Here is a 59731-nt window from a genome sequence, read left to right as displayed (position 1 = left end):
AGCATCCGACATTTTAATCATCGTACGGAGTTGAATATTATTGTTTTTCATCTCCGAACGTGAAAGTAATCATTCGACATTTACTTTAGCATCATCAGGAGCTGAATGTTATTGTTATTTACTTTCGAACGTAAAGGCAAATATTATATCCGGCATTTATTTTATCATCGTACGGAGTTGAAAGTTATCATTATCCCTTACCGAAAGTCAAAGCAACCATTCGACATTATTTTATTTCAGCATCTTCCGGAGCCGAATGTTATCCTTATTCATTTCCGAACGCAAAATCAAATACTAGTATCTGACATTAATTTCAGCACCGTACGGAGCTGAATCTTACCGTTATTCATTTTCAAAAGTATGAGCAAAGATCCGACATTCATTTTTGTATCATACGGAGTCGAATATTACCGTTATTCATTGCCAAAATTGAAAGCAAACATCTGACATTTATTTCAGCATCTTACGGAGCTGAATGTTATTGTTATTGACTTTCGAACGTATCAAAAGCAAATATCCGGCATTTATTTTGTCATCGTACGGAGTTGAAAATTATTGTTATTTATTTCCGAAAGTCAAAGCAAATATTCGACATTATTTTATTTCAGCATCTTCCGGAGCCGAATGTTATCTTTATTCATTTCCGAACGCAAAATCAAATACTAGTATCTGACGTTAATTTCAGCACCGTACGGAGCTGAATCTTACCGTTATTCATTTCCAAAAGTACAATGTATGAGCAAAGATCCGACATTCATTATTGTATCATACGGAGTCGAATATTACCGTTATTCATTGCCAAAAATAAAGCAAACATCTGACATTAATTTTAGCATCTTACGGAGCCGATTGTTACCGCTGTTCATTTCCAAAAGTAAAGGCAAACATCCGACCTTTTTTGGTGGCCCGATCGGGCCATCAAAATCTTCATTTCTGAAATTTTGGACCACCGGGCCACCGTTAGTGTCGAGCCCTGCCTTTGATACATCGGAATATTCGGAAAGTCATTTTCAGTACCATTGATGTTCTAGACATTTTCGTTACGGCGACAGGAACGGATTACAAACTCCATCGAAGTGAAATTTGGAGTGGAAATCGATGCAGATTAAGGGAGAGTATACAGATGTTTTGGGTGAGGCAGGGTGTTTACTGTTTCTCCGATTTTACTGAGTTCACGCTTTACGTTGACATTGCGTTCACGGAGGTCTTATAAAACGTTTTTACGTAAAATACAAATGATTTTGTTGCACATTTTACCATGTAATTTGCGAGGGAAAATAAGCGATCGATTAGATGCATGTTTTCAGAATATACCTAGAGTCTGATCATGCACTTTCGCTAAAGTTTATATCTTTTTTTTTTTTTCGTCCTCACTGTGTGCACTTCGCAGTCGAAGCGATTATCGTGTGCCCGGGCGGCAAAGCGCGATGAACTGAGGGAATTCAAACAATGTAGTAATCTAACGGTAAGCCATGGTAGTAATCTAATCCACGCGACTATAGAAATTTGCGGACGGCTTGCTGCGCTATAACAAAAGCTTTCGAGAGTCCGATCAAGACACCCTCGCCAGAACTGTGCTTTTGTTCCGATTGTTACATTTTCTAAAGAGGGCGAACAAAGATCTATTAACATGACAAAGGGGCTACCTCATTATCTACCTCATCGATTTCACAGCGATATCACAATAAAACCACGACTTTTTCACGACGAAAGCACAACCATAGGACGACTAAATCACGGTGTAAGGACGGCGTTTTCACTGTCAAAGCATCGCGAATAGTGTTGGTAGTGATTGTTTGTATGATGGGAAAGAAATGCATTTCTTTGGGAATGCTATGGATATGGCCTTCCTTGAGTCTTATCAAAATAACAGGATAAGGTGCGATCTCTGTAAACAAAGCAGGTACATCAATTTGCATGGTGTGTGCCACACTAGTGAGAATGTCAACATCACAGTTAGGGAAAGACCCCTATCTTCCCCAGTCTCTTTGTGACACTCATGAATGGTGTAGTCCTTGTGTAGCTAAAAACTCCATCAAAACATGTTGGACATTAATGACTCCAAATGTAAAAGCCAAGTGATTCGAAGTGCAGCCACTCCACATCCCCACCTACCCCCCCCCCCCTAAACATATGATTTATACCCTCAATAAAACCCCACTGTTATAACACTGTGTATCTTTAACTCCAACTTACCTACTGCACACATGGTCAAATAAGAGTGACATATTCTGGAGGGAGTCGTCTCCGTGCCTGGTATTGTGGAACGGACATCTTGTCTTCTGGAGGTCAACGGCCTGACCCAGCAGTGTGTAGAGACGGCGCGGTGGGAGCATCACAGATGCTGGCAAGAAAGCTGTTTAACAGGCGGAATAAACATACACAGACATACAAATACATTAGTCCACATGAACAAAACAAAAACAGAACCAAAGAAGAAAAACATAAAATTTACAATATTCACCTATTCACCCACACTTGAAATGACATTCAAGTTCTCAGAAAGGGTTTTTGATATAATACACAAAGATTTATGTCCCAAATAGGTACAACCAGCACATACTGAAGCCATGTGGACCAGGGGGATGTTTCATAAATCTGTTCTTAAAGTTACGAACAACTTAAGAACGACTGGTGATCAGTTCTTGTGCTGAATTATCAAAATTCTGATAAGTATAGCACATCAGAACTGATCACCAGTTGTTCTTAAAGGACAAGTCCACCTTCGCATACATGTGGATTGAATGAATGCAGCAATATTAGTGGAACTCATCAGTGAGAGTTTGAGGAAAATCGGACAATCCGTTAAAAAGTTATGAATTTTTGAAGTTTCTGCTCAGTCAAGGCTGAAAGAGAAGACTGCTATACATTAATGCAGCTTGTGATGTCACATGCGTACAACGATATAAGGAAAATAAAAAGAGAATTTCACAAAACTTTATTTTTTGTGCATGTTTCTTCGACTTGTTACTGACGTATGTTAAGGGTAATATTATTCCCCTTGCCTTCTGAAAGAAAGAAGTCGAGTGTTCCTTTGTTATGCGAGAAAAGAGAAAATATGTTGAATTTTCTTTATACTTTCTTTCTAACGTTGTACTCATGTGACATCACAAGCTATAGTAGTCTTCTCATCCAGCCATGACTGAGCAGAAACTTCAAAAATTCATAACTTTTGAAAGAATTGTCCGATTTTCCTCAAACTTTCACTGATGTGTTCTACAAATATTGCTGCACTCACTCAACCCACATGTCTATGAAGGTGAACTTGTCCTTTAAGTTGTTCATAACTTCAAGAACAGCTTTATTGACACCCCCCCCCCCCCCCCCCCCCCACACACCCCCACCCCCAATCAACGTGACATCAATGCTGTGCTCAAGGACATCCTTTGCTTCTTTGCTTCCTGGTCTATCACATCATGGCTTCGGGTCTGAAATTTCCTGTAACCACATGAAACCTTAGCCTAGAATTTACCACATGTGTGTACTTTTATATATAGATCCAAGAAGACCACTCAATGCTGAAAATATTTGTATGATATCGGACAAAGGCACTGAATAGGATGCCAGAAAACATTGTATGACTCTAATATAATCATGCTATCTGTGAGAATTTCATTCAATTCTCCACAGCTTCAGTGACTAAAATCATTAGCCGCTAAATGTTTGCAACACAGTGAGTCATGGTATCCAATACAGACATGAGATTGCATTGCAAAAGCCATGTACAGTCTGCACATTTTCCATGCATCTCTACAGAATTTCTGGTGTTCTTAAAAAGCAACAGCTGAGACAAAATCAAAATCCTAACTAGTCAATTACTTCTGCACCTGCATAATTGAGATGACATAAAAAATAGTTGCAATATTGGATGCTAATATCAGTAAATGGGTCTTTGAAAAAAGCTGTCTTGTTTATATGGCTCTTATTGGACATGCTCTGATTTGGGCTGCAAACAAGCTCTGGAAAAAGCTCATGTGTTTATATTGTATAGGAAATATGCGTGACATTAATAACTAGAAAAGCACTCGAAGAGCGCAGACCTCCACCAAGCAGCTCATTTCCACTCATACAGTACAGGTATGCTGAAAATCGCCCACTTTTGTAATATAGAAGCCTTTTGTTTACTTCATCAGCTTCCAGCTACGCCCACGGCGCCTCACCCGAACAGAGCATGTGCTTTAGAGCATGTATGCAAACCTCAAATACATGCAGCTTGAACTTGTAAGTTCATTGACCCTATCTGCCAAAAAGATTAAAATATCCTTCAAAAATACAGAAAAATTCCTGCATCATTACCAGACTTTAATCATCTGTTCCTTGTGTCATTATCAACTTCTGCTGCAAGTTTCATTCAAATCCATTCACAACTTTTGGAATTATTTTGCATACTGAAAATCAAACAAACAAACAAACAAACAAACCAATGCGGATGAAAACATAATCTCCTTCCTTGGCGGCGGTAATGATGCAAATTTCTACATGGTTACCCTGGTAAGAGAGTGAGGGGAGATTTTTGTCTCTCACACACATACTCAAACACACACACAATCTCTCTCTCTCTCTGTGAACTTACACTGAAGGTGCTCCATCAGTTTACTCCTGGATTCGTGACCTTTGCCAGCCCAGCCGGCTTTCTCACGCAGTTCATCCTTGTTGGAACACATCAGGAAGCTGTGAAAGGAATAGGAAATGGATCGAGTAACAGTGACAGTACAAACAAAATAGAAGGCTTCACCTCACCTACTGTTTTTAAGCAGGATTTCCTACACCCCAGTAGGTGACTGACTAACTAACTGATCAATTGGCTACCCAACTGACTATAAAGTGACTGACTAACTGAATTACTCTCTGGCTGACTGGCCCACTGACTGGTTGACTGACTGAGAAACTGACTAACTGATGGATTGAAGAACTAAATAATTCAAGGACTGGCTGACTGACTTAACTTTAATTTGCATAAGATATGATACAAGCATGTATAAATCGTCAACAATCACAACTGTTTATCCACATCATCTCCCGTCCTTGGGCTGGCCTACCTGCTGAGAAGATGAACCCTTTCTGTATTGTACTTGAGTGGAGTCAGCTCCTTGCGCAGGCAATCCAAGGCCTCCATGATGCTTCCATCCTCAAGGAGCTCTAGGAATTTCTGCTCAAGGATCAGGAATCTCATTTTCTGCAAAAAAGTAAAAAATATCATCCATTTGATCGTATCATGTCGTATAGTATCATATCATATATCATATCCCATATCATATCATATCATATCTTATCATATCATATATTATATCATACATCATATCATATATCATATCATATCATATCATATCATATCATATCATATCATATCATATCACATCATCTTATCATATCATATCATATATCATATCATATCATATCATATCATATCATATCATATCATATATCATATCATATCATATCATACCATATCATATCATGTAATATAATATAAGTTACAGATGGTTTCATGCTATTGCATTAATGTGTAATCTCAGATTGTTGTGTGTTTCATGATGTCCCTTTTTGCATATTGTTTTCACTTTGTCACTGTTTTGTTCTGCCCCCAGTATTAAAGTACACAAGTCCTTGTTTCTGTACGCTGTGCCTGTTGCTAACTATTCTGTAATGTTTTGGTTGATTGATAACAGATGATACTTTCAAGTTTCAATAACTCATTATTCTTATTTTGTCTATGGGGTTCAGCCGTGAAAGGTCAATGGCCTGTTGCTATTCTATTCCACACTCTCACTCTCATCCTAAATCACACACTTTAATTTTTGTCTACATTATCATGTCAATGATTGTTTTATTCTTTACGTAATGCTATGTTGAAATCACATTGATTTCATCTGATTTCTATGAGAAGTAGAAAATAAATTTGAAACTTGAAACTTGAACTTGTTACAAGGGAAAGAATTAAATCATTATTGACAGAGCTTCCAATGTTCATACATCAAACCCTGGGAAATTCCAACGAGCTATCAGGAAAAGGACTGTGCATTGCATGTATCTCAGTAGGTGATAATAATTTCCAAATCAGGGGGATGCTGTGAAGAAAGTTGATTCCCCCCCCCCCTTTTTTTTTTTCAGGGAGCATCCTCCAGGATAAGGGAGACTTGGCATCTTTGCATTTAGTCTGCATGAATTTGTATTAATTGACCTTTATGCTATTATTACTGGACACTAGCATGAATGATAGCATCTGCATTGAAACCATCTAGCAAAACAGCGTAATCCACATGTAACAGCACGAAAGCAACGGATGCCACTGACCTCCCTGTTTAAACCACACATAGGTGGGACGATAGCATTAGAACCGATTACTTGTCACCACTTAATTAGGATCCACCCATGAACTGTACTACTTATTCCATACCAACACAATCTACGGAGCAGGGTGCCACAAACCAATTTGCATATTGTACGCACTCATGAGGCTGCTGGGCTTGAGAGGATAACTTATAAATCACTCTCTCCAGCATCTAAAATCTAAGGAACTCATCTTTTGAACACAATTGAATGCCTGATTGATTGCCCAGATGGGCAGGTGGAAAATGCATTTTTAGTTATGCCTTGCTGTGATGTCCCAGATTAATGATTTACTTTAGTATCCACAGGCTGTTTTCTTTATAAAGAAAATGACCCCCCCCCAAAAAAAAAAAACCAAAACAAAACAAAAACAAAAACAAAAACAAAAACAAAAACGAAATAAAAAAAAACAACCAAACAAACACACAAACACACAAACAAACAAACAATCATATGCATTATTTCCCCTCTACAGAACACGGAGCAGGTTGACATTGCAAAAAGTTCTATGGAGTAAATGCAGCTCTGTTCTGTATTAAATAGATGTTCACAAGCAGTTGTGCACATCAAGAATTTTTACCAGGTCTAGAAAACTCTACATTCTCATTGGTTAAGAGCTTTGCGTTTACTTTTACCGGCCACATGTTTGATATCAAATATTTATTACAATCACCGATGATAGCCACTGTAAACATACAACTGCGCACTTGTAGAGAGTTCGCACACTTGCAGTAAGAAATGGCTAGCCACGCTTCCAGTAAATTTGTTGTGAATCAGTAATCATTGGAAGTATGATTGCAAAAGAAAAGAAAAAAGAAAACGGATTCTTGGCCAAACTTTGTCAATCATTCTATAAAACAGATGATGCACTTATTTTCATGCATCGGTAAGAATAGAGTGCATTTAGTTTCTATGGAAATTAGTCTACACCTATGAGGTGCATGCTTACTAGTACCTTATGCACACAATTCCTACTGATGCACTCAGACCTGTGCATCATCTGTTATATTGAAAGAGAAGTTCCTGAAGTTCTCACCCCTATCTATCAAATAGCATGCAATTCAAACTCCTGCATCATCCTTCACAAGCCATCTCCCTCACACCCACGCTACATTGATCAAAAATTACTTTTCATAACATAAACACACACACACACACACACACACACACAAACACACTCATTTCATTGCATGCCATGAACTTCTCTATGACACATGACTAACATCATGCCCACTGTCATTTGGGTGCAAGATGATTTTCGATGAAATTAGCAAAGCTCTGCAAAAGCCATCAGCAAACTGGGCTCCATCAGACTATCCGATCTAGCTGATTACATATTTCAGACTTGATCCCGGTAGGAATATCTCGGAGAGGAAAAAAAAAAAATCACTTTGCGCTGGCCTTTATACTGGCAGATAGGGCCCCCTCTGTAAGACTCAGAGCCAACACTACTTTCATGACTTCATGAAGTATACCAACATGCACTAGCAATACAGGGATTTGTTGAACACACAATGCTGGCCAATAAAGCACACAACAAAACTATAGATGTGTAGTACTACACACGAAAAGGAAAAAAAAAAGGAAAAAAGTTGCAATCATATTTGATCACATGCATGGCTTACAGGGACTGTACAGTATTGGTTGAGGTGGGGATTCAGGTTTATAACATTTCTAAGTGAGATAACGAGAAACCTCTTATGAAATATGAAAGAGCATGTAAGTTTAAGAAGGATTCAACGTTTATTTTATGAAAATTGGTTTTCAAATGGCTGAGATATCCAAAAAAGTGATAATAACAAAAGGTAACAGCCCACGCCTTTTATTACGATCTCTTTGTTTCACATTGTTTTTGGATATTTCAGCCATTTCAAAACCGATTTTCATCAAATAAACTTTTGATACCCCTTAGAAGTGTATGCTCTTTGACATCTCACAGAGTGGTTTCTGAATATCTCGCACAACGCTAAAAGCTAAATCCTCACCTCAACCAGAACTGTACAGTCACTTTAACCAGCGACAGCAGCAATACAAGTCTACTTTCTAGAGTGCACTGGCACAGCATTGTATCAAGGAGGTACTAAGCTTGCCTGATACCACCTCAGCTTGCTTGAACCAAAATTCAGAGCATACTGTAAAACACAATATTTTCGTGTCATGAAATTTTCGCAAATGAGAGCCTACAGCCTTATGCGCAGCAAGAAATTTTTGTGAGTTGCTTCTACCATTCAATGCATATAGTGGAGACAAGATCTTTAGCATGCATTTTAATTTCGCAAAAACTCGGCTCTCGCAAAATTCTCGAAATTGAAATGCACACGAACATTTCTTGTTTTACAGTATAATACATTGTAATGACAAAAACTTCGGCCTGTATTCTACTTTCACAAACCTTGGCTCCTCGTGAAATTCATGAAAGCTTCATGCATATGAAACTTTCTGGTAACTATGACAATAAACACCCATTCCAGCATCTGAATGTGAGATAACCCTAAATGCTTTAGGAATCAAGCATCCGAAACATGACTACAAAATGGAATCTTTTGTATGTCTGAAAGCCCTCTCAGTGGTAGTGGGTAATTTGTAGACGGTATCCTCGCTGCCTGCTATCGCCATTGAGATCCAATCTCATCAGCCCGATAATTACCTTGGCTCCTTGAGGACATTCCATCAGCGATTTCAGCTCTTCCACATCTTCATCAGCCTGCAAAACAGACAAGGGGGAAAAACAAGGAAAATTCAACACAAAACATTCAATATCTGATTTTTTACAATTTCCTACGTCGCAAAGAATGAATTGTATGGTTGATAAATATCACATTCATCCATACTTTATTCTGGTATATTCTAGATATAACCCAGATAAACATTTTCAAGGTGAAGGGAATGTCACCATTCAATTCTGACCTGATGCAAACACAGAGCAGACCATCTCAATGATCACTGAAATATCAGTAAAATCAATAATTTACACAGAAACAATCATTCCATGACTCTGTAGGTTATAAAGTAAAAATTGCCCTCATTAATACTACCATCATTACCATGCCCTTTCATATCCGCCACTGATGATGTCACTATTATGGTTTCTATTTCACAGGCTTCACGGATGTGTCCTATAGTATAGCCCTAGCCAATTCTGTGAGTAGAGTAAACTCATCACACATGTCATGATGATGATATCATTATCTGTACGTATCATCAGTTGAGAAACAGAAGAGGCAGTACTGTACAGATTTTGTATGAATTTGGAGACCCTCTACTTTTTTTCTACAGAGACAATTACCATTTGCCCTGTTTGTGTACATATGAGTTTGATTTTTACTTGGGGATTCATCTACAACACATTTACACAAATCTGAAGAGGGCAGGCAAGAAATTCAAAACAAAAACAACATTGTAGTCACTTGAAATAATTCCCCTTATTTATGCATTAATGAATCATGTTTTCATTTCATAACAAAGCAGATAATTCCCACTCTGATTTTCTACACAGTACCAGTGCATGGCACACACACACACACACACACACACACACACACACACACACACATACACATACACACACACAAACACAAACACACAAACACGCACACAATAATGCACAGGGCAAGAGCCTCAGAAGACAATTATACTACACTCCTTTAATTATGAGGCAGAGATGCAAATAAAAATTACTGACACAGAAGTAAGGAGATTGAAAAAAAAAAGCAACTCATCTAAAATAATTTTTCATTTCCTAATTTAAGCTCATACTAAATAGCCTTGGTGATTTAGGATGATCTGCACTGCAAGGAGTTGCAATAAATCCATGCAGACAGATAGGCACCCCTCGCTCCCAAGCTACATGTAGCTGACTGCATGATATCATTTTAATTTGCCACTGTGCCAGGCTGACTTGAGCCTAGCTTGAGCATGGCTTGAGCCTGCCTCACAAGACCAAAAATAAATGTGAGCAAAAATCTGAATAACAGTAGGCTTTCCAGTGTGCGCTGATAGAGAGTATCCTCCAATATTGCACACATATTTATTTGTCTTCATGCAGTGTTCCAGTCAATTCTTACAGAAAAGCTGCAGTGCATACATCAATATAACATCACATTAAAAATATGCAGATAAATTGCATTTAAATCAATTTTGAACCATCCCCCCCCCCCCCAAAAAAAAAAAAACAACCAAAAAAAAAAAAAAATGAGAAGAAATCATCATCACACATGCATTCACTCATGTTCACTCAAGAATGTTCAGTTACACATGCCATGGCAACTGAACACGTAAACATACTCTCTGACAATAGGTCACCAAGAAAACAGGAAAATGAAGTAGCCTAAACAGAAATGCTAGAAATAGGACAGAGATTGAATTACAGAATTTCACTTTTTGATACCATGCATTTCTCTCATACCAACTGGAATACAGAACATTTCAACATTTGTAACATCGACGGACAAGTATTTAGACCTAACAGATAAGTATGAAGGTGTTTCAGTTCATTCAGCCTACAAGCTGTGGATACATTGATAAGATGCCCTCTTCTCAAAGGGTACACACTCTGCCACATGTCCTGTGTTTCTATATTTTGTGTGTTTTTCGTTACCATTAACTTCTTTTTCTTTTTTTCCCCCTCTTTTTCTGTCATCATCCATTTCCACATCTCCCTTCTTCCAGATTCCAGAAAGCACACTGAAAATGTCATCCAATCCTGCTATCACAGTTCAACTCTAGCCACTAGCAGCGATGACAAAGGATTTAAAAGCATTGGACACATTGTGAGACACAAGCTGCATCAATCTAATTGTTTGCACGCGCCTCTATACTATTAAATGTAAGTGCTACATATGCATCACTTTTGCTGCATGGCAGCACACAATTAGCTAATAGCTGTAAATGCTACCTGCAGGTCTAGTACAGTAATACTTTGCCAGTCCCTCCTCCCCCACTTCTCTCCCCCCCCCCCCCCCTGATTATACATTGTAGTATTGTCCAGAAGGCAAATACAAAGTCAAAATAATGTGTAGCTATCAGAACATTGAAATGTTGCACATTCCATCATACAAACATATCTGATGTTGGCATTTAATCCAGATATCCTCTTTTTCACTGTATGCACATTTTCGCCCTTTTCAGCAAAGATGTAAGAGGCTTACATGCAACCTTCTATAAATAAAATCATCTTACCATGGCAGAGCCTGGCAAGTCACTCTCATAATCCATTCATAAAGACTTAGAGAAGGTCGTATTTGAATGTCAAGGAATATGCAATTAAAGGGAAACTTCACTCAATTTCATGTTGACCTTGATAACAACAGCAAACAAACAACTACAATGAAAATGAATATTACAGATAAGTTTGAATTGATCTGTCAAAAACAGGGATTGACCTAGATGTAGTAGCTATGACGATATATCTAGTCAGGACCACATACATCTCATATGCATAATTATGTCAGTGCCTCACAAAGCTACCACTGGTTCACTTGTACTAACACATTCATAAAGTAAAGTTGTAGTTTTTTTCATCTAATTTAGCACTGCCCCATTAACCCCACTGTAAAATCATCATTACTAGTAATACCAAGGAGGTACTTGCCTAGTACCTCCTTGGTAATACAAACCCAGGGTAGTTTCATGTGAAGGTTAATTTCTTCCATTTGACCTAAATACAGGTAATTCAAAGAAATGTTCATTCACTTACACTGTGCATTAGCCAAAGGAAGACTTAATAAGGCAACATCATCACCTTACATGATCTGCATGATATGCTAAAATGCCTGATATGAACATTACATAGCTAAAGAAATCATGTCAAGGCTTTTTTTTTTCTTTTATGCACTTGAATCAACTTTAATGAAACCATTACTATTCTGTTCATCAATGTTTGTCTATTTTCAAAGTCAACCAGACTAACATTTTCCTTTAACGACATTCAAACGTTGCCTTGCCAAGCCAGCACAGTCCTCATACGGACCTACATGTAATAAGGAAGGTTCTTTACCCAGGGACGTCCAAATCAAATGTATATGTGGGACTGATTGAGGGTTTAGATGTGAAGAAAAAGGTACAGCCAACAGTTAAGAGCTCAAGCTCTCTCTATCTGCACACATTCGCACAGACAGGTGAGCAGCGATGAGCTCAGAGCTGTGATCATTAAAGGAGCTCTTCAATCATTCCAAATTTTGCTGTCAAATTTTGTTGTTAGTGTTGGTTTGTTTTTTTCCTAGAACATTTCCGATTTTGTATTCAGACTTGGACATGATATCTTGAAGTTGATGAAGACTTGAAAAGGGGAATGTTCAGATACACTGTATGATTGGTTTCGATAACTTGTCATATCTAATTATGCCATTGCGGGCCATGGTGTAAATCCCCTGTGTGCCACATTATTTTGAGAATGCAATGTCACCACACTTTGGGAAAACATTCTGTTTTAAAAATCTATGCGACTTTTATAGATTTTTGTTATACTGGACATGTAATGACCAAAGTTATAGAGAAAATGTCAAGCTCTGTTTGATATAAATTGTACGACAAATCTATACCATTAATTGCTTTTCTTTCAAATTACCAGCAGCTGTATCATAGTATAAGAGGCATGACTTTTGCACACAAAACAGTGACGGAAACTTAGAATGTACTAGCAATTCCAGTAAGGAACACCCCTTGATACTCAGTAACAACATAAAATGCAAGCTACATGTGACAGGAGTGGAATCGCGAGAAACGCTTTCCTTGTACTGTGGCATTATTGCGGGTTTGTGCATTTGAGCAGAATATACGAAGTTGGCACACCATCAACTGAGTCCAGTATGCGAACATGGCACATACTGTAAGGGCCCAAAGGGAGGCACTCACGGATCTACAATGAATTAACTTGAAACCTACAGTCACCAATGTACTTACCCATAGCGCTAAAACTTAGCTAGAAACTTATGGTTCTGGAGAAGAAGATTTTCAAAGATTCCTCATTTAGGGGGAGGGCCCTCAATGGGGCATGATGTCTGTTTGAACAAACTGAGATCCTATGGAATGCTACCTGCAAAGTTTGGTGAAAATCCATCTTGGGGTTTTCAAAAAGAAGCTGAAAATGAAAAAGTTAACACACGATGCATGACACCGTAAGTGACAAATGTCAGACGATGAATGATCGTAGTCATGCCTATAGCTCACTTGAGCCTTTGGCTTGGGTGAGCTAAAAATGAAACTGGCAGTAATGGAAACAGTGCGAGAAATTGAAACAAATATTGCTTCACATTTCACTGTGAAACCTAGTTTGTGTATCCTTGAAATCCCATATTGATATCATCAGGCTGGTTGCCCTAGCATCAAACTGCTGGCGACAGATACAATTTGAAACAAACAGTGCATCCAAACAGCAATCTGTTTGAGCACTTTTATGGAATACAAACTGAAAGCAAAATGTAACACTTTATATGGCTGACATTACCCTAGATACATCTTGTGTAGTACATTACCATGGCGAGTCCTCACAGCTGACTTTATACATGGTTTTGACATTGCATCATTGGAACGAAGAATAATATCGATCATACCGGTACATAAAGTACTGAGTGGAAAAGCCATGCTGTTTACCATTTCATCGCAATGCTTTTTTTTTTTGTTTCATTTTCATTATCACATCTGCTGTCTGTAGCTAAATTGTAACATGCAGTTTATCAGTGTATTGTTTTGCTATCTTCATTTGGTATACACAAACTACACTATTTCCCTGGAAATAATCCAACCACAGGAAAACACACAGTAATTGTTTTGCTGTTATTGCAAGCCTAGATACAAAAAGGCTGAAATGAATTAATTTTCATCATGCACACACACACACACACACACACTCTCTCTCTCTCTCTCTCTCACACTTCTTTACCCTCCCGAAGGCATACACCCATTAGCCTGCTCTTTTTCATGCATATTACTGTGGTTGCAGAGCACACCACATGTCTGTAAAGACTTGACTAAGGATGTTATATTGCCACTGACATTTAAAGGTCACCACCTAATAGCCCACATTTCCAAACAAAAATTACACTACACTCATCCTTTCTACACCCTTCCTCCTTTCTCTCTCTCTCTCTCTCTGTCTTTTTTTTTTTAAATTTGGATGCAGTCAAACCCCCTGTTCAGACGCAAGCCAGTTTGTACCAAAACTCAATAAAGAAATGATGTATAAAGAATCATTGTATAGCCGACAGACCATTCAGACGCTAATCTCGACCGTTCTGGAAAATATCATATAGATGTCCAGTTTCTCACTGCACTTGCTCTTTAATAGTCATGAGTGATAATAGTCATGAGTGACAGCTGTGGGGTCACCTTTCGCGCGCGCTCCCATGAAGCCCCGCCCAGTTATACCGTTCTATGGTCGCCATACGTTCAGATGCACAATGGACATGATGGGATGCCGATTCGCTATCGAGTTCTAGTTCGAAACATTGCTCTGACCGTCATTTCGTTATATGTCGTTTCGTTGGTCAGCGTTCAGATGTATAAATTCATCGTATAGCTATACTGTTTTGGTATAGCTATACTGTCTAAACAGGACAGCAAAAGAAAGTACTCACTTCGGTCAAAGGCCGCACACAAAAATTCACCCCCTAGAAATAAACAATTTTTTTACACAGGTGTGCGACAATGCCCCTTACTAATCTCATGCACATATAAGCAAGTGAATGTCTTCATAACAAAGAAGAAAATGGACATGCACAGCATCTTGGTCACTGAATCAAAAGTCCCACACAAAAGCACTTTCCACCACGCAAAAATGGCCACTGAATGGACAACATTTTTTAACAACCAACATTGATCCAAGCTCTGCAGGAGGAATGGACAGAACTTCCCCAGGACTACGCCAGACAGCTTGTCCAGAGCATGCGTCAGAGATGCCTGGAATGTGTCCAGGCACGAGGAGGACATACACATTATTGAAAATTGATTTTTGTGACTGCTTTTTTTCGTCCTGTGACACTGATTTTTGCATAAAACTTGTAAGGCTCATTCTGTTACATTTTGTGACTTTTGATTCAGTGACCAAGATGCTGTTTATGTCATTTTCTCCTTTGTAATAATTGATAATCACTTGCTATTGGGTATGTGATTACTATATGGATATTGCAGCATACCTGTGTACAAAAATTGTTTATTTCAAGGGGGTGAATTTTTGTGTGCAGCCTTTGACAGAAGTGGGTACTTTCTTTTGCTGTCCAGTGTAGTATAATTTTTTTTGTGTGTCTGAATACCCTGTTTATATTGTCAAGTTGGCAGGCAGAATTTGTCTAGGGTGCGGTATACATATGCATAGTGTAATATTTCTATGCTCTTCGGCAGATTCACTGTTAATCAGCATTTGAATCTTTAAACAGTTTATATCAAACTTGGCAACATCTTCACCACAGGGAGCTTTCTTAAAGGGACTGTACAGTACTGGTTGAGACCTAATTTCAGGTTTCTAACATTTTTAGGTGAGATAATAAGAATTCTCATACGAAATATGAAAGAGCATGCAATTCTATGAGAAATTCAACGTTCATTTGATAAAAATTGGTTTTGAAATGGCTGAGATATCCAAAAAGAGCGATTCTAATAAAGTGTGGGACCCACACTTTGGAACGATCGCTTTGTTTTATTTTGTTTTTGGATGTTTCAGTTATTCCAAACCCGATTTTCATCAAATAAACTTTGAAATGCTCTTAAAATGGTATGCTCTGTGCTATATCATAAGTGTTTTCTGGTATCTTGCAAAACTTTAAAAGCCCAAATTCTCATCTCAACCAAAACTGTACTATCCCTTTAACTAAGTTCTATTGTGTTTATGTGACTACATGTAGATAATAGAGATTACACAAGATGTTTTCATCTTCAATGGCAGGGCTATCAATGTTTTTCCCTCTTTTTTCCTATTTTTTTCAATGACTACCAACACACAAATACACTATTCCTTAGAACAAAGACCAGTGTGAAGATAAACCTCCGTAATAGATGTATCACCAAGGAGTTACCAGACACCTCCTTGGTATCACCTTGTAGCCATGGTATCATTGGCAGCACTGCAAAGCCTTTATGCCAACTAAATACAGCATGACACAAGTGTAGGCAACACACATACAGACAATGGAAATATGAATTCTCGCTATCGCCAATGACGTAAAAAGTACCCGGATGTGGCTTTCTCGTCAAGATTTAGTTCACTTGGTAGCAAGGGCACTTCCGGCGCGGGGCATAATTTGCACAACGCTAGCGTGCGCGTACGTGTACCTTACCTATAGCGCAGCGCCGACCACGGATACTAGTACAGTAGGCCGCTGTACTGCCCGAGCCAGCGAGTGGCCAGGCCTGTCATGCATACTCGTACACTGTAGTCCCCGCCGCCGGCGGCCGGCCTTTCTTGCTAGCATGCACCACTCACTGCACGCAGCGCATAAGCTAACACATACCGGTACGGCGTACATCACAGATCAGTCATCTCTGCATACGCTGAAAATATGCTGGAAAATATTCATCCACCTGGATATACAGTATATCGTCATGGAATGCCCATCTTTTTTCTTTATTTATTCTCTGTCGAAATGTCGCGAACACAATCGGGAACGAACAGTGATCTCGAACTTATCCTGTCTCCAAAGCAATTTCTTCCAAGTAAGTACACGTACGTACAATGTACGTAGGCACTGTACTAGGTCTACTACTAGTACCTAGTGCTACTACCACTACTAGTAAGTCGCGCGTGCACGTACTGCGCTGTGGAGTCACCCGCAAACTTCACCCACGCTGCCACGTCACGTCTCGCATGCCAGTAAGGGTCCTATTTCTGCAGATTTTTTTTCATTTATTGTCGTGCGAACAACACATGGCAGCTTCGCAGCGACAACCAATAGTTGTAGTAACAGCAATTTCTTAAGAATGGAGAAATTTCAAATCATATTAAAGCTGTAATTCAAGTCGAGAAAACCGGAAGTACACGTAGAATACAGTCGGTTGTGTGTGTAAATCGCATTAGTTACGTATCACGCGCGTACGAACGGAAGTGACTTTGCTACCAGACTATCCCATAATGCACCGTAAATGACGCTTAAATCAACATCCGGGTACTTTTTACGTCATTGGCGATAGCGAGAATTAGAATGTCATTTGAGAGCTGCCTGACTGCTCATCACTTCCCTATTGAGGCCCTGGCCTTCCAAAGTGTTTTGACCCCTCATACAAGTTGAAACAAAGAAAAAGAAAAAAAAAACACAAAACATTATGATAGTAATTAGGAAAACAACAAATAATTTTGTCAGCTGTTGCAGGTAAACCAGCTCCATATAAAACATCGCTGCTGCTGCCTCCTCACAATATAGTACTGGTATGCATGCGTTCTCTGCCTATTCTAAAGTGAATCCGTACCCTGATGTAGTATGCACATACAATTGTAGCATTGTGACTTGGAAGAACATCTATGAGGAACCCCATGATGTGCTCTTCATTGTTTGCCAATTTCCATCCAAATCTACAGAAATTGATCTTAAACCAGGCACTTACAGAGTCCCTTCACATTTTGTGCTTTTATATACACTGTGCATGATTATGCCCTGCAATGTACAGCATAATGAAGCCGATAGTGTGCGTAGCATATAATGGGCAATGTATAAATTATTGATGTAGCATCAAGCAGTGATTGTGCACCTGAACCAGCACTTCGCCAATCGGGCCAATGTGTGTACCCTAGTACAGTTAGCCAAACCATCGCACATATACGCGTAATACACTAAAAATCCACATGAAAATATCAAATCTGTGCAATCAAAGCTTTCAGTAGTGCCTGTTGACTCATCTAAATTCAAGAATTTAGATGCATACACTTTTTAGTGGAATATTTCTAATTTCATTATTTCTACTAGTAGAGCTTCACACTCTCACAATTTGAAAATACAAAACAAACAAACAAACAAACAAACACTGGAACAATGGTCTTCACAGTAACATTTTTTTTTATTATTCAATTTTCAACATGCTGATACACTTTAAGCCTTCATGGTTCCATGTCAGCATCTCATGTTTAACACAGGAGGATCAGACCACAACATACGGAGCATAAATTGTTCTTTACCTTGCAGTCATAGGAAAAATTTACTCTACTGACAAAACAAAACAAAACAAACATTGACAGCATACATGTACATTCAATGCATCGATCATCATAAGTGGCAATTTCGAATAAATGAATATATAAATAAACAAATAAAGAGGAAAATGATATGGCCTCCTTTGACGATCTCCAGTGTAAGCACCAACAAACATACAAGCAAAACAGCTATCATAAATGGAAAATAAGTGATTTTTGTCAGCACTTGAAATATTTCCTACGCTTGTGCACTTTGCGAACAATGGTCACTGTCACTGTAGAAACCACACAACTGATGGCATAAACTTCCTTGAAGTACATGTATACCACCTCTAGAATCTTTGCACTTCTGGTGCTTCAAATCTACTTTTACCCTTTGGACACCACGCAGAATGATATTCGAATTTCCCCTTTCTACCACAATGGTCATCACGAGGGAATCACAGAATTCACAATGTAGGCCTAGGGCTTCCATAACAACTTTCAAGATTTTGTAGAACTTTAAAAGAAAGCATCATATTCCATAGGATGTTAATCAACAGTTTCTAGGGCTTCTTTGTTATGATTCCATACACCGTATGGTTACACTACCTACGATGTGTATTTCCAAAACCAATTTGCTCAGAACAACTTATCGACAGTTGTGGTCTCAACATACGTTTACTTCCTGTACCACATCATCACTGAAGCTTCCATGAATAGTATACAACACTAGAGATCATCCTGTTTATACCAAACCCCTTTCCTCCTATAAAACATAAACCTGTATTATTCTTAACAAGGATGATGTTGAAGTGGCAGATAAACAAACAAAACAGAAACAGGAATATTCCTCACATCTTCAACCTTCAAACATGTATACACGTAGACAGTGAATCAGCTACTTCCTTTTCCACAGGAAATACAGTGTATAAACATGCATACAAGTGAGAAATCCTACCTTTATTTTAATATAGATATTCCTTTGTTTGCCGGTGAGTGCTGGCCATTTCCAATGATACCGACCCTCAAGTTTTCTCTGTATACCAGTTTTCTGTACATCATAATATGCTTCCTTCACACACATGATTTCATCAAATTTCAGCAGCCTACTGTTTGCCAGCCAGGAGAGGGGATTTTGACAATGAAAGCCCATGTGTCCACATTTTGTTTGTTTGTTCGTTCATTCGTTCATTCGTTCATTCGTTCATTCGTTCATTCGTTCATTCGTTCATTCGTTCATTCGTTCATTCGTTCATTCGTTCATTCGTTCATTCGTTCATTCATTCATTCATTCATTCATTCATTCATTCATTCATTCATTCATTCATTCATTCATTCATTCATTCATTTATTTATTTATTTATTTATTTATTTATTCATTTGTTTGTTTGTTTGTTTATAGGGTGAGGAAGATGACCTCCTACTAAAGTAGAAGATAACTCAAGCAAGTGAAATTTGTTGAAGGCAATGCAAACATTCACCTTGGACCACAGTCTGTGTGTACTTGGGGTGAGCCTTAGACAAGGTGTCAAAAAAAAAGTTTTCCCTCAAAAGGGGTCTAGAATGAGCTGAAATACAAAAGCATCAAGGATCACTACATGCCAAGTTTGGGAAGGAAAATAGTGCCAGTATGGGCAAATGTCAAGGGAATATGATTTAATTATAATTTGCAAAAACCTTGTCTCCTCACATCCACTAATGTTGAGCGAGGAAATAAAACCAGTGCCAACAGAAAGCTCCTCTACACAAGCAAATTGAGAAGCAAACATAGAAAACTTTTCCTTTTGCTGGTATGCAAATGCAGGGTCAACGACCTTCATCAGCAGATCAGTTGATGTACAAATTTACATGTACTCTCACTGACAAAAAGCACAGGGTACAGTTTAAGGCCAACTAGAAGTCTGTCATGACCAATGTCAACTACATTGAATTTGTATACAACCCATACTATTCATGGTATATCAAAATGACAGTATTGCAAGGGTTAATTAAAGGACCAGGGCATGGCTGATATACCTTGTGGGACTGGAAGCCATGATGCTTATCAACTGGCAAAGTGGCTCTGTCTGTTTAGTTCACTTCCTCCCCAGGAATTACCCAAACAAGTTTATAACATCCAAATTGGATCTTGAGCTGGGACCCAGTCATGCACTCCAGCTTCTCCCCAGACCACAACTGAGGGATATAAAATGGAAATAAAGCCCTGCAGTCAAGGAAATGGAAGAAGGAGAGAGGAGGGTGGGGTGGACTTCACCTTGACAGAGGCCAAAATATATGGGGGGGGGGGGGGGGGGGGAGGGGGGAGACAACCATTGCTGTAAGCCAAACACAAAAGTATACATGAGACAATGGAAGTTGATTGCTCATGTTCTCATCATATGGGAAAAGACACATTCAGGAAGAACTTGTCATAATATGATATGCAAATGTGTAACCTTGCGACAAAGAAATATAAACAAATCAAACTTAATTTCTGCCGCAGCACATTGGGTGATGTATCAAATATAAAGCAATAGGCCTACATATTGGTACTTCACAGAAAAAGTTATTTCGAATGAAAGCAGCAGGACACGGAATAGAGCACACATTATTTGACCAAGTCTGACAAAGCTAAAAATCACTTTTATGTATCAATATCCACAGGGTGATGTACATTGTACATTGTAGAAGAGATACATAAGAAACTGCTTTACTTCAGATTGTGACAATAACTGCCTAGATCACTGTTTCATATCACTTTCTCCAACAAGGACCACTACATGAGTCTGCTCTAAATGTCTGGGACCCATCCCTCACGTCATCGATTTCAAACAAACATAGGACACATCATATCATTTGTGTGTGTGCGTGTGTGTGTGTGTGTGTGTGTGTGTGCTTTGTTTTGATTCAAGGTACATATCGTCACCTGAGAACTAGAAGGGCACTATTGCACTCTAAGATTTGAGCATAAAGTCCTTCTGGGGGGCATTTCATGAAGGAACTTGTCGGATAAAATATCTGACAAGTCAATTATATCCGACAAGTTTTGAGAAATTCTTTAGTCTGATTGGCTGATTTCTCTGAACTTGTCGGATATAATTGACTTGTCAGATATTTTATCCGACACGTTCCTTCATGAAATGCCCCCCAGATTCTCAGAAGACAATATGTATTTAGTGAATTACAATGATGAATACAAATGGCATCACAGCCATACGTGATCAATCTTGGCCCATTCTGGACAAGGTGTTGAATGATATCATTCTGATATTAAACGACCATTTTTTTTCTTTCATGTCTGATTTCACAGTGGTTTCACTCATTGTTTGCTCCATCATGAATATTTCCTATCACAATGGAAATTTCTCTCTTTTTGTCTTGTCATAATTTGAATAGGAAAGAATCAAATATCCATACGTTGAACAAATCTTAAATAATGAATGATAAAACTAATGCTTCATGTTATCATTGTTATAATCATTATCATAACATCTAACTGAATTTAAGTGAAATAAGCTTCAGGAATGATATCAATTACACACTGTTTATAAGCCAACCAAAACAACAAAAGAAATGACTAAAGAAATTAATAACATTTGCTCTTGAAACAGATACACATACAAACAGACCTTTCCCATGACCCTAGAGCATGCATTCAAAAATGATTTCAGCTCCCTGCCCTTCTTAGCATACGAGTCTCTCGACTAGTATCTGTTACATAGCTGCAGAAAGCATGATTTTACACAATCCTTCCCCCTTCGACGCCCGCTGGGCTTGGAATATGACCAGGCCTGACATCATCCCGTGGCTAACAAGGCATGACTCAAACGCAATTTGACTGTCTGCCGCTGTACGGTAGGTGTGCTTTGTGCATTGCCCGTTTGACCTACACTGTATCCCCACTATTCTATTACATGCACACACACATTCCTGCATCAGTGAAGGGAGAAAGCATCAACTCTAATCCAATCGCAATAGTCCTCACGCTAGTCTTCATCGCTGCTCCTTAAATGATGGCCTAATGACCAGATTCAGCCACACAGACAATTCAGTCTGGCAAGCACGGGCACGTACAGCCACTGTCTAACAAAAACACACATAGGCCTGTTGCATCGCCTTGAAATTGACCTATTTTCCTGTAAAATGCTATTCTTGGTAAGATCAAAGGTCTCGGAGTATCGGCATACCTTTTCCATACATTGTATCTCCAATCAGGGTAGGAAACAAACAACATCTAGAAATGATGTATTTCTGTCCTAATCCATGTACCGGGTAAATAAATCTAGATTTCAAAAGAACCCGTGGTAAGTGGTATGGCATGTTTATCACTCTTGGAAAACACACACACACACATGCAGCCAAACACAAAATGACATAGATGCATTCCCAGGGACCTCCTAGATAATGCTGAAGGAGACCTCCTCAGAGTATAATACCCTGCATGCAGGCTCATTTTCTATGGTTCTTCAGCGCTGGGTAAAAACCTTACATTCATTTACTGGCACCTAAAACGCTGAATCTCTCCCTGACCGAGCTGATCATCACATGAAAGGTAGTACAACACTAGGTGACAGTGGGTCCTCTTACCACCTCCCCTCCCCCCCCCCCAAAAAAAAACAAACAAACAACAACAACAACAACAACAACAAACAAGCAATTTAACAAATGGACCAAAAAAAAAAGACCTAGTCAGAGCTACCAAGTCTCACGCATTCTGAGTGAGACTCAAGCATTTAGGGGTCGTCTCACGATCTCACGCATGGCAACCATTTTTCTCACGCATCGGGCAAAGTCTGCAATTTGGGCCCATAATAAGGAGCATAGCTCAAAGGATTAAAGTGATAGTTACAATTGAAGGTATATTTTCCTTTTAGTTTTGTCTTTCAAAATAAGTAAAAAATAGTCACTTAAGTATGTACCTGATCGCAACATTAAGAGCCAAAAATTGAAAAAGCTCCCTACCGTGGGAGGCCACGGGGGGGGGGGGGGGGGGGGGGGGGGGGGAACCATCCCACACCCTCGCTTGCGCGCACATTCGCTCGCCAAGATGCCGAGTCATGAAAATCTCACTCATAAAATTTTTTTGAACTTGGCATCCCTGCCTTGTGTGTTCCTTCACATAAACTTTTGAAGAATCTGTTTTCTCAAACAAATTTGAGACAGCGTTTTTGATAATGTACAAACCTGGAATAGCAGTGCATTAAACAATCGAAAATACTGTGCCCCTACACAGACCTGTGACAGGGTGTTTTTTCACACAATCCCTGGCTTGACAGTGTGATCTTATACACAGAGCATACGGCTATTCAGTGGGCAAGTCATACACTGAATGCACAAAGCCATCCATCCAGTACGGTTTGTTGTTGCAACACTGCACACACAAAGCAGCACACAGCTGATTGCTTTCAGCTACTGATGACTGACCTCCTTTCCCATAGACAGTGTACACAGCACTATCACTACAGTGTCAGAGCCTCCCTGGTCAGAGCAAGGAGGTTGCCTAGTACCTCCTTGGTCAGAGGAAGAACTGGACAGCACTACCCAACATATCAATATGCCAATTGTACTTATGGTATGGTAGCCACATCAGTACTGGAGCTTGCAAACTAATTGCACAGAATACAGGCTGTATAGTACTTTCAGTAGGGCATTCAAAAAACGTGTATGCATGAGGTCAAAAGAAATACTGGTAATCCTGTGAATGTTGAGTTATGACTACAAGCATCAAGATATTCAGTATAGTGAATCGAAACAGAACACTTTGGATTAGCTAAATTTATGATATGTACCTGTCCTTCATTCAGGCATGCAAATTTTAAATTTTTTGCAGAGATATGCTGCCTCGTGCACTTACCATAGATCTTCACTACTGTTGAGCAAGTGCTACATTCTTTCAAGTTTTGAAGTGTTTCATGGTGATCTCAAGAGTCTTGGTGAATGGATACAGCAAATGAAATCTGTTGTCAGAATCATGCTTGCCATTTCAGTTTCATGAAACATACAGTGCGTACGTCAGTCACACACAGAAAAATGTAGACAGGCCAGACTAAATCACAAGTTGAGAACCTGATAGGCATTTGAACTTTATACATAGTTGTAGAACTCTGGCACTCAAATAGCAGTATCTTATCCTTTAAAATAGTTTCCTTGGTGAAGTTCAGAAGATAATGATACCCCTTACCTTCAATGACTATAGAAAGGCAGTCTACTGCCCATATCACAGGGTAAAATTGCACTGGGTCTGTAATACATACATACGGTGTACTGTATACACCATTATTACAGTTGTTACAAATTTGCTGGGTTTTTGCTTATTGCAAATTTCATGAGTCAGGTGCAATTCGTGAATTCAAGAACATACAAATATTAGATTTCATCCAAACATTCAATGCACACTCATACATGCACTGGTGCACAGCACACAGTAACCGTACATGAAAAAGTGTGTGATAATAATGTACCGGTACATTATGTACTCACAATCACAAATTTAACCACTTGTGAAATTGTGTGGAAGTCCCGATAAACACAAATGAGACTCAGTTATATAAGGGCATTAATACAGGATATGCACATACAAGTGTATCATATATAATTATGGTCATGCACAAATCTCCTATATCTGGGCGACGTTCATAATATTGCCCTTCTAAAAAGAAGCTTCCTGAGCTGAACTCAGTTCACTTTCACACCATGTAATTGTGCTTTGAATTATAATGAACATAATTGCCTGCACATACTGCTCTGCCCATTGCTTGAAATGCTGGGATGATAATAATGTTAACAAATGCAGCCACAGACAATGGCTTGCTGAACTAAGTTTGAAATGTCACCCTGCCCCCCCCCCCCTTTAATGACAGTTGATATGTAAGTAAATATACAGTCAAAATTAATGTTTGTTCATTTTTTTTTAAATCTACAGACATTTTTGTCTTGCTTCTTGCTAACCTTGGCTCATGTCTTGTGATATCTATTCATTGCTTTTTATTGCAAGTTACAGTGGACACCAAATTAAAAATGTAGCATCTTTAATATAGTGGGCTCCTCAAACTAGAATCATGTTGTCTAAACAAATGAATTAGTATACTAGCTGGTTATAATATAAACATTAAAAAAAAATCCAACCTGAAGAATTCCGCAGAGTAAGCTAATGTACAACCAGTACTAACAGAAGGAATTTTTTCCCATACTGAGCAAGTCGCCAGTCAAGCTTGGGATATTACATATACATGCAGCATTTCACAATGTACATTCGAGAACAGATTATCATATGCGACACTTCCTGAGCGCAGACACGTGCCTGAGCTGAATTCAGAATCTTGCCCCCTCCATCAGGAATGCCGAGCACACGCACACCGTCATGTCCTAATGTTGTTGGCATTACGTGAAAAGACAGTAATGACATGCATTCAGGCAGGAAGATGGGTACATGGAATGACATCAGCAGCGGCAGATGGTTTTCAACCCAGTCACTGACAGACGTGTGCCGCATCCAGCCGAAAACTTTGTATTTACAAAAACGGAATAAAAACCTAGAAACGTCACTCTGGCGGCTGATATGTCTCCGCTATTATATCGCATTATTCTCCAAATAGGTCTATTGTACAGTACATCTTGCCAATGTGAGATTGCAGTTTCACATGACTGGCAAATAAAAATCACTATCTGGTACTACACGCACATATTTTCATTCCAATACTTTGAGCCATTTTCAAAATGCTGTAAAAATAGTGAAATAACAGTATATTCACTTGACCTTTGATCCTATGGCCTACATTATAATGTTTCTCTACCAAATCATTGTGTGGTAATGCACGATTATTAAGTTTCATCAAGTGTGATGTGAGCGTTTTCCAACGCATGGAGAAAATAGTGTAATTTCAGTATTACACAGTATAATTTCAGCATTTCAACCAGACATTAGACCCTTGACCTTTGACTTTATAACCCCAAACTTCTAAAGAGAATGAATGTCAGGCAATATGTAACATGTTTCCTGATGTACCTGGAGCCATTTCAGAGATATGGAGGGAAAAGGTGAAATTAAGCATTTTCACTTTACTTTTGACCTTTGACCTTCATGGCTTCAACTATGATAGAGAATTTCTATCCGGTATACATGTATGCACTAAGTTTAATAAGTACCTTCAGGTACTGCAGAGACATATAGGGAAAGTAGTGAAATTGTATAATTTGACTATGACCTAAGACCTTTGACTTTGAGCATGTGTGTGTACGCCCACAAGCTGATCGGCACAACTTAATCCATTCATAATTGTATACGGATACGGGGTTGTATAATATGCCAGGTTTCATCTGGATACCTCACATGTTTAAGTTACAGTATCGTTGTCCACAAAATCCATGACAGATAGACGGACAGACGGACAACCTGACAACATTACACATCTGGCAATACTTCACTTCAGAGGCATAAAAAAACAAACCCAGCAATCCATCAAATGCCCTTGGATGATTTCAGAACACTTACTGAGTTATGCAGTCCACATGCATGATGTGGTTCCAGCCTAAAAATGATCATGATCCACTTCCACACAAATGCATATATTCTTGTTAATCTTACAATTAATGCAACAATTTGACAAATAAAGAATTGCTAAACTCTGAAATATCATATCAGGCAGGACTGCAAGAAATATTTCATCTTGTTGCTGTGCCCGTATGCCTTGGCCTGCATCCAGGCAGGTGGATGAGTTATTCTATGCTTTAAACCTTGATTTGGAGAACATGGTTTGAATTAAAATGAAAAAACAACAATCAATAAGATATAAAGAATGAAAAAGGATATTGTTTAATCAAAGTTCTCCTCTAAAACAATGGCTCTACACTTTACTCCAACTTCGAAAATATAGGCCATTGTGACAGAGCATTGCTGTTGTATCATGCATTGTGGTATGATAGGAGTTGTACAGATGCAACCAAAAATTCATTCTGTAATGTCACTGTGTAACACAGTGAAACATCAGGGCATACCATACTAAATAAGGTATGCATAATGCGTATAGGTATGCATGATAAATATTTACCATCATCTAGCTTATTTACCTCACAATGTATCTCACACCACTGATATGCAATGATGTTTCTTCTTCACTGTGCTACACAGTGGCATTACAGAATGAATTTTTGGTGTATCTGTACAACTCCTATCATAATACAAGCACCATCCTCCATAACAAAGTCCCCCCCCCCCCAAAAAAAAAAAAAAAAAAAGAAAGAAAAAACTCTGTGTCCTTGCCGGATAATCTTCCATGGGTGAGAGAATGGATGGAAAGGGAGAGAGAAATAAGACATTGATCAGAAATCAAGAACAAGACAAACGTATGCTAGAGGAAAGTATATGATCCACAAGATGCGAGGGAGGCACCTGAATACTCACCTTGCTAAATTCACCTGTCATGACATGTGACCTGAACTTGGCTGCAGAATCGTGCTCCAGTCGGCAGCCGGACTCTCGCATGAGCAGCTCAACGGTCTTCCTGTAAGTCATATTGTCAAACGAAAAGAATGAATTATAATGAATATCAGCTACAACTTTTTTTTCTTCTTTTTTTTTAAAGAGGAAAATCATTCTCATAAGATTGTCTTTAACAGTCTTCCTTTAAGTAATATTGTTGAAGAAAAAGAATAAATTATAGCGAATATATGGCTACAAAAATGAAGAAAATTCATCTTCGTATTTAAAGAATGTAGTCTTTTTTGACATAAAAACATTTTAAAAAACAGTATACAAGAGCAGATCTTACAAGACAAAAGAACAAACATGTAGTATAAAGTTATGATGTTTAGAGTATTAAATGTTTTGTCCATCCCAGCATCTTTTGGAGAGGTCAATATCATCCCATAATAGTGAAGTGACCATAAACTGAATAATATCTTCATGATTCTTCCGCTTCATATTCCTCACCCTGCATACAAGAATGGTCCACAACAAAGACATACAGACTTTGCTGTATCTTTGAACATATGTAAAAGCATTTACTATCTAGATATTTTACCTCCATCAGTATTAAAGAAAATATGCTTCTCTCTTGAGAGGACATGAACTTAGTGACCTTTAAATGTAGAATAGGAAACCACACAGATAACATTCCAGCTCGGAAACATACTGTATACTGAGATACCCCCAAAACACAATGTTAAATGTTTTGTTAACTCACTGACATTTAACAATCATGTCTCTCACTAAGGGTGTGTTTCTGCTCAATTTGCGAAGGCAGAATCAGCGTTTTGAAACGCTGATTCAAAACGCCGTTAACGGGAGCACTGTTTATGCTCACTTTCTTCGAGCCTTGGAAAGAGCGTTTGCGATTGCTTCGCTGACCTCAGCAGAGGCAGGTCAAATTGCGGCGCGCGCTGCGATCGGTGGCCTGGCCTGGGAGAGCAGCTGGGAAAGACATGCGTATGCACAATACATGGGAAAGTTGCACAGGCCAGGGTAGCTGGCTGGCCGGGCACGCGCTTTTTCACACAAACCGGAAAGGCATTTAGATGAACGTCACTCTAAACGCATATATAGAAACGCTGTTGCGTTGATGCTTCCCCGTCAAACGTGACTAGTCAGAAATGCTGATCGTAAACGCACCTTTTTGTGCGTTTTGGATTGGCATTTTGAATCTGCGTTTCTATCGAAATGAGCATGAATGCAACGGCGTTTTGCACTAATCACGTTTCAAAAGCCTGATTTTGGCCCCAAAATGGAAGCATAAACGCATCCTAAGAATATCTTGATACACTAGAATTCTAATGTGCAGTTCCACACCATATTAGCAACAAGCTAACTTCAATGCATAAGGATCGAACATCAGACAAAAGACAGTGATAAGAGTTTTCAACAAAATGAACATAAAGTTTACATGGAAGTTTGAAACATCACATTATCTTCAGGAAAAAGCAACATTAGACCATGTGTACCTTTTTAAAAGAGATAATTGTACATGTAAATTGGAGAAAAACAAAAACAAAAAATAGAGGGCAGTCTCAAACATTACATAGTACAAAATGTCATCAGTTTGGAAACAGAAGAACATTTCATCATTTGACTGTAAACTGTATTATATTCACTACCTTCTGATTCTCATCTGAAAATACAATACCCACTGAGTGTGTTTACAAGATCTGCTGCTATTACTAGCTTTATACCCATACTGATGCAAATCTTGGGAATGTTTTGGCAAACTGCTTTAAACTTTTGGCAACCATTTTTCTCTTCTTATTTATTTAGATACTGTCTGATCCACTCCATCCACTGAGTGCCTAGAGAAATATCAGTTTCAAGCACTACGCAGAATTAGGTTGATGAATCAGAATGTTTTTGCTTTGTGTAAAATTTTAGAGCAGATAACATGCAACCTCTGAGCACTTTACACCACTGCTGTCTCATACTATGTAGCTGAAATGGCACTGATAGGGTTAAATGTCACAACAAGGTTTCTTGGACTCTGGACAAGTTTGTCTGCGGGTTTGGTTTTGTGACAACATCTAGCCCAATTCTCATGCAATGGTGGGGACTAAAGGTATTTGTGGATTTGTGAGTAATCAGTTCATTCTCCGTCTCTGCCATCTCCCTTTGTGCCTTGGCTAGGTCAAACAGTTCCGAACTGGCTCAGCATGTCAGAATCTTTGGTAAGGAACTGGTCAGCATAACGTCACATCCCACTGAGTAGGCATAATAGTGTGCATTGTGTGCACAAAAGATTTGCCTGTGATGGTATCACATGACCAGTCAATATGTGATCATATCACGGATTTACAACTGTTTGGCTTTATGGCCATTCTCTTAGAAATATTTAAAAGCCCAATGACACTCATAAATTGAAACCAGGATGCATTCTAAGATATTAACTGTACAATATTCATTCTACACTCCACAATTCTTAATTACTTCAGTAACGAAGGAAATATTGTCAAATTTATAATTTGATTGGGTTCTTTGATATTTCTATAATTAAACTGCAGACATACATCTTAAATGACAGAATTTTATCAGAGGTGATTCATTATGTGCCTTAGATTGTATGTATTGTAACTTGGAATATCTCATTTGGCCTTTTATATTCACCCCGTGACATTCAGAAGGCTTCAACCTCATAAAACCAAATATCTAATCAGGCCATATCTATTCTTAGACTGTTCATAAACACATTTTATAGATTTTTATCAAGATACTGTGCATCATTCTCAAGTTATCATGGTAACATGAAATTATTATGTTTTGCTGGATAACCAATCCTAGGATGAAATACAGTGTAAGTGTCAGGTACCATTGTACATGATCTATGTCAGGATCGAGGTACAAAATTTAACACTTCTGTTTGCGAATAATGAAGAACAAAAGTAACCACTTTGTACCACTTTGCAATAAGAACACCAGTAACATACTCTCTTATCCATATTATATTCACAGTACTTCAAAGACAAGATAATTGTTGATGCTGATTTTTGGAGACTGTTGCCCAACAGTAGGTAGCAAGAAGCATTTTATAAGATACTGCACAATGAAAGAAAAAAAAAGTGTACTTGAAGAACACTTATGCCAAATTAAAGTACGTCAGAAAACATACCACTTTACCAGGTATTGAGTGGTTAAATCCATTCTGATTTTACACTTTACTTGTATTTGTACATGTGTTTCTTCATGTTCCCATCATTCATTAATTTTTCAAGGAAGGGATAGAGGCTGTGCATGTGTTTGCTTCTACATGTATCTATCTTTTTTTCTTTCTTTTTTTTTTGCCTGGTAACAATGTTTCTCCATATTTTTCAGGTATTACCGTAAAGTTCCGTGTATAAGACGCACCCGTGTATAAGACGCACCCCTAATTTCGGACCTAAAATTAAAAAAAAAAAAAAAAAAAAACCCACGAAAATGTCCACGCAAATATTGTGTGTGTCATACATATTATATCAGCTCAAAATTTCCCTAGAATGCACAGCATGTATTTGCTCTATTTTTCGTTTCCTTTTATATTTTCTTCTAACGGTATTCATCGGACATCAACAAAATATGGAAGACGCAAAATGCGAGACTTGTCTCGGTATTCACTTGCTATTGTTTCGCCTTTCAATCGTGGTACATGTGTCATGCATATCGTAGTCACGAGTGTACAGTACGATCTTTGCTGTCATACATAGCAGAGGGTGTCTCGCATATTGACGCATGTCAGACTGGAAGGTTCATTACGAAAAATAAGAAAAACATCAACAAGTGTAGCAGAGGGATCATACGGCAAGACGTACGGTGCGTACGGTAATTACACTCATGCACCGTTACCAGTAACATGTGTGTCTCTTGTACCATGCTTGTATGCACAGTGCTAGCCTTTTGCAAAAGGCAGCTTGCTATAATTTCAGCACACGCACACAGAGAGCAATGGACTTGCACACACAGCGCGCAACGGGCAAGCGTGCTTCGATCCGATCGCTGTGTGCACGCGAGTCCATTGCAAAAGCCTCTCTGCAGCTGCTGCCTTTGCCACAGGCTTGCTAGCTAGCTAGCTAGCTAGCTACAGTGTGGCTATGCTATCCTAGCTGGCCTCGCACTCGTGAAATGAAGAGCAAACGAACGACATGGATATGCATGCATGCTTCACACATCGTTCATATTTACGGTGACATAGTGTCGATCCTACTCCGTATTTTACAGCTTTTGTCTATGGCCATATTGATACTAGTACATTGATAAGTTTTACGGTATCGGTAATTTAGTAATGATACCTGTACATCGCGTATTCCAGCTACTAGGTTGGCTGTTGGTAGCTTGGTAGACTGACATCGGTAACATGTACAGCAGTGCTGTTACAGCTGTTGTCTATGGCCAGATTGATACATCGTTACTGCACAAGGCCGATGTAAGTTTATCTCGTATTTGCAGCTTTTGTGTGTGTCCAGATTGAAAGATCGCTCTTTTATCCGTAAGTTTTAGTGATTGCTTACCTTCCAAATGTCGATGGGCATACATGACCCCAAGTTGGCCTTATAAAATTGGGTGTACATGACAAATTTTTTTCTGTGATTCGACTGTACCCGTGTATACGACGCACCCCCGATTTTCAACGTTTTCCGACGAAAAAATAGTGCGTCTTATACACGGAACTTTACGGTAGCTAAACTTTACACCACATGATAGGACCATAATTATCTATCCTTCCACTAATAATATCAGGAAATTGCACAAAACCTACATCCGAAACTGGGCATTCAATGACAGCCAAATATTTGCCATCCTATCAATTACTTCTTATACACAACTTGTATAACTGCACACAGTTGCCACTGGCACAGTAATCCAGGGCAGTACCATATGGCTTGAGAAAGAAGTGACCACAATCATTCCTGGGAGATTAGTTCATAAACCATGAATTGTGGCTTTAAAAGGAAAACTGTAACTTCAGCACAAAACATTCTCATTGTTTACATTAGCTTCTCATGTCATATGGCAGAAAAAAAAAAACCCCGAACAGTATATACACCATGAGTTCCTGGTATGATTTCATATCAATTAATTAATTAATTAATTAATTGATTAATAGGGGATCTCGAGACAAGCTTTTGCAGATTGTACACGTGTACATGTATTTGATCTTTAGAATGATAGATTGTCTAGAAAACACTTATCTGGACTGCCACTATGTAAGTTTATCCTGATATCAAGTGATAACATAATTCTTTTATAGATTTATTCATTTTTTATTTATTTTTTTTTAAAATTATTATTTTCTTTTTAACCAGAGCTCCAACTACACCGCACGTTTTGCTTCTCAGGAGTCTTGGCCCTGAATGTTGCTTCTTTGTTACGACTTTCATCCTTTTATATTTTGCCAAGTTAATGAGTAAATTAATTAATTAATGAATGACACTTTTCAGTGTACCTTATACAGATGTACATTCCTTAAAATTACCTCATACCTGCTACTCCAACTCTGCTGACTCTATACATACAATGTATGTACATGCATTAAATCCTGTTTGAACACAGAACCATGTTCAGCATCAATGGGCATCAGCTGAACTACATGTACATTGTACAATTGTATTACAATATTGCTTTAATATTGTCTTTTGAATGAGAACACAAGTCAAAATACACAGATAAATTGCACTCAGCAGCAGCTTTAATTGATAACCACACAGGACTTCTGTTCAAGAATCGAATCAGGATATTCTCTCAATACTGCACTCTAAAACACTCCTTGATTTCTACTGACAATCCTGGACAAAAGTTCTTATAGCACAATGGAAAGTTCTGAGTTCATGTAGCTGAGCCTAGTATGGGAGATATCATAGGGTGCTGTACTATAGAAACTAGGGCCAGGGGTAAGGTATTTTTATGGGGGTGAAAAAATACTTGAAAGTCACTTGACGGTATCTCAAATGTATTCATACACTTACATTCTTTCAATGCTCATTTGAAATATACAGCGTGATTGCTTCAACCATACCCGCAGGGTGGTCCACGAGGGGTTTCAGCATGTCGCTGCAACATGCTAAAATTCTTGTGCAACATCCTAAAAAGCCAGCAACATGCTATGCAACATCCTCAAGAATTTGCAACAAGCTCAAAGTAAAAGTATTCAAAAATGTGCAAAACATGTGCATAACATAAGAAACATCAAACTACTAGGTACTTTAGATATATAAAACATGAGAGAGAACATTGAATGTAAGCAGCACAAAGAGAGATAAGCAGCAAAATATTGCGTACTATGTACTCATCGTGTGCGCTCCGCGCATATTCAATTTCTGCAATATTCTCAGATTGTGAGCTTGCAACATGCTAAAATTTCAAGTTGTGGACCACCCTGTGTGATACAACCGCAGCATGGAGACCATAAAACTCTGACCTGGATACAGTGAGTCCCTACCCTTTGTGCAAAGCACATGGTATGGCAACATGATGAAATATAATGCTTATATTCTTTTCTCTTTTTATACAGTTAGATTACAGTATGACTAGTTCCTAAACAAGATCTATCTTTCTGACCTTACATACCCATACTTCATTTCCTTTTCTCGATCCAGGTGACTCCTAAAATCTCATGATATCAGCTGCCTAGAGATGAAATTTATCCTTTCCCATAGGCAAAGGGCTGACATCACCAGCAAAGATTTCTCAGGATTGTTAACGCAGCCTGCTGGTCTCAGAGGAAGGACAATGTTATCTTGGCTGATGTTTTAAACCTAGATGTATAGTGCACCCACTTCACTTGCTACCAAAACAACACAAAGACAACACCACAAACGAATGGAGTTTGTGGGTCACTTTCCAGGCCGAAGATGTTCCTGTCCAGGTTAGACTAATTGATTGAAATAACAACTACTGTAAAAGTGCCTTTAATATCTTTTGAGGTAAAGTGGTCAATAGGAATGATAGAATTGGTCCTCCAAGAACCGTCATCATTTGGGAATTCACTGACATCATACACAAACAGGTGGTAAGTAATACATGCAAAGTTACTATGGGTGGGGCATTGACCCAAATTGACTTCTGGTTTGAATCTTTTGTGCAATGTTTGTTGTTTTTTTCTTAAATTGGGGTGGGGGGGGGGGGAGGGGGGAGACTGGCCTCCCCGCCTGAGATGAACTCTGCCCAGGTGGATTGAGTCATACCAGCCTGGCTGCCAAGTTTGATCATGAGGACACATTCAAAAACCTGGCATTTCATCACTCAGGCGTCACATCTCCGCTCACTAGAGGTCTCCCAGTAAGTGCAAGATAAGGCTGGCCAAGGCTGAGCAGAGAATGAAACTAAACTCTTGGAAATGAAAACTGTCTGCAGTAGATTTGAAGCCAAGCTTGCTGCATTTCTACTATTGTATTGTATGTGCATACTTTCATCATGTGCAAACTTACAGGTTATATCTATACGTATTATGAGCTGCAGGTTTGCGCATAATATCAGTCATGCAGACCATGTTCGAGTATTTGATCTTGGTTGATTCCGGTAGGGCTTGAGTATTTGTTTTACATCACAGTGTCATTGTGTAAAGATTATTTTACATGTAATGCTTAAATATTTGCTACCAATTTGGGGGGGGGGGGGGAGAAGGGAAACAAACTTGTTTGCTAAAGACAATGTTGGACCTTCATATGATTGAAAGTACATGTATATAATGTAGTTGGGCAATTCCGCGGTTAGTAACGTTACATTTAAAGAAATTTAGATATTTATTTTTACTGCTAAATCACAATTTATTCATTTCAACTCAAAATCATGTTAAAACATGTTCATCCTCCCCAGGTCTATGATATAGAAAAGAATGAGTACAATTCAATAAATATTAGAATTGCTATGGCAACTAAAAGGGCTGGTTAGTAACGTTACGAAAAAAGGACATGACAAAAAAGTCAATGTCTTGTAACAAAAAGTGTGCAAAATTTCAAGTTACTTCAAACAAAGTGTTGCATTAATTTCAATTATTGCATCATGACAAATGTTCACGCAAATATTTTTAGCAGTTCGACCGATAATTCATTAGCTAGACCCCCAAATGCATGGTTAGTAACGTTACGTTTAGTAACGTTACATTTGTCCGGAGTAATTCCGCAGGTCATTTCACCCTTCTGTAATTGACAAAATGTCACATGACTTCTGGAGTATTTAAATGTATTCATCTTTTACCTTTTAGCAAAAATTTGAGGAAAAAATTTCAAAGCAACCCACTGTAATTTGCATTTAAGTGAATTTCAGCATCCCCAGTCCCACATGTACATTTTAAATGATGGTTTTAGATCTCGCAAAATCAATAAATACGAAAAATAAAATCTACTGAATTTGAAAGACCTTAGTGATTGGTGAACATCCATGGCATTAGTTGATACCTAAATTAAAGAGTAAGATAAAGAGGCACATTTCTTTTATCCATGTCATGTCCACCTAACTGCGGAATTGCCCAGTTCTGTTTTTACAAAGTCATACAGTCGCATTTTCGCAAAGCTGTGCCATAAAAAACATGGTCTGCCAACATAAAATCTTTGGGATTTTGTACAGCATTGCGCTGCACAAAGGAGTAGAATTCATGATTTCTTTTGTTTTCATGAAGAATCACGGTATCCAGACCATGACACAAACTGCAATATTCGTGCAGTAGTCACACTGCCCTCGGGCTGGCTTTTCAGTTCCTCACAAAGGGATTACACTAAAAAAATGGTACGTGAAGACTTCCGAAAGGAAAACTGAAGAAAATATGCTTATCATCATGGATACATCAAATGGTATATATTGCACACTGTGTATGACATCAGTGGCTGGTGAGTAACATATACAGGGCAATGGCTCCTCTCATACAAATCAATGGGGATGCTGTGTTTACAAGCACTCTACTACGGTCTATAACACCATGGTGCACTGTCATCATGGAGCTGTGGAGTGTGAACACAAGGGCATCAGTACTCTGTGATACCTTTTCATAAGAAATGTTCTCCTCTTTGATTTGCCATGTAGAAACATAATTTGCAAGATTACACAACATTTTTTTTGCAGCAGTGTAATTGTGTAGTCACAGTCTAATGATCAACTTGTCAACTGCCTAGATGTACACATGTTCCACTTCATGCGTTTCATAGTCTACAGCATTGTGTACTAAGTCACTACAGAGCTCACCTGTGTTTTGCTTTTATTCCTAAACAAAAGCATTGTTATTTTTTACCATTCAAATGTAAGACAATGCATCACTAGACCTGATATATAATATGCAAATACCCTCATGCTCTTGAAACAAACATTTGTACTTAACATTACCACCTACACATACCATGTAAATTTGAGCAGCTCAATGTACATCGTATATTACATGAAATGTGGACATTAATAAATAGACCAATATGCAAAAACAACATTTGGTATCAAATCAATGCAAAACAAAAACCACTTACGCAAAGGGTGCCTACCATCACACATAATCAAAATCTGCTCTCCACACACCATGCACATTTAACCATTTATAAGTATACTCTGTAACACTTTTAATACATTCCAGTTAGTACTGTGAGTATCATCAGGGAGGTGGGAAGAGATCTCTTCCCACCTCCCTGGTATCATAGAGACCTATGGAATATATGCATTCTCCAGAAATACTGGGTCTACATGTTACAGTAGGTACTGCTTGTGGCATCTGACCAGGGTTCGAAATTGGCGATGGTCCGCTGGCCATTGGCCACCCAAAATCATGTCGGACTAGCTAAAAATCGTGAAATTCTGAAGTTACTAGTCCGTCTGGCTAGCCAAAATATTGCTTCAGTGTCAAAATTGATTCTAAGTAGTCCGCCTGGCTAGTTAAACAAAAAGTTAAGTGCGACCCCTGCTGACTACTGAGTAATGCAGTGAAGCCATACTGTACAAGTACAAGGGAAATATACCGACATCCCAGACAAGATAAAAGCTAACCGCTAATTAACATCACATTGTAGAATGGGGTCAAACTCCGTGTCAGCAATATCAAATTTGGGGTGACTGGCAGGGAATAAATGAAGGCTTCCCATTGACTTATCCAGGAAAATCCCCTTCACAGGAAGTAGAAAGAAATCCTCCATGGGATGTGTGACCAAGTAGGTAATTCACTTTATTCACCATGGCGCAGCCTCCGTTGCAGTGAAAGTCCAGCATTTTTCAAGTGTGACCACGCGATTGGCATTGCAAATTTATGATGCGACACCTAGGATCTACAGTGCACAATACATCGTGTACATTGTATGTCATACAATGTACATGTACTTCACAACAAGGAGAGGTTTAATACTTGATTAATGTGAGTTAGATACATATGTATGTTCCTGCATTTCAACAAAATATGCATCATGGCATAAAATTGCATGATACACAATATTAAGCATCATGGAAATTTTGTAGAATTTGCACTCCACTGAATAGTATGAAAATAACAAATACACGTGTATGCCTACATGTACACAAATTTTAGGGGAAGGTCTCAAGTATGCAACAACAACAAAATACCCTCATCCACAAAATAAAGGACAACCAAAGTTCATCATAATTGCCTAAGTTGTGCAAATTTAATTGCATAAAAGTGCCTTAATTTACAGTATGAGGGGTATTAGCATGCAGAAGACATAAGACACATGGTACAAAAGTGGTCCTGTATTTGGCGTTGAGGCTCACATATTGGTGGAGGGAAATAACCATCAGGCAGAGACTGCCAAGTCGGAGTTATGTTTTGTAAGGATACATGTGCAAGGTCTTTTCATGATTGACTCACAGTTTAGAGTCTGGAAACTTAAAGGCATTATTTACCATTTGCAGATGAAACAAAAACCCAGCTTTAGGGCTTCAAAATAATTCTAAAATGTTAGTTAGGGATAGAAACAACCATTGTAAAAATTTGAATCCGTATAATCGATGCTTAGTATTGTTAAATACACAAAATGTGAACAATAGTTATAATAAAAATGCTTCCAGACTAAACCGTTTACAGTTACAGTTTATTGAGAAAAATATTGATTATATTTCCTCATATTTAAGGCTTTATAACAATTTTTCTATACAGTAGGATGTTTTGTAAAACATCTGACCTACACATTGCATCACATGTGATAACTTGAACATTTTTCAAGTCACTGCTCCCAAAGGTAAACAGTACCTTTAATTCAAGGAACCAGTTTAATGCCTCTTGCTAACATTTGAAGATTAAAAAAAAACAGCATTAGCGTTTCAAAATAGTTCTAAATATGAGTTAGGGATAAAAATATCCAACATGAAAATGTTAATTTGTATTATAATATTCAATGTTAGGTATTGGTATACACAAAATGTTAACAATAGTTTCATCTTAACAGTTTCTAGAATAAACCATCATCATGACAGCTTATTGAGAAAATCAGTGATATCTCCTGTAATATATTTGTGGCTTTCTTGCAAAATTTTTGTAACTGAAGGGTGTTTTGTGATACGACTGATCTACAGGTATACGTCAAATGTGATAATTCAAAAAATTTTTTGACAATCACTGTTCCCAATGTTGACTAGTGGCTTTGGTTCTAGAGTTGCTCGTGCATCAACAATGGTCTAAATAATAATAATGATGATAATGTAAGATAATGTTCATAATGATTACGATTATCATTCTTATTTCTTTCATTATTATCAAAATTATAATCATCACTGGTGTTTTTGTCTTTGAACATTACACTCACTACTCATAACAGATTATCCCACATACTCAACATTGTTAGTACATGCAGAGTACAATAAACATACATATAAGTTCTTGTAGGACTTTATATCATTCATGACCAGAACTCCACATGACACATATGCTCTCACCATACAGAGCTTTACATGACCACAGAGAGAAAGAGGGTGGGGGGGGGGGGGGGGGGGGGGTAGTGAAAAACAAACAAACAACAAGTGAGTGATGATTCATGATAACCTTCAGTTTTATAACTGAACTGTAACTCAATATAAGTACCTATACAGCTCTGTAAGCTTAAATGTGACCTTCACACATTGCAGACATGTACCCACATTTATGACCATTTACTTGCATGTTTTGCAATGCTTATCTATGATCAAAAACATTTATATTTATTTTACACTAGAGAGGAACCTGGGAGAGCTACACTGAATTGACGGCCAGCGCATGCGCACACATCACATGAGCACAAATTTCAAATCCATTGACTGGATAAGATGTCTGTGTGCGCATGCACTGGCCGTCAATTCACTGTAGCTCTCCAAGGTTCCTCTCGACCGCGTCACACTAAGTCATAAATTCGAACAGAAAGGGACTATTGGCACTTTGGCAGAACCAAACGTCGCATGTTACCTGTTGTCAACACTTCAACTTCACCTGTAAGTCTTCTAATTGAAGACATTTTTCGATTTTAAGTGGATATTTATCCGCGATACTACCCCTGTCATGATTTGAATGCTACAATGCGCAGCCCCGTTACGCTACGCGTTGGATGGGGCTGGTCGCAGTTAGTGTTGCTCATACTTGACCAACAAAGAAACTGAGTCACTAGCCCAACCAGATGCTGTTAATAAGCTGTGCGTATAAAGCGTCTGACAGACAAGGCATGCACCTTCAAAGTGGGGAACAACAATACAACTACAAAACTTATGAAAATTTGTACGTTTCTTACAAAAAATGCATACGTTACTCACGTTAAGTGCATGCTTGTATTAAAGAAGGTTCATAAGTCCATGAGAGAGCCCTCGCCATAAGTTCGTGGAACAAAAAAAAAATGACACTTTCTGGTGCAATCCCTGACCGTCAGAGTTCATCATTGCAGACTTCAAAATGGCGCCTTGACCTTTGCAAATTATGCGCATGCGCTGCGGAGAGATCTTTTGCGTGCGTGCGCTGCTTGAGCGTAGCAGCACGGTCAACAGCGCGACCTTTTGAAAGGGCATTCAGATCATGTGACCTCCCGATATTCAAAATGGCCTGGCGTGAAAGACGATGTACCGTTCACACATGCTGCATATAATCATCATTTTCCGTAAGTTGTAAAATGTGAATTTCAATATCGATACAGACTGTAGCATAGATATGAAGTCTCATTATTGAAGATTCGCATTGCTGAATTTGAGATGACAAAAAATTATCTAAAGTATCAAAATTCAAAGCAATCGCATTGCGATTGCTGAACTCTCTTCGTGTTGTGGGTCATGTTGGTATAGCCCTGTCGCTATTGCCTATTTACAGCGACTGGGCTGTGTATAGTTACTGAGTCACTTGCGAAAGTGTGAACTTGTGTCATGTGACATGTGTTCACTGGCCACTAATAGCTTACTAATAAAAAAACAAGTGTTAGGTTATGTTTGTATGTGTGTGTGCGTGTGGCCATGGGGGGGGGGGGGTTCACAGATTTGGCTAACTCACAGTAATAATGGTGTTACAGATGAAAAAAAAAATGAGTGACACGTCATACGACTATGGCTATGCTTGCTGTGTTTAGGCAGATTTTAGGACTAATTTTAATCTTTACAACACTTGACTTGTTCTTCTCAATTTCAGTATTTTCACCCTCACTACCTCAGATGCACATAACAACGCCTTAGGCTGCACTTACGTATAGCCAAGACCCATCAGATGCTGTCCTATCAGTCGAACTATGTCCCTGTCGCATGGAGAGAGCTCATTTGCGCTCGTTTTCCTTGTACCTTCCTCGGCAAAAGTCGAGGATCCGTTGGTAGTGATTCCAGCGGCCCCGCCAGGGCCTGCCCCGTTCGCGTTACTACTGTGTGGGCTGGTGTCTCCATTGTGTGCCGCCGTACTCGTCGAGGAATCAACATCGTTGGTTTGCATTGCACTAGCAGCGGCTACGCGTTGTTTCTTTGCCGGTGGCGGAGACAACCCACCGCTATCCGAGTCCGATGATGAGGCCAGAATTGCGACGAGTATGGCGCTTTAAACGAGCCAGCACAGGAAAGCAGGAAATCAGGACAATTTTCGTCTTCCTGGATTGTTGGGCTATAGACGGTTTCCGTCAGATAATCGGTGCGAAAATCTCACGTAAGCCCCGTACTTCTCCGCTAGGTGCAGTCATGTATTTTTTCGGTTCCTACAGCTGTGTATGTTGTGGATGACGTCATCCTTTATCTGTGCTTTATGCTGTACAGTACACAATCGTATAGCGTAACATTCGTGTTCTCGCAAGGGGGCGATCGACAGAGAAATTATTTTAGAAGAAGAAAAGGTGTCTATCGGGAAGAACCAACTTAGCGCGATACACCGTTATGCTGACGTGGGGGAAGACAATGTATTCTCATCAATCAAAAATTTGACAATTTTCAATGGAAACGATTGAAGAAACCATATGATCCCTTCTGTGAAGAGACGAAGCAGGGAAACAGGATCAGAACTCCGAAACAATTAACAATTCTGCAGTTTGGCATGCATCCGATCAGGGAGGTAGTCACCTCCCTGATCCGATGAGACAGGAAGCCAGAAAAGTGAAATATAACTCTCTTACTGAATCTCCCTCATAGATAAAGCAACCCTTGGATGAACAGTTTATCAAATCATATTCCTGCATGTGTGAATCCGACTGGATGCATATGTCAGAGATCACCAAGGAGACAATAGCAGTACTAACTAAAAGAAAATTTGATGATGATGATGATGATGATGATGATGACAGCTATATAGGGATGACGATGATGATGATGATGATGATCCTCAGCATGTGTAGGTCTATAGCGCCATGATATCTGTTTTAGAAACATTCAAAGGCGCAGACTCCTCCAAGAGAGGAAGCAATTGAATACTTTGTGAAAATGTAAATCTTAATCAATCAAGTGGAAATGACAGAGGTTTGCTATTATATCCCCGATTGTCCCCCCCCCCCCGCACCCCCAAAAGATATATATATATAAGTATCTTATATATGAAGGGTTTGTTTGCAAAATCCGATAAGTCAATTTTTGAAGATTTTGAAGTACAATCTCTGTCATAAAGTACAAAATAATACCTTTTAAATGATATATTGGTCACTACATAATTATAAAGGTATATTTTTGAAGTTATGGTCAAAAGAAGCAAAATTTTTCCTATTATTCTCTTTACTTTTCTTGACCTTTAATCGCAAATATCTCCATTTGGCAAATATGGACTTATCGGTTTTTGCAAACAAACTCTTCATATATAGTAAAAGAAATTGTAGAAGAAGAACGCCGTAAAAAATAAATCATAGATCTTGAAGATCTTAAAAACGGAGCATAGCTCTAAAATACTGAAAGGCAAGGTCACACTCTTCATCAGTGCCCATGGTGTGACAAAAGATCTTCATCAAACTCGTTTCTGAAACAGACATAAAAATACGTCTGATCATGATCATGATCATATATATATATATATATATATATATATATATATATATATATATATAAATTATATACTATATTTTCTCTCAATGAACAGTTGATGAAGACATATTGAAAGTTATAGACAAAACAAATAGACTGAACCAAAAGAAAGGGGAGGCAAAATAAGTATGATAATCTAGGTGCTTCCCCCAAACTCATCTTGAATATAACGATTGAAGGAAAGGCCCTTTATGCATGGTAAAGATTTTCATTTGATAACAGCACCAAATCCGACTCATCGGCACATATACACGTTTGCTGCAGATACATTATCATGACTATCGTAGGACCTATATCGTTCTTGATGAAATGTCGCAATGGCCAATAATTATGATGACATTAAAGGAAATGACACTATATAAGAGGACCAAAAACAATATTAGAAATGCACAAATTACATTCAAGTGAAACTATCAAGCATTGCATTCATCTGATGATGAAGGGACTTCCTTGAAATACTTTTGTATTTAAATTCTCACTGGACACATTATCACAGGGATGTTTCCTGATGCACCTATTACCCTCAGGATATACTGTAATAGGCTATTCCATCTTACAGGCCTACACCACGCCCCTTTCCACTGGCTATAAACAATTCATAGAACAGTCATTTTATTTAATCCTTCACACTCCCTATATACCATAACTATACCATCATTTTTAAAGAGCGTGATAACATAACACCGAAAGTCGGTATACACCGTCATGAACACGCAAACGCATCCTCTTTGTCACTATAGTCATCACCTCCTGTTCTTAGATTTATATGTCACTCAACGATTCCGTCAATGGTTGCTCGTTTAAAATAATTTTCACTTTAAAAGTGCAATATTTCACACCATGTTCAAGTTAGTTCTGATATTGGTAAATTAAAACCAAAACAAAGAGAGCTGTAGCGATGTCATCAAAATCTGATCTATAGGCTTATAAGGAATTTATGGAATTGCAAAAAAAAAAAGAAGAATACATGTGTTTCACGACTCAGTGATATTAATCAAACAATTTCTGAAAGGAGATGACATGATACCACTGCATCTCCTCACTTATCATTGTTTCAAAATGAAATCCATTCATCAACTTTCATCTTTAATTTTTATTTCCATTAAATAAACAGGGAAATTATATACAATGCGTTATTTATCATATAGTGTAATCGCAATTCTTTAGTAAACTTACTCCTTTGACATGAAATAAACAAGAACAAGTTGATTATAAGAATAATCATCGGCATCATTTTTAAAGTTGCGTATTATGTAGGGTAAAAGGCTTGTAATTGCTGTAATGTCGACCGAAAACTTCATTGATATTTTCGTTTATACACACCAATAAGAATTTAAACTTTATGGTGTCATCGTCTCCTGTGTGTTGCGACAAAGTTTATATAACTTAAGGTGAAAATAAGTGAAAAATTAAATTCTACAACTTGTTTATTTTCAGATCCGATTATGATAGGACATTTCTTTTTACCTTTTTGTTAATCTGATCTTGCTACATTTGCTGAAGTCAACTTGAACGCAGGGTGGCATATTGCGCTTTTATCACACTGCACGTTGTTGTCATGGACTCATTTGGTATTTCTTATCTACACTGAATATCAGTTATGGGAGTCTAGTATCTTTTTTCATTATTATATTTCGTGGGGTAATAAAAAGTATACACATTAGTCTAATGATCTAACAATATAATACATTAATCCCAATGTACTGATAGGCATTATGCTCTCCACTTTGATCAATGATGAAAAATCCCTGGTTTTCTTTCGATCTCGATCTGTTGGATTTGATTTGTGCAGGACATTGAAAAAAAAGAAAGAAATGAAAAGCACCTCATCGTATCAATATTGAGCTTGAGTAAGTTTATAAACCCTCTCTGGAGTACTAAAGTCAGAGCGTGTTGATAAGTTGTCCAGCGCCATCTACCGACTTATTCCAGCTACTCTCTGTGCATTCCTGACCGACCGTGTTATGTACGTGTACGGTGTGCGTACGATCGTACACTCACGATCTTTGATACGATCATTGCCTATGCTACCACCACTTTCGGGTGGGTACTGAACTGCGAAAGGAAAGAGCGAAAATCCGTACCAAAATTGTAGATGTGTGTTACACCGTGAAAAGTAAGTATGTGTCCTTCTTGAATTAGCATGTTCTAATTTACCGTGGATACACATTTGCAGTAAATGGTTTGTGATAATTTTTGCCGTAAAAGGCCAGAGAAGCGTGAAAATACACCTTCACAAACTTCCTTGGATACCAATGACGCTGAAATCGCACGGGTCGGGAACCCGCCACTGCGTAGTAAGCGACCGGCGAACTACAGTACAATACGTGTACGCAGTAGATGCGAATGTTGTTAGGCCTTTGATACGTCCCGCGTCTAACGTTAGTACAATCTTTAATACTAATACTTTTTTAATAGTCGCAAGTGTCCTGTCAGGTCTTCTGCCTTTTTAGTGTCAGAATCACCATTCTGCATCGAAACTGAAAAAAAAGAAGATAAACAGTGTGATAACTTTTTATGCGATAAGACTTGATAGTATCTAAGTTATAACTGATATTAATAATAAGTATATTTGTCGATTCCAAGTATTTGTAACTTGTTGTAACTTATTTATAATGCTCACCTATTGATTGTCCTAGCTGATAGAGTCTAAACCATTTTGTTGCCAGTGAGTCAAATGTGCACAAAATTCACACATAAACCTATATGGACAGGTAATTAATGTGACACACAAAGGATTAATAAGAGAATTTGCCATGTGGACATCTGTTTGCTGACTTGCGTTTGAACGCTGTCACTAGTACATTTACAGAAAAAAACAACAAGGCAACAACGCTTGGATTGGTTCAATGTTTGCAATTCTACTTAGAAAGCCCCCTAATAATAGATATTTGAAATTGTATTACAAAAATAAGATAGCAAAATCGTGATCACTGCATATCTCAGTTATAACTCAGCCATACACCGATACATTTTGTCGTATATACTATAGATGTGGATCCTTTTTTCTTTAATAATCTCACCATGTTTTCATCTTGAAATGCTTTTTATTGTCTCTCAGGTCTGGAGAATCAATTAATGCTACGGTATCTGTGGAGTGATTTGGAAGTGGAACAGCGGTTATCACCATGATTAAAGCACATTCAAATACTGTGAATTGAAATGGTTGAAGATGCAAACATGGATGGGAAAATATGTCTTCTTGCTAAGATTTGAGAAAATTGAACAACCCCACCTCAGGGGTTGCAACCATGGGTACGGAAGTGCCACTCCTCAATGAATATAAACTGGACTTTTTCTGGAAGAGATTCCCACAAACACTCCTTGGAGGACCCAAACTGAAGCTTTCTGGATCCTCAGTCAGATACTCTGCACCAGCATACGTCTATATAATCCAGCTTACCGTCTTTCTCCTGCCATGGATAATTGGAGGCATATTAACAGCTGTTGTGGAAGTGGGACCCTTGTCTGCTCATGTAGGCTATTACATTTATGGGGCATGTATGGTAGTCTATGTTCTTGCTGTGCAGTTGACAAGCCTGGTTGTTCAGCGTCGTGCAACCACTGTCGCAGCCTTCCACAACACCAACGTACTTGCGGAGGAGGATGAGGTGGACTTTGATTCATGCTGTGGCTTTGAGACTTTGAAATTCGCTTTGCCGACGAAACGCTTCAAGATAAACATCGTCCTACACGCCTTGGTGTCAGGGCCAGTGTGTGCGCTTGGTTTCTGGTACCTCCTGCCATCAACTCTGCAGCCCCTATATGGAAACGTTGGAGCAACTGTTATCCTTTACATCTTTGGGTGGCTGACCCTCTGTGTAGTGCAGTATCCACTGACGGTGGCCTCTCCACCAGAGCCTGCTCTCTTTAGAGCCATTGATACTCTTGAACTTCTTCCTCTTATGCGACCCTTTTATGCACTTGTCTGCTTTTTAGTTCATCTAGCCTACAAGTGAGTGAATATTTCTTTACTTGATTGGAATTGATTTGTTTTATGTGACCCCTTACGAAGCAATAATGATGGCTCTGCAATATGTTATAAAGGACTATAAAGGACTAGGCGACAAGGATAAAGTGCACTGCTAAGCTGGGCACTACCATGGCAGCTAGGGACCTTGAACTAGGGAATTTGTTAAAGAGGAAATCCACCCCAAAATAGCTTAGCTTCAAAAGAAAGAGAAAAACATATCATACAGAACGATGCAAAATATGAGAAAAATCAGATTACCAGATAAGAAAGTTTTCATGTGTGTTATGAAATACAGTAATGGAAAAATTGTTATTCTTAGCTAATGCAAGTAAAAGCTCATATCAAGATCAGAGTTAACATTTGTTCTTTTTTATTTTGGGTGATTTGAAAGTACATTTTATATTTATACAGCTGAAATATGAGATTTTTGTCATTTCTGTATATGAATTGAACAAGAAATTATGAGATCATGACATTGTCAACTTGCTCATTTGAATATTCATAAGGACTGGTCAAGAAATATTTTCTGAAATATGTGAAATTTCAAAATGTCATATCTTCCTTATTTCTTATCTGATTTTTGTCATTTTGGGGTGGATTTCCTCTTTAATGATAGTCTGAAGTCTTTATCCACTGAGCCACAACAGCTCCTAATGTTGGACTATGTATATCCTCTTAGTGTACCTCAGGACATAACAGACCATCCCCAGTATGATTCATCTTCATTGTATGTCAGTCTCATTGTAATCAATTCCCAAGACTCATGTGTAGTTGAAGATCCCCACTGAATCCCTCACTAACTGTATTCATCATGATGACTCCAAGATTAGATGTAAGGCTGCATTGTGCATAAATCATCAAACTTGACCAAGAATAAATGAAAAAGAGAAGTATCATATCATGCCACACCATGACATGTGGTTGACACAGATATTTAGCACAGATTTACGAGCATACCTTACAGTTCTTGCTAATGTTTACTCTGTTTCACAGACTTGTGCTGAATGATGAAAAATACAGTGAGCGCATAGTATTTTTGTCTATTGTCATGGAATAGCCCCCTCAACATGTATACTCTGTGCCAACATGCTTGATGGTTTTGCATCTTGTGTTTGTTCCACCCAGGTTCTACCCATCCTTGCTCTTAACCAATCAAATACTCCATGTTGTGTACATATTCCTCCCCATGCTGTGGTGCATGGGAACCCTGCCTCCACTGGATGCCCTAGTCCTATGGCTGATGGAGCAGGCCCTGGTCCATTTCTTGGGAGGCTCACAGATGGCAGGAGATGTCAGGTACTTTATTCACTTAGAAAGCAAGCCAAAGCTACTGATTAATTGTTCTTTTGTTTTTGTTGTTATTTTTGTCAAAACTCTGAGATTACAAATATTCAGCATATCAAACATGAAATTTGGAATTTGATTTCAAGGGGGTTCTGTGTTTGTTTGATCTGGATTTCATTTGCAAACTTGTGCTTACCTTTTGACATTGCTAGCCACAATTGTATTTGCTTGAACCTCCTTCAAACTGAACTGGTAGGTGTAGAAATTGTGCTTGCAGTCTACTTTAGATTTTGTGTAGGCCTAATCAAAACCTAATGCCAATATCAACTACTGCGGGAGACCTTTTATTATGATGTATACTTGTTATTTAGTGCACCTTTTGTATTGGATACTTGATATATGTACAACCACTTTTTGGTTTTTCAGTTTTTCTTTCCCGATTTTAAAAGGTCAATCATCTGTTGTGATGGAAATGGGTATCATGTTCTGACAAATTGATATGTCCATACTAGTAGATTGAGTCTACATAACAATGTAATATATTGAAGAATTGGTGCACACACATGTCTGATGTCTTATGTCTATAAATAATTCAACTTTTGTGAAGTTTGCCCTCTGTTTTCTCCTCTTTTCTGATATATACAGGTTGTGTCTCATGTTTCTTGCATCACTGGTGGTTGTCGTGGTAGCCTACTTTCTTCCCTCTGTGCTGGTAGCCATAGTCTTCTCTGCCTGCCTGGGGTACATCTTGTCACTAGATCTCAGCAGCCTGGCCAATCAGATTCTGTCTTCTATCCAACAGAGCATGAAGAAACAGGCCAACCACAGTCCTTCTCACAGAGCAAAGACTGAAGCGCAGTCAGGGCCAAAGGTCAAAAAGGGCCTGGGTTGGGGATGGGGTTGGAGGGAGTTCCTCATCAATCTTATTATGCTCCTTGGTGTTGGAGCAGTGGCTGGTGTGTGCAGCAATTTCAGTCCAAGCACATGCACAAGCACATCAGCTGTGGTGAGGAGAGCACTGGGATATGTCGTCATATCACTGGCAGTGCTTGTGAAGGTACTCGGAGACCTTCAGATGGTTTACATTTGCTTTGGCATGCTGAGGAATAAACTCTTTCCTGACTCCATAAACAGCTCACTAAAATACAGCACCAGGAAAAGGAGACTACACAGACTTGGCTACGTGAGGAGATTCCTGTTGGACTTAGGTACGACATTTTTTTTTTTTTCCATTTTCTTTGGTTATAGTAGTATCATACAGCATAGGATTGGTAAAGATTGCATTTTGCAATTGGGGAGGTGGAAGGGGGTAGGCTTTTACCTCAGAAGTTGGTTCATTAATAACCAAGCATTCATATTTTAGGCATTATATATTCATGTAAACATCTCATATTCTGATAAATCTGCTATTTTCCCATGGCAACTTCATTCAACGCATGGCGCATACATTACAAATCACAAAATGTGAGTGTATGTTTTAAGCATAGTGATTACACATAGAATAATTCATAAGCAAAATCAATTTAACATATTGAACATTTGCCAAACAGGCCACTGTGTTTTATTGTGCCAAAGATATCCCTTAAACATAATTTCTTTTTAAATGAAATCAATGCCTTTTTTTTACATGCCATCAGCGATATCTACTGAAAGTCTATGTTGTTAAAACTTTCTGAACATTTTACTCAAACTTTCACCGATCCTTTCGATTTGTTAACTTCATTTACATGATGACATCAGTTTGCAGTATTGGTGAATGTATATTCCTCCAGTTTTGCCTTATACAAATGATGAGAATGATATTGAATTGTTTTTCACATATTGTGTCATTCCTAATGTTTAGGTAGTGAAATACAATTCCAGGCTATCAAAATACCATGATTTACAATGCACACAAGGAGCTGCCTATGGCTGGTTATGCTATTGAATCTTTGCCTTTCTTCATTTTCAGTGTCTCCATTTATCATTGTGGCATATCTGGGACTGAGAATGGAATACTCTGGCCTCTCACTCCCCTCAGTTTGGTTTGCAGTCGGGGCAGTGTACTCATTTCGAAAGGTAGTACCTGCATAATTTTTTTGTTTTTTTGTAAAGCAAATGAGGGAAGTATAAGGATTATCTATTATGTTTTCCCATGTGAGAGAAGCTAAGGGGAAGTGAACAACATGCTACACATTACTAGATGTGCTGTTGTCCTGTTGGGAAACTGCAATGTAGATTATAATATTCTGTATTATGTACATTTAGAGGATGTATATGTTTTTTTTTTTAATTATTATTTTTGTTGATACAGAAGTATATTAAACAAAGTTTTGTAGTTTTTAAAATAAGAATATTCAAAACATTAATATAGCTAGGTAGAATTGAAGATTGCTGGGTTTGGGATCAATTTTTGTTTTATCAAAGTGTAATCGTAATATAAGCATGTCATAAAAGAAGAAATTGTAAATACTATTGCTCCTTAAACAAGTATGGTAATATTACCATTGTTAATAATTCTGATTTTTCTGATTGTGATGATGAGGAGGGATATTACATTTGCCACAAGAAACTATTTTGCAGTCATTTTCACCTGTTACTGTTATTGTTTCATCACATCTAGTAATTTCATGTGCATGTTCACTTCTCAGGTGTGGCAGTCTACAAGCACAGCTTTGCTTGATGTGTCAGTCCTGCACATACTAGAAGAGCTCAGTGTTTGTGGCTCCACCTCCTTGGCTGTGTGGTGGCCCTCTGACACTGGTGCTCAGCTCATCATCATTGGACTGCTACACTGTTGGATCACCCAGACCCTGGACAAGCTCTACTGCTACACCACCATCCTGATCACATCCTACACCTTGGAGAAACAGAGGCGCAAGTCCTCCCTCCCTCTCATCATCATCTCCCTCATCTTCTTTCCCGTCGTCTTGGGGATCATCGCTGCATCCAGCCTGCTCTCCGCTCCCCTGCTCCCTGTTTTCACACTGCCCATCCTGCTCATTGGGTTTCCCCGCCCGCTGCGAATGTGGCCAGGAGTTGTGGGTGCAGCAGCAAACGTCTGTGAGGATTCTGTGTATTACCAGCAGCTGGAGCAGAAGCTGGGAGGGGTGCTGAGGAGGGCGGCAGCAACAGGAAGTCTTGGTATGACAAGCTCCTACTGGTCTGTCAAGCAGTAGTGACATCAGTTACAACTGTCTTTATTTTTACAGAAGAGCTGTGTTTGAACTTTGGTCATGATTCTGGCACAAGGAATTATGCTGTATACAAAAGATGCCTGCTAATTCAAAAGAGCAGCATGCAATATTTATTATCATTATCTTCCCTGGCACACTATGGCATGGTATATTTTTGTATCTCCCAGAAATGGTCAGGGACCTTTTTTTTTTTTTTTTTTTGCCAGTCAGCTGATATTGTTGAAGCAGGTACTGTATTCAGTATTTGCAACCCCCCTTTAAAAATACATGAAAAATGACAGGAGAAAGAAAGGAAAATTACATCACACAAGGCTGAAAAATGTTTTTGTGTAGAATATTTTCATGTACACATCCATATCATTTATAAACTTGAAATCAGTCAAACTAAAGATAATCTCTCTTAGGTCATTGCATTCATCAGGCAATTTGCAAGTGTTACTTATTGATTGCTCTTCTAAATAGATTTACCCGTTCATTGATTTGTAAGGCCTTTTTTTTTCCCCAAATACAACCATGCACAAATGGTTGAAATTTTGTTATGTTGATAGTTTTTATTTCCATTTTCCCTACAAGGTAACATCTCACCAGGGTCCTACCTGCTCTTGCGGTTCCAGGACCGCATGGCATGGCTCCAAGTCCTGGAATGTGGATATGGCTTCTGCACCATCAGCTTGAAGGGCATGGAGCTCCAGGAGACGTCCTGTCACACGGTGGAGGCTGCCCGGCTTGATGACATCTTTGAGGCGGCCTTTACCCACCCCAAGGAGAAGTTCCCAGTTTGCTACCTCAATCAGTTCCCCATGCACTCCTTGACCCCCGTGGATGCCCTGCCTGTTGACACATACTCAGATGCCCGGAATGTCCTGACGGGCATCATTGATTCGCCGACCACCTTGGAAATGGTGGATTCTTGCTTCATCAAGACACTCACGTGGCTCCTACTTCGTCACAACAGTGCAAAGAGGAAAGACTTTCCAACGCCGTCATCTTCAAACTCCAACTCCAACTTTGACGGTGCAAAGGAGTGTGGCAGCGTCAGCAGCAAGATGGGGCTGGTGCAGATGAAGCCACTGGAGAAGAGAGGGATGAGTGTGAGTGAAGACAGTGGCCGGGCAGAGTCTGTGCAATCCAGGCCACTCAGCAGTCACATCAAGCAACAACCCAAGAGGAAATCCTTGGTTGGATCTTGGGGCAGCCTTGACAGCTGGAATGACAATGACTCCCTAGAGCTGGAGCCAATTGAGACCAAACCCAAACTGACCACAAGGCCCAACAAGAACCCATCACCTCCCCCCAGTCGCAAAGGAGACCTCACTTTGCCGGGAGCCTTACCAGATTTCTCAGATGAAGAAGATGATATCTTAAAAGAATTAGACTTTGGCTTACCTGCTGTCGATATCCATGCTCCCAAGAAAGATAAAAATAAGCCTGGCATCCCTCTCGCTAAACAAGCCATCAATCTATCTAGCTCAGCCCAGTTCTCTTCCCCATACTCATCAAAGCTGAGTCTCCCCCTCAAGTGGCGTGAAATCCCCCTGGATGCCAATCTTGTCACCCCTCTCCTCCAGAGGTTCCCTCTGGACTGGTACAAGCATGTTCTGGCACAACTCGACATCGAATCGCAGAAGACGGCATCGGAATTGGCTGCCGAGATTGCTTCCGACGAGGCCCTGACAAGCATGTACGCCAATCTGGTCATGGCCTGCTATGGCATGGTCAATGTGTTTGGGTTGACAGGTGTGTCTGCAGTTGGGGCAGGTGCCAATCACGTATACAAGATTTACACGGGAGACATACCCTGGTCCATCAATCTGGACTGGTTGACAGAGGACAAAGAGCTTCATGACATTGTGCTGAAAGCATTCAGGTAATGGACTGGACTGGTTTATTGACATAGATGTGACTGCCCAGCTCAAAACCCACAAAAAGTATGCCAAAATAAATTTCCACTTTTCTACAAAGTTAGAATTTGAAAGCTTTAAGCTTTAAGATGATATGTAACTTGTTAAAATTGGACCATCCTAACCCATATAAAAAGTGATTGAAATAAGACAGAGTTGGGAGGTGCAGTTTCATAGAAAAAGGAGAAAAGAGGATTCAAATATGAGGGTCACTTAAGCGTGCTGTGCAAAAGTATTGATGTAGACATGTTCTATTTCCCAGTGAAAACAGCACTGGTCCGAAAAAATATGGTCCAGAAAAACTGCTAATATCTTGTTTTCAGTTTTGTTTTAACCCGCCAAATTTTGACAGAAGGTAGATAAAAGATTACTCTCCCAGGTAAGACAAACATACAATTTTTAATCAGTCAATCCAAATGACATACACTGTATTTTGGTCCAATATAGTGAATCCCTATATGCAACTTTTTGTTGGTTTTGAGCTTGGTGGTCACCTATGTTGATTCAAATAGTGTGCATATGTTTCTTTTGTTTTCTTTTGTTTTGTTTTTTAAAAGGAGTTTTCAGGACAACCAGAGAGCTTGCTCAAGGTGTGCCCAACACAACAATGAATGTTTGTTCAGCTCAAACTGTCTTCAAATCTGGGTTAAAAGCATTATTTACCATTTTCAGATGAAACAAAAACCCAGCTTTAGTGCTTCAAAATAGTTCTAAGATATGAGTTATAGATGAAACAACCAATGTAAAAATTGTAAAATAATTAAATGTTAAATCTACAAACTGTTAAAAATAGTTATAATAAAACCGTTTCTAGACAAAACCGTCTACATTTATGGTTTAGTGAGCAAAATAGTGATATATCCTTGTATTTTAGGCTTTATTGCAAAAGTTGTATATGGTAGGATGTTTTGTGCACAACTGACCAACACATTAATGCATCAAATGTGACAACTCAAACATCTTTTTTAATCATTGCTGCCAATGGTAAACAACACCTTTAAAACAGGTTGAGAAGCATGGCCATAGGTGCTATTAGACAAAGAACTTAAAGCATTTCCTTTTTAGATCATTTCAATGTACAACATTCTGTGATATCATTGCAGCACCGTCAAACATTTTGCCCAAGAGCTGGGATTTATTTACAACTCCTCACAATGCAATACAAATTGTGAAAGAAACCTTGTACCTGATACTCCTCTAATGCACTCACTTGGGACAGGTTTGCCTTCAAATTGGCTTATGACCAGACTGTGCTGGGTGAGGCGACAGATAACGATGAACTCGTGGAGTACTTGCAGGAATACGAGGATGAGTGGTACATTGGAAAAGACAGTGATGACCAGTGGTCCGAGGCGGTCAAGATGGACAAGCCAAAGTTGTTCTCCCTCGTTTATGATGCCAATGATGTGAGTTACTTGAGCTGCAGTCTTTGCTTCTTGTTGTTAATTGGTTGCACAGCAATTCAATTGGCAACTTCATGTAAAAGTTGTTTGATTAAGGTATATCAAAAGCACATAAGAGCTTCTCCCATAATTTTGAAAGCTTGACAGTTGTCACAGGATCTTTGGTATAGAAACATACGTAAAAGAAGACAGATCTTACTCATTAACAACTCTTACTCATTAACTCATTAACAAAAGTGGCTAGACTGCAAAAACTGGTCCAAATTGTTGTTTGTTTGTTTGTTTGTTTGTTGTTGTTGTTGTTTTTTGGGGGGATGATATTTATGAGCTTACAATCTCCCAAATGACATTTCTGTACATTTTGGTCACCAAGTTTTACAATGATATACAGTGTAGCATATTTATTTTATCAGTGACGGTGAAAACATAATTGATTCATTCTTGTTGCTTGCCATTTGTTTGCACAAAATGTTGGCCTACTCTTAAACAAACAATATTGTTCAGAGACAATCACAGGAAGCATTCTGCTGCCATGTTATTACCAGTATGTCTATCCAATTGTTTATATGTACTTGACCAATCAATGTACTACAATCCCAGTAAGTACTTTGAATTAAAGACAATCAGTTTACTGCTTGTAAGTGCTATCAGTGTGGTTTCATGAGCATTCATTGTGGAGACCAATCAAAACAATCCAAACTAAGGAACTTCTTCATGAAGATGTCATGTGTATGAAAACTATCTCACATCACAATGTGATTTTGCAGGTCTCATTTCTTTGTTTTTATAAGCTGATATCCTGAGAAACCCGATATAGTAAGATCAATATCATGGTTTTTAGGTCATCCTTATAACAAGGATCCTCTGTGTAGAAGGGTTTTTCACATGCAAAGGACATGCTTTGCTCTGCAATCACATTTATCACAGAATACCTACAATGGGCGGGTGCTGTCTCGCCAGCCAGTGATGGTGCACATTGGCAAACTGAACTCTGAGGTGGTGCGCTCCCTGTGGTCCTCCCTCTCGCTGGAGCTGCTGTACTTCACCAATGACGATGAAGAGCGCTACAGCATACAGGCACACCCTGTGGTACTGAGGAACCTTACCATACAAGCCGCTGATCCTCCACTGGGCTACCCCATCTATGCTTCACAGCCCCTCAGCATTCCAATGTGGTAGTATACTGCTATATTTGTCTTTTCCATTTTTCCATTTTTTTTTTTTGGACAGAATTCCAAGGAGTCCCAATTGTTTGAGCCGAGGAAGACAACAATTTTATAAAGTCATTCTTCGTTCTTCATCATTGGAGGTTTAAGATATTGCCGAAATTCAGTCCAGACTGCATACCGGGTTGACCCCCCCCCCCCCCCAAAAAAAAAAAAAAAAAAAAGACATGGGACAATCTGCCCTGACTTGACAAAGGAAGTGGGTGCTAATACCATATGTTTGTCTGATGTAGCCTGAGCTTTCAATCGGAGCTCAGGCCCCCTTTTGGCTCCATTGGCTCGCAACTATTGGGTAAGCAGTTTTCAGCAGCCTTTTTTGCAACATGTAAGATGTAGATAACAAACCTTTGCTGTTTGATCTCCAATGGTGATATATCAATTAAACTTAGGACTATGCAGTGTATATTTCATATTGTAAAGACTGGAAGTTTGCATATTTTTCCACAAGGGGTCTGTGTGAAATTCTGTAAAGAATACAACAAAATGAAACACCCCTTCCCAATCCCTGTGCAAAGTCCTTTTGAATGCATCTTGATGTACAATTGTATAACACATTTTATCCAAGTTTGTCATTTTCCAGAGGCTTACATCCCTTGTTTTGGGAGAATAAACATGCAGGTCATGTGGTTAAGATCATGTACCAGGTATTTGTAGAACACTTTTCTGAGGGTTGATAATCATTACTATCTATGCATTAAGTTGTAGGCTTCAATCAGGGCACTCACACACACACACACACACACACATATATAGTTTCAATGTTTATAAAAATGAGTGTGTTCATTTGTTCCTCTGCTGATGACCTTAGCCTTTGTTTTGATGTTGTGTTACAATGGTAGTAGAAGCAAGGAGACATGATAAAATTGTGCATCATATGCTTAGCATCATTTTGATAAGCAAAAATAACTGAAAATGCTAAAATGAGACCGTCCATGAAGCAAGTGGTCAGATGCTGCTGCATAGCTCATGTTGTACTTTCTTTTCATCTGTATTTTGGGATGATTTCTCTAGGAAGTGCTGCATGAATGGCTCATAAGTGTGCTAAGAAAGGCTAGTATTTGCAGGAATCATCGAGAAGTGAATTGTGCAGGTGTATCAGTCCACATAAAACTGCAGATGTAGAGGATGCTGGTAGTCATTAGTTTATAATGCACTTCATCCTGAGTTGATTGATTTTTCTCTTTCATGATGGATGTGTTTAGTAATGCCTATCATATCTATGGCTGATGTTTTGTAAGCTCAAGGTTAAACCAAATCACAGACAAGCATTAAAGTGAAAACATAGTTCTGGTAAGGGCTTGAGAACCTGTTTTGCACCATTCCGTATTTGCTTGCAACATATCAAAAGAGTCTACCAAGAAACTTACCTGGCTGACGCGATTTGCCGGAATGATGAGTTGTTTTGGAGTATTTTGAGATCAAAAGTGTAGAATACTAGCGACTTTTATTCCAGAAGGATCCAGGCTAACTCGGTCTCAGGGACAACTCAGCCAACAGACAATTTACACGCAGTTCGTGATCGTCATATCTTACACATAGGTGCACGTTCATTTTGTATACACGCCAGAGGTTCTTTGATGCGCGCATTGTATCAACTCGGCCCATAACTGCGACCAGCCAGAACACAAAGCGCTCCCATTGTAAAACACTGTACAATCAAGAGGGACAACTCGCCGTCAGAGCAAGGAGGTTTTACACATGGAGTTCCAACTGGCTGTAATTATTCAAACAGTTGTCAGATTTCTATTGATGTACAAAAGAATTCCACAGGTGCACTTGTGCCTTTGATGATCGATGTTTCTATTCGCGCATCCTCGTGTCTGTACCACCTACCTTTTATAGGAAGGGATAGCGAAAAGTAATTACCATCACAAAGACATATCTTCCTTTGAAAGTGGCTGGTGATTATGCAATGAGACACTAGTCAATTGTCGTAGTATCTGCACGGCAGATCCTGTTTGGCACACGCTTCAAATATTTTTGAGCTGCAGCTTCGAACATCTAGCAAAGGAAATAAGACGGTTGTGACTCCATTCTCTAGAACCTGCTTGGTCAAAACGAGGCCGAGTTGTCCCCAAGTTCGAATTAGCCTGACCCTGATTGGGTAAGTTCTGGGATTGTGACGACGGCGAACTTTTTGGTTGATTTCGCATTTTCGTCGTTACCCAACGAATATCTTGTTATCACAGCGGTATTCCACACATTTCTTAGGCATACACATAAATTTTGGAGCAAAGTTTGACAGTTCTGCTGGCATATGAGAACTATGTTTTACCTTCAAAGCATAATCTATTTTCTGCTTACTAAGAAATGGTATTATATAACAAAGTCCTCGGGACTGACAGTTTTCTTCTCTTATATCAAGATTTCTTATAGCAAAACAATTAAGTATTCAAAGATACATAGACAATTTGGGGCCCCTAAATTTTTACTTCTTTGTGACGAGAGTCTTGTTACAATGTATAAATGTGTGCGTTTTAATGGGAGTGTACTGTATCAGGATTTACTTAAAAGTAATTTTGCCTAGTAAATGTATGTTGGTCTAGTAAATTATGTTTTTCTTGTAACAGAATGTTCATTTTTATGAGGATGGTATGTAATACATGTACTGTAAAAGTGAATATTTTCATGTAATTTTTCGCATTTTGCCGGGTAAGACAAGTTTCTGTGTTTTAATTCTGCGGAATCAACACATCAACTACAGAAACATATGGCAAGCAGGAATATTTGCATGCTTATATTTTCGCGCTAGTTTCTGGTTTTGCGAAGTGTGCAAAAAAAAAAAAAAAAATTCCACTTTAACAGTAAGCATAATTACTGGCTAGTCCCAAAACAAAGCAAGAAGTACCACTACATAAAATGGCCTAGAATTGTTGAAGAAGGCAACCCTGAATAATAAATACAGTCGACTCCCGTTATAACAAAGTCCTCAAGACCTGCAGTTTTCTTTTGTTATATCAAAATTTTGTTAAAACCAAACAAATACATAATGAAAGACAAAGAGCGGATAATTTGAGGACCTGAATTTTTCCTTCATTGTGACTGGAATTTCATTATAACCGTGCTCGTTACAACAGGAGTGCACTATAGTACAGGTACATTACAGCAAGAATCAAATTTGACAATTTTGATAGACTAATTCAAAACACAATTTATTTACATTTTCCTGTATGGTGTTTTGTATCAAAAGTGACATGAGAAACAGATGGCTGACAATTTCGTATACATTTCTGAACAAATCACCAATAGAGAGCTAGCAGGTATCTTAGTCTCGTCATCCAATCATTGTAAAAATTTCTTCACTGTAGGAACAGGTCTGTTACTTCTCAGACATATCAATTTATTTTGTATGAGCAAACTCTTGTGTTGTGTATTTTTTCTTTGAGCTCAACATACTCCTTGTCATAAACAGGTACATGTATAGAGTTAGAGTCTGAAAAAGTCTGAGATGTACAACTCTTTCCTTCCTACGTACTTGTTTTAGAGGAATTGGATGTATATACAGTGTATGCATTTCG

General features: G+C 38.7%; 2 protein-coding genes across 2 annotated transcripts; one reads left to right on the top strand and one right to left on the bottom strand.

Moving 5' to 3' along the window:
- Positions 1-2164: 2164 nt before the first annotated feature.
- LOC139715316 (WD repeat-containing protein 26-like) lies at positions 2165-41938 on the bottom strand. The gene is made up of 6 exons (XM_071626891.1): positions 41456-41938; positions 27804-27903; positions 8978-9034; positions 5040-5176; positions 4574-4671; positions 2165-2356 (listed from the first exon to the last, which is right to left on the bottom strand). Exons 1-6 carry the CDS (start codon positions 41689-41691, stop codon positions 2193-2195), a joined length of 792 nt encoding a protein of 263 aa, XP_071482992.1. The 5' UTR covers positions 41692-41938; the 3' UTR covers positions 2165-2192.
- A 4563-nt stretch (positions 41939-46501) lies between these two features.
- Positions 46502-56166, top strand: LOC139715159 (pecanex-like protein 4). Its single transcript, XM_071626764.1, has 8 exons — positions 46502-47205; positions 48349-48519; positions 49153-49715; positions 50459-50565; positions 51138-51630; positions 52257-53550; positions 54804-54990; positions 55915-56166. Exons 1-8 carry the CDS (start codon positions 46502-46504, stop codon positions 56164-56166), a joined length of 3771 nt encoding a protein of 1256 aa, XP_071482865.1.
- The last annotated feature ends 3565 nt before the right edge of the window (positions 56167-59731 follow it).

This window comes from Diadema antillarum, unplaced genomic scaffold (assembly GCF_040938485.1).
Source record: "Diadema antillarum isolate AM-2024a unplaced genomic scaffold, OU_Dant_1.0 scf00000046, whole genome shotgun sequence".
In the NCBI taxonomy this organism is placed as follows: Eukaryota; Metazoa; Echinodermata; class Echinoidea; order Diadematoida; family Diadematidae; genus Diadema; species Diadema antillarum.
Note: the sequence above shows the minus strand (reverse complement) of the source record. Positions and strands in the feature narration are given on the sequence as shown.

Excerpts from the sequence above, each read along its gene's own strand:
- LOC139715316 (XM_071626891.1), bottom strand. The coding sequence starts at position 41,691 with ATGCAAACCAACGATGTTGATTCCTCGACGAGTACGGCGGCACACAAT. Across the intron at positions 9,035-27,803 it reads TGACAGGTGAATTTAGCAAG|GCTGATGAAGATGTGGAAGA; the intron begins GTGAGTATTCAG and ends TCTGTTTTGCAG. Across the intron at positions 5,177-8,977 it reads AATGTCCTCAAGGAGCCAAG|AAAATGAGATTCCTGATCCT; the intron begins GTAATTATCGGG and ends ACTTTTTTGCAG.
- LOC139715159 (XM_071626764.1), top strand. The coding sequence starts at position 46,502 with ATGGGTACGGAAGTGCCACTCCTCAATGAATATAAACTGGACTTTTTC. Across the intron at positions 48,520-49,152 it reads CAGATGGCAGGAGATGTCAG|GTTGTGTCTCATGTTTCTTG; the intron begins GTACTTTATTCA and ends TGATATATACAG. Across the intron at positions 49,716-50,458 it reads GAGATTCCTGTTGGACTTAG|TGTCTCCATTTATCATTGTG; the intron begins GTACGACATTTT and ends CTTCATTTTCAG.